This window comes from Chenopodium album, chromosome 10 (assembly GCF_948465745.1).
Source record: "Chenopodium album chromosome 10, dcCheAlbu1.1, whole genome shotgun sequence".
NCBI classification, from domain to species: Eukaryota; Viridiplantae; Streptophyta; class Magnoliopsida; order Caryophyllales; family Amaranthaceae; genus Chenopodium; species Chenopodium album.
This window is the reverse complement of record NC_137843.1, coordinates 40,128,947-40,201,035: the sequence shown is the minus strand read 5'-3', so window position 1 is coordinate 40,201,035 and position 72,089 is coordinate 40,128,947. Positions and strand designations below refer to the sequence as shown.

Here is a 72,089-nt window from a genome sequence, read left to right as displayed (position 1 = left end):
TATGAATGTTGTTTTCTCCATGTCTTCTTCGGCCATGAGAATCTGGTTGTACCCTGCGTATCCATCCATAAATGAGAGAAGTGTGTGATTTACTGTATTATCTACCAAAATATCGATGTGTGGTAAAGTGAAATCGTCCTTTGGACTTGCCTTATTTAGATCTCGATAGTCGACACACATTCGAACCCTACCATCCTTTTTTGGAACTAGGACTACATTTGCAACCCATTCGGGGTATTTAGATACCCTGATAAAACCTGCAGTTATTTGTTTTTGTACTTCTTCTTTTATTTTAAGAGCTTCGTCGGGTTTCATTCGACGCAACTTTTGTTTTACAGGTTTCATTCCTGGGATTAGTGGTATAGTGTGCTGAGCTATTTCTCTATTAATGCCTGGCATATCTTCATATGACCAGGCGAATACATCGATGAATTCTTTAAGTAGATTAATTAAATAGGTTTTTTCATCTTTGTTTAGCGTGAGTCCGATTTTAACTTCTCTTTTAATGGTTGGATCTTTTGAGATGTCAACCGTTTCAGTGTCCTCAATTATTGGTGTCTTATTTTCAAGTGTTTCCATTGCTTTAATAATTTCTTTGTCATTTCCATCGTTAGTTAAGCAATACTCGTCATCTTGAGTTAAAGAAAGACACGAGGAATAAGGGGAAGAAGACATATTATTAAACTCAGAAATCATTACATCGAATAAAGAAATGTCCGTTGGGACTTGATTGCTAACTATCCTAGGAGTAGATGCTGAAATAGAAGAATTAGAGGGAGGTGCTACAACTAGAGACTTAGAGGACTCGATAGGGGAAGACTCTGACTCAGACGATTCTTCGAACATTGGCCCTTGTCCTATAGTTATTGAGATCTTCTTTTCGTTTGCAGTAGTCACCTTCACTGTCTTGCGCCATCCTCGTACTAAATCCTCTGCTGGAGTGATGAGTTTGGAAGGATCAAAGTTCTCGCTTTGTAGGACTGTTTGAATGAGTGAGGAATTATCCTCTATATATCTTGGCTCATTCTTTTCTCGCCCAAAGAGAAGTCCCACGACATTAAAGTCAAAGCATGGGGTGCTTTTTCTTTATAGATAAGAGTTGGGATCTCATCTAGAAAGCAACAATCCAAAAATATTTCGAACCCAGGTTGTCTTATGTCGTTTACAACAAAGGGTTCTGGAAATTCGTAACATGGATAATCTTCTTCCTCTCTTATGAATTGTCCATTTAAAGTAAGAGGGCATTGATCCATTGGGATTGCTTTCTTTTGTGCGCGAGCATTTCTAAGTGCTTTTGATCTTTCCTGGGCTCGCTTTAGATCTTCGAGAGTCGGTTCGAAACCAAGTCCGAAAATATCTAATTTAGGGAGGCCAGGTAGTCCCACTTGTTTTGCTATCCCTTTCTTCTTTCCTAGAGTCATTCCAAGAAAGTGTCCTTGTTTTCTCAGGATAGCATTGGTTATCATGTTGGAGTGGAGGTCATAGCGAAGAGGGGTCCTTTCATCTTCCTCGATTAAGGAGACTTCTTCATTAAAGCCCCACAGATCTTCGTCATTCTCATCGTGCTCCACATTGATTAGTGGATTTTCTACTGTTTTGATCCTCATGGGTGAAGCATCGATTGTAATTGGTACTCCTCCAACTATGTCTTTCACTTGTTGATGAAGAGATGAAGGGACGGCCTTTAGGTCATGAAGCCAAGGGAATCCCAACAGTAAGTTGAACGAGGCCTTAATATCTACCACTAAGAATGTGGTGGCATGTTCAATTACTCCCGCCGTTATGTTCATAGTAATTGTGCCTAATGCTTGGCAACGTGAGTTATCGTAGGCTCTTATTCCTTATGTTGATGGAGATAAACCTTCATCTCTTATCTCTAACATCCTCGTAGTTTTAAGTGGGAAAACGTTAATTGCCGATCCATTATCTACAAGAGTCATAGGGACGTTCATTCTCTTGCAAATTACTATGAGGTTGAGAGCTTTGTTGTGCTTGTCACCTTCCGGCGGTGAATCTTTGTCGGAAAAAGTGATCAAATTAGTAGGACTTGGGAGATCACTCGTGAGGAAGTTAGCCAACCCCTCAGGAGTGGTGTCCGAATCTATCCCTATTTTAGCTAAGGCATCCATGACCGCAACTCTATGTTCTCGGGATGTAGCTAGAAGTTTCCATACGTTCATTTCGACCTTAGTCTTTTTTAATTGTTTGACAATATCTTTGTCTTCTATGATTGGTATGGGAACTTGTTGAGTAGCGGGAATAGATTGGGTAGTAATGGGAGGTTGCATTCTCCCGGACCTTGTGAGGACATCTATGGGTGAATCCTCTTCATCCCAAATGTCACCTACTGGATATATTGTCGAAAGTGGAGTTTCTTCGACGTCCTTGAGGTAGACATCCTCGTCATCACTATCCCAAACCCCATTAATGGTAGCATCTCGTTCTTGTGGGATTCGAACTAGTTTCTTGTTATCAATCAATCTTTGGACCAAGTCTTTGAACTTGAAACAATTTTCTATAGTATGTCCTCCCGATTGATGATACGGACAATAGTACATATCTGTCCTTTTTAGTGATTCAAACGGTCTCGGTTCGAGAGGTTGAATTTTACCATTCTCGGAGAGCATTTTGAACATATTTGCATAAGAAGACCCAATTAGAGTGTATGGCCTATTGCCCCTTTTGGGTGTGTCAGTTACTTGGAGGGAGAATGATTTCTTCTCTTTAGGTAGAGGTCTACTTTTGAGTAGTTCGTTTCGTTCTTTTATAACCTCCATGGCCTCGCGTAATAATTCTCTTGCTTCCAACACAACCTGAATAAGAATACATACTTCTTGTTTTGTCGCAGGTTCTTGTCCACAAGGAAAATGATCCTCGACATCCTCGAAGACTTCGTCCTCTTCTTCAATGGCTTCAACAGGTTTAATGAGATTCGAGGGGTCAACCTGATTTTCCTCATCGGAAATAGCCAAGGAATCCGACAATGGTGCATTATTGATACTTGGCTTCTTGCTTGCAGGGGGCAATGGAAGTTTGTTGTTATCAATTAAATCTTGGATTGCTTCCTTTAACTTCCAACAATTTTCTATGAGATGGCCCCTACCCTGATGATACTTGCAATGTGCATTAGGGTTCCAGCTATCCGTTCTCTTTTCAACAGGTGGGTCCCCAAACGGTCCAATGGGAGTTATAAAACCTTTTGCATGTAAGAGATCAAATGCGGTGTCATAACTCATACCAATAGGAGTAAGTTCCTCCTAAATGGTTTCTTTTGTCCTTGATTATTCATGGCGAGGACTTCATTCAAATTAAACGTGCTAACATTATTTGAGTGGGTGGTTTTGGAAGAAGAAGGATTGTCGTTCTTCTTGCCTTTCCAGCCACTATTAGAGTTACTATTGTTAGCAACTTTTTGTTTAGCTAGGTCGTCTTCAATATTGATACCAATGTCATAGACAGCCTTGAAAGTGTGCAAGTTATTTTGGTATTTGAGATGCTTGGAATATTTTTCTTGGAGGTTCTTGATGAACATCCTCACAGATTCTTTCTCACTAGGCACCTCAACCATCTTTGCAGAAGTTTCCCTCCATTTATTAAAGAAAGAAGTAAATCCTTCATTCTCTTTCTGCTTAAGTATTTCAAGTTCCTTATGATCAGTTTCAACTTGAATATTGCATTTATATCTATCAATGAAAGTGTTTACAATTGAATCCCAACTAGAGGTTTTCTCTTTATCAAGAGAAAAGTACCATTGCTGATAAACGATTTCTAAAGATAAAGAAAACACAGAATGAAAAGCTTTCTTGTCTATTCCCTTAATATTCATTACAGTTTCAAAGGCTCTTAAATGAAAATAAGGGTTATCCATTGCTTTGAATTTCGGGATGTCGTTGGCATTGAACTTCTGCGGAAGAAGATCCTTGTCCACCGAGATCCCTCGTGAGCTAATGCCCTGGAATCTATAGTCATTGGATAATCTGCTCAAACTTTCCTAGATGAGCTCCATTTGCTGTTGTCTCACAGGGTTATTGATTTGAAGAGTCAGATTCTTCAACATTTCAGCCATGTTAGCCACTTGTCCCTTGAGTTCGTTGACTTCTTCTTGACTTTCCATTATTTTCTTAGCTTTCCTTTTTCGACCGATTGGCTTATCAAAAAGTGAGATGTGAACGAAAGTGTTGTCCTTAATTAAACGCCCTTCCTTTCTTAACCACGCGCTGTAGATTAAACCATATTTGTTTTAATGACTTGACTCAAGTTGACTTTGATTTTATGGTTAAAAAAAACAAAAATAGGGTGCATATTTTTGGGAATGGGTGCATATTTTTGGGAATGGGTTCAAACAATTGGTTTAATTGGAGGATTAACATCCGACTTACCCCCCTAAAAAAATGACGGAAAACACGCATTCAAGATTCTCTAGTCATGGTCAAGGCGTGACATATATGTTAAGTGTGTGCTTTATAAATGAGTGCAAGTGACATGCTTTGACTCTTATGTATGACCATGGGACTAAGTGCCTAGACTCAATTAAGGACTTAAACATGGCTAAAGCCATTAACAAATTGGTTAAACTGATTAGCAGACTGTTTAATTAGACTCGTCGTGATGACTCGAGTAAGAATCTGGACTGTCACTGGAACAACAGAACTGTCGCCACTATTTGAAGCTTGTCGCCAGACGACAAATTTGTCGCCAAGCGACAAGCAGTAAACTGCGGCGCCACAGCCCAAACTTCTGCGCCATTGCTGGAACATTAATCTGGGACTGTTTCCAGTAAGTTTACTCTAAGGGGACATGCCTACAGTCGTACTAAGTCAGATTAATTACTTTATTAGTCTTTAATTAGTCAAATTAATTAATTAATTAGTTAGAGAAAGTCCTTTTTAGTCATTAATTGGTTTATTTAGACTTAAACACAAGTCAAACAAAGGGTTAGCACATATAGGGTATGCACACGCAAAAAATGCACAAATAGTTCAAATAGTCACAATATGATGCAATGAGTTTGCAACCTAACCATGGCTCTAGTTCTCTAAAGTTCAAGGATATGGGTTAGTCAAAGAGGGTCCATGGTTATGAGTCCGGATGCATCGCGCGGAAGCCTTACCGTTGGAAGGGTTGGCGCGTATGGATGGGACCCCGCAAGTTAAAAACTTGCTTCCACGGTTTGGTGGATTCACAAACTCGAATGTACCCGTCGTTGCCAGGAGCGTTCGATTGGGTAGATGGAGCGTGAACCCCCAGAGGGTTATGTCCATATGTAGAACACATATGGGTTTTAGAAAAAAGAGAAAAACTCAATCAGGAAGTAGAATCGAGCCAACAGTGCTAGAAATGGTCAAAACAAGAAGGCAGAGTTCTAGCTCGGTATTGGAAGAACTTGGCGCCAGACTACAGGGACTGTCGCCGCAAAAGTACCCCTGTCGCCAAGCGACAGAACTGTCGCCAGGCGACAGAAGCACTTTACAGGCGACAAGCCCTGTTTTCTAGACGTTAGTTCCTACATGCCTCAGCAGGTATCTACGTTCTTAGAATTTTCCAGATTTCGCAGTATTATTTCAATTCTAGTTGTGAAAGATATTTCTCAAGTTTCCTACGTGTAAAAATCCTATGTTTTTTACTCATTTCGGATGGTCTATCCAATGAGGACCTTTTTTATGCATATGAAAATAATGTTAATCAAAATTACGCACATGAATACTTAGAACTTTTCGAGTCTCATCCACTCAATCTAAATAATTGCCAAAATAAATTTCAGGAATTAAAATAGAAATCCTCCCCAGTGGAGTCGCCAAAAACTGTAGGGAATATTTCAAGCCATCCCACACTTGAGCCCCACTGTGATCATACACTTAAGTATGGTGGCGTCCAAAGGGAAGGAAGCTAGAGCAAAAGAGTCGCCAACAAGTTTTAGGAACTTGTAAACCATTCACAAGGTGAAGATTACACCCCTTAACGATCCATGAGATCGTCAACTCCAAAAGGTCTTGAACCAAATAGGGTTCGGGGATGAAGGTACAAATCCAACCTAAAAGAGATTGTACATGCCCTAATAATAGGCCTCTACTTCATTCTTCTCGTATTCATGTGCGCTTTCTAACTAACATGCAAACAATAGGTTAACCCTAAACATGTTTATCTATGTTGGTTGAATTTAATGCACAGATAAAACTATTATTGGCGATCACTTGAATTATAATCATATTAGCCTAAACAAGATTATTAATTATCTTATTCAGCGTGATTACAAGTACAAATTCCCTTTAAACCTGCATAAAAGGCGTGATCAAGCAATAACAATATAATATCAAGCAACATAATAATCATAAAAATTATAATCATAATAACAATCATAATTAAAATAATCATGTTAAAACATAATAAATAGCAAGATCCTAGGCATGATACTAACAAGATTAATAACAAATCCTAGCATGTCACTAAGCAATAAAAATCAAAGCTTTATCCCTAACATGATACTAACATGATATTGATATGATAGTAGAAAGCATAGGAAGCACCCTAAACATGATACTAGAAAGCAATAATAACATCCTAACATGATGCTAGGAATTAATAAATAATAAACATGCTTTCTACAAGAATAGAGCAATAAGACTACATACTTTGATGCCTCGCACCTCTTTCTAATAACAAAATACACGCGTTAGTAACTTCAAGGAAAAGTAATAAAATCAAACAATTAAATTAAATAAAGATTAAAAAGAGATTACAGACAAACCCTCAGAAATTATAACCTTTCACGTCTAGGGCGAAGGCAACTTCGAACTTGGCTAGGTGTTTCTAGATCTCGTGTATGCGGAATTGTGTTTATGAAAAGCTAGAGAGAAAGAAAGAGAATATTGTTAATTGTAGATGATTATGATTGACGATTGTAGATGATTAAAAACGGAGGTTCAGGACCCTATTTATAAGAAAACAGTCCGGAAATAGATAGAATTTGATAAGGAATAAAACTCCACGATGTCGCCGCAAAACCAACCTTGTCGCTTGGCGACAAGCTTTGTCGCGTGGCGAGACAAGCCTGTCTTTTGGCGACAGCCTAGATTCCTACGCACTTTCAAACACGGAGTCCACTTATCAATCAAAATTGACTTGTAAAGTCTGTATGAAAATTGAAATCGTATTTTTCATAAAATAATATTTTATTCCAAATAAAACTTATCAAAATATAATTATTAATTCTAATTCTATTAGGATTTAAGAGAACCTTCTAGAGAATTCTAGAAGACTATAATTAATTCTAATAACTTTAGGAATAATAATTAACATTGGGCCCTCCCCTAGATCATCAGGCCGTATGTAAAGATCAAACTGGGCCCAGTTTAGTATTTTGGCCATAACTTCCACATTATTCATCGGAATTGGGCTTATAATATATCGTTGGAAAGCTCTTTGCAAGCCCTATCCAACTACACTATTATTGGACCCTTGTCATAGACCAAACTAAACTGGATTGGCCATTTTCATAAAATAGAGTTGCTTTTCGAAAATAGAAAGAAAGAATTTTTAATAAAAACTAACCGCAACACCTGACCTTTCACACTTTCACCTCGTTCGATTATCATTCGACGCAAAAGGTATTCATCACTGGGTTTGGTTTTGGGGAGACACATTTGGGTGTCTACAATCAGTAAATTGATTTTCTTCTCTTGGTAGATATGTATATTCTACCTTCTCGAGTTGGTCAGTAAGGGTTTCTAAGTACGTTAGGTGAGGGGCCAAAATTTCACTCCTTACTTTCCATATTTTGGAGATTTGGTTAATAATGAGGGGAGAGTCTCCGAATATGTGTAGCTTCTTTACTCCCAATGCCAAAGCAGTTTCAAGGCCTACCACACATGCTTCGTATTCCGCAGCATTGTTGGTAACGTCGAAATCTAACTTTATTGATATTGGGATGTGTTCTTCCTTAGGTGATACTAATATTACTCCTACTCCACATCCTTTCTGGTTTGAGGCTCCATCGAAGTATAATGTCCAGGTATCATCTTCCGTGACCATTAAGTCTTCGTCTGGAAAGTCGTTTTCATGCATTGGTTTCGAATCTTCAATTGGGAAATCCGCTAAGAAGTCTGAAACCACTGATCCTTTGATAGCTTTTTGAGGCATAAATCTTACATCAAATTGGGCTAAGTTGACTATCCATCTAGATATTCGCCCGTTGAGTGTAGATTTCTCAAATAGGTATTTAAGAGGATCCATTCGAGATACTACATACACTGTGTGGAAAAGCATGTAGTGTCTTAGCTTGGTTGTGGCCCACACTAATGCGAGGCACAATTTTCAAGTGGTCTGTAGCGAACTTCATACTCAAGCATCTTTTTTCTCAGGTAGTAAATGGCGTTTTATTTATTTTTTACTTCTTGTGCTAGCATAGCTCCCATTGTTTCTTTGGTAACCGTTAGGTACAATCGAAGGGGGATTCCTAGAAGTGCATGTGCTAATACAGGAGGATTAGCGAGATAGGCTTTGATCTTATCAAAGGCTTTTTGACACTCATCGTCCCATATTACTGGTACATTCTTTTTTAGCTTCTTAAATATTGGTTTACATATCGTAGTGATTTTAGATATGAACCTACTTATGTATTACAACCAGCCAATAAATCCTCAAATCTGTTTCTTGATTTTGGGCGGAGGCATTGACTTGATTGCTTTAATTTTGGTTGGATCTATCTCTATTCCTCTAGAGCTAATGACATAGCCTAAGAGCTTTCCTAAGGTGACTCCAAATGCACATTTGGCTGGGTTTAGCCTCATGTTATATTTTCTTAATCTCTCAAAGAATTTCCTTAAGGTTATTTGATGTCCTGGACGGTCCTTTGATTTTACAATCATATTGTCAACATATACTTCAACTTCTTTATGCATCATGTCATGGAGTAAAGCAGTCGCTGCTCTTTCGTAAGTGGCACCCGCGTTTTTCAACCCGAATGGCATCACCGTGTAACAGTAAGTGCCCCAAGGTGTTATAAAGGTAGTCTTTTCCATGTCTTCTTCAGCCATGAGAATCTGGTTATATCCTACGTATCCATCCATAAATGAGAGAAGCGCGTGATTTGTTGTATTATTTACTAGAATGTCGATGTGTGGTAAAGGGAAGTTGTCCTTTGGACTTGCCTTGTTCAGATCTCTGTAGTCGACACACATTTTGACCCTACCATCCTTCTTAGGAACTGGTACCACATTTGCGACCCATTTAGGGTATTTGGATACCTTGATAAAACCTGCAATTATTTGTTTTTGCACTTCTTCTTTTATCTTAAGAGCTACGTCGGGTTTCATTCGACGTAATTTTAGTTTTACAGGTTTCATTCCTGGAATTAAGGGTACAGTGTGTTGAGCAATTTCTTTATTTATTACTGGCATATCTTTGTATGACCAAGCGAAAACATCGATGAATTCTTTTAGTAGTTTTATTAAATCGGTTCTTTCCTCTTGATTAAGAGTTAACCCAATTATAACTTCTCTCTTAATAGTTGGATCTTTTGATACAATAACAGTTTTGGTGTCTTTAATTATTGGTGTTTTATTTTCAAGTGTTTCCACTGCTTTAATTCTTTCTTTATCGTTTTCATTGTTAGCAAAGCAATGCTCATCATCTTGGGTGAGAGAATGACATGAGAAGTAAGCGAAAGAAGACATGTTATTAAATTCCGAAACCACTACATCGAAAAGAGATACGTCCGTTGGGACTTGGCTACTGACTATCCTAGGAGTAGGTTCTAAACTAGAAGGGATAAAAGGAGACGCAACTATAGAACATTTAGAGGGATCAACTACAGAAGACTTGAATTCGGACTCAGACTCAGACTTAGACTCAGACGACTCTAACTCATCAAACATTGGTCCTTGTCCTGTGGAGATGGAGATTCTTCGTCCACTTGGCGTAGTCACCTTCATAATCTTTCTCCAACCCTAAACTAATCCATCTGTCGAAGTAATGAGCTTTGTTGGATCAAATTCTTCACTTTGTAATACTGTTTGGATAAGCGCAGAATTGTCGTCAACACGCTTAGGCCATTTTTCTCGTTACCAAAAAGGAGACCCATAACATTTAAGTCGAAGCATGGAGGTGCTTGCTCCTTGTAGATGGGAGTTGGGATCTCATCTAAGAAGTTACAATCCAAGAATATTTCGAAACCTTGTTGCCTTATCCCATCTTTAACAAAAGGTTCGAGGAATTCATGGCATGGATAATCTTCATCCTCTTTTATGAATTGTCCATTTAAAGTGAGGGGATAGTGATCCACTGGAATAAATTTTTTCTGGGTACGAGCATTTCTCCGTGCATTGAACTTTTCCCGCGCTCGCTTATAATCTTCCGAAGTCGATTCAAAACCTAGTCCAAAAGTATCTAACTTAGGGAGGCCAGGCAATCCCATTTGCTTCGCTATTCCTTTCTTCTTTCCTAGAGTCATCCCAGGAAAGTGCCCCTGTTTTTTTAGAATAGCATTAACTATCATGTTTGAATGGAGGTCGTAGCAAAGAGGGGTCTTTTCATCTTCCTCTATAAAAGAGACCTCTTCGGCATTAAAGCCCTATAAGTCTTCATCGTTTTCATCATGCTCCACATTTATGATTGGCTTATCAATTGCTTTGATTCTCATAGGGGAAGCATCGATGGTGACAGGAATTCCTCCAACTATAACCTTTACTTGTTGGTGGAGGGATGAACGGACGGCCTTAAGGTCGTGAAGCCAAGGGCATCCCAACAATAGGTTAAAAGAAGCTTTAATATCTACTACTTGAAAAGTAGTAGCATGCTCAATGACTCCCGTCGTGACATTCATAGTGATGGTCCCAAGGGCTTAACGACGAGTGTTATCGTAAGCTCTTATGCCTTATGTTGATGGGGACAAATCCTCATCTCTTATCCCTAACATTCTCGTAGTTCGGAGTGGGCAAACATTAATTGCCGACCCATAATCTACGAGGGGGCATTAGAACGTTCATCCTTTTGCAAACAATTGTGAGGTTCAAGGCTTTATTGTGCTTATCACCTTCAGGAGGTGAATCTTTGTCAGAAAAGGTGATCAAGTTGATGGGACTAGGAAGATCACCGGTAAGGAAGTTAGCCAAATCTTCTAACAAGGTTTCTGAATTTATCCCTACTTTAGCCAAGGCATCCATTACTGCGAGCCTATGCTCGTGGGATATGGCTAGGAGTTTCCATACGTTTATCTCTACCTTAGTATTTTTTAATTGTTTGACAACATCGTTGTCTTCTATAATTGGAATTAGGATTTGTTGAGTGGTAGGAATGGGTTGATTCATGATGGGAGGTTGCATTCTCCCTGATCTTGTGAGGACGTCGATAGAGGAATCTTCTTCATCCTAAATATCATCGACCGGATAAATCATGGAGAGTGGAGTTTCTTCTACGTCTTTAAGGTAGACATCCTCATCATCGCGTTCCCAAACTCCATTGATGCTAACATCCTTTTCTGGCCGAATTTGGACCAATTTTTATATTCAATCAATCCTTGAATTTGAAATAGTGTTCTATGGTATGTCCTCCAGATTGATGGTATGGACAGTAAAACCTATCTGTCCTTTTTAGCGATTCAAATGGTCTTGGCTCAAGAGGTTTGATCTTCCCATTCTCGAAGAGCATTTTGAACATGTTTGCATAAGAAGTCCCAATAGGTGTATATGCCTTATTATTCTTTTTAGGTGGTTCGACTACTTTGAGGGTAAAAGGTTTTCTTTCAGTAGTCTTAGTGGGAATCATGTTTTCAGCGATGCGTCTTTCCTCCATCCTCTTTGCATCTTGGATGGAATAATGAACTTGGGTCATTGCCGCCCTCATTGTGTTTATGAGAACCCATACATCTTCTTTGGAGGCAGGTTCTTCAGTTGGAGGAAAATCACTCATGGCGTCGATAAAGGTTTCCTCCTCTTCTTCGCTGGCATGAGTTTCTTCAATCGGTTTGATGAGGAGTAATGGGTCAACGTGATTTTCCTCATCAGAAATTGCCAAGGCGTCTGAAAGTGGAGCACTATTGATACTTGGCTTCTTACTTACAGGAGGCAATGGAAGTTCATTGCTATCGATTAGGTCTTGAATGGCTTCTTTCAACTTCCAGCAATTCTCGGTGAGATGGCCCCTGCCTTGGTGGTACTTGCAATATGAGTTGGGGTTCCAACTAGCTGTCCTCCTTTCGACTGGTGGATATCCAAATGGTCCACTAGGAGTTATGAGTCTTTTAACGTGAAGTCGATCGAACGCTGTATCATAACTCATTCCAATAAGTTTGAAATTTCTCCTAAATGGCTTCTTTTGTCCTTAATTGTTCATAGCAAGGACCTCATTCAAGTTAAAGGTGCTAACATTATTTGAGTGGGTGGTTTTGGAAGAAGAAGGATTGTCGTTCTTCTTACCTTTCCAGCCACTATTGTCGTTGTTAGCAGCTTTTTGTTTTGTAAGGTCGTCTTCAATGTCAATACCTATGTCATAGACGGCCTTGAAAGTATTCAAATTACTTTGTTACTTTAAATGTTTTGAATACTTTTCTTGGAGGTTGTTGATGAACATCCTCACAGATTCCTTTTCATTAGGAACTTCTACCATCTTAGCAGAAGTTTCCCTCCCCTTATTGAACACGGAATTAAATCCTACGTTTTCCTTTTGTTTCAACATCTCAAGCTCACTTATGGTCAGTCTCAACTTGGATGTTACATTTGTATCTATCAATGAAAGCGTTTATGATAGACTCCCAGGAGCAGGTCTTCTCCTTTTCTAGGGAGAAAAACCATTGTTGACAAACGGTTTCAAGAGATAGCGAGAATAGTGAAGGGAAGACCTTCCTGTCAATTGCCTTAATACTCATTATAGTCTCGAAAGCTCTTAAATGAAAATAAGGGTTGCCGGTAGGCTTGAACTTAGGGATGTCATTGGCATTGAACTTCTGTGGAAGAAGTTCCTTGTCCACTCATACCCCTTGGGAGCTAATTCCCTGAAACTTGTAGTCGTTGGAGATTTTTCTAAGGCTTTCCTCCATACACTCAAGTTGTTGTTGCTTGATAGGATCGTTGACTTGAAGAGCAATAGTCTTCAACATCTCAGTCAAGTTGTTCATGTTTTGCCTTAGCTCATCAACTTGCTGTTGGGTAGCCATTAGTACAAACTTTTTCCGGTGTCTAATGGGTTTGTGGAAGATTAGTACTTGAATGAAGGTGTTGTCCTTGATTAATCATCCTTCTCTTCTTGACCAAGTGCTTTAATATTAAACCATTGCTTTTTATTGACTCGACTCAAATTAACTTTGACTTTTATTGGTTTTAATAAGCAAAAAATGGGGTGCATTTTTGGGAATCACGTTTATAGTTCAAACAACATGGTTATATTGGGAGGATTAATATCCGACTTACCCTCCTAAAAAATAAAGAAAAACACGCGCGCACAAGACTCTCTATACATGGTCATAGTGAAACATACATAAAGTGAGTGCTTTTAAATAGTGAATGAAAGTGGCATGCTTAACACTTGTGTAAGACCATGGGACTATGTGACTAGACTCAATTAAGGACTGAATACGACTTCGGATATTAATAAATTAACTAATCGGACTTGGCGCGAAGACTCAAGCAGAAAACTAGACCATCGCGCAAACAATGGCACCGTTGTGTCACACCAGAGCCAACGCGGTGCGATATTTCTATCGCGTCGCAATGGACGCTTGAGCGTCGCGCCACAGGCCAGACTTCCGCGTCATTAATGAAACGTCAGTCTGAACCTTTTTCCAGTGTACTACTTTAAAAGGGACAAGCCTATGGGCGTGCCAAGTCATGTTTAGTCAATTTGATTAAACTTTAATTACTTATTAATTAATTAAGAAAAGTCCTTTAGTCATTAATTAGTTTATTTAGACTCAAAACAAGTTAAACAAACGGATAGTGTAAACACATATAAGCTATGCACAAGCAAGAGATGCTCAAGTAGTCAAATAAGCATAATATGATGTAATGAGTTTGCAACCTAACCATGCCTCTAGTTCTCTAAAGTTCAAGGATAAGGGTAGTCAAAATAGGGTCCATGGTTATGAGTCCGGATGCATCGCGTGGAAGCCTTACCTTTGGAAGGATTGGTGCATATGCATGGGACCCCGCAAGTTAAACTTGCTTCCATGGTTTGGTGAATTCACAAACTCGGATGTACCTTTCGTTGCAATGAGCATTCGATTAGGTAGATATGAAAGGAATAGTGTCCTTAGAACAAGTGTATTATTCCGACAGGGGGTTCGGAATTATAAGAAAGCTAATTTTTCAGTAAGGTCAAGTGATCAAAATGCTTGGGTGGAGGCCGCTTCCGATCAGTAATATTAATGCATAATTAATATTACAACTTAATCTTGATTGAACCCTTCGGGTCACACCCAAACAACTTACGAGCCAAAGAGACGAATTAATTAGGAATTAATTAATAAGTCGACCGAGTAATTAACATTTAGACATCGGAAATTCGAGCTTGGAGCGTCGAAACCGAGCGTCGGAAGTCGAGTCGAAAATAGTAAAAGACGAGACGTAAAAATAATAATAAATCAACAACGACCAAAATACCCCTAGCATCAAAAAACCGAGTGCTAAGGGCGCGGCAAATGCTAGCAGCCCTCACCAAGTGTGGGGCTAAGCTAGCATACCGCAGCTAGCAGCCAGCACTAGTGTGTGTGGCTGTGCTAGCATACGGCAGCTAGCAGCCCGCACACTTGGTGCGTGGCTTGCTAGGCCGTGGCAGCTAGCAGCCCACGGTTTTGGGCGCAAGTGAGGTGGGCCGAAGCCTAACAACCGCACCATGGCAGCCACAAGGCAACCATGTGTGCCCAAGTGAGCTGCCATGTGGCCGAAGCAAATTGGAGGGAGAAAGAGAGAGGTGGCCGGTTATGGGAGTAAGAGTGGGGGCAAGTTTGGTCCCCCCCCCCCCTTCCTCCAAATGGTCCTCACCTACTCTTCCTTATGAGCTAGCCACTTGTTGATTTATTATTAGTTTGATTATTAATTTTATTTTAGCTTTAAAATAAAATGGGAAAATCAAATTCTCCCACATTGATGGGAGAGCTTATCACACTCTTGCATTTCCCTATAAATACCCAACTTAGGGTATTGGAAAAAGCACTTGAGTAAGAGTTGGAAAAGGCATCACTAGTAGTGAAAATCTTTGAACTCAAGAGTTGAAAAAGGCATCACCATTGTGAAAACCTTTGAACTCAATTACTCGGGTTTTGGTCGGGCCTTGCTAACTCTAGGGCATTGGACCTAGTCGGTGTTCGAGTTGTGGGTGGACTTCCGTTAGAGGTCGTCGTAATTTCGAGGCTAGCTTTCGAAGTAAGAGCCCCTCGAGGTCGGGCGAAGCACGCTTCAAATTAAAGGTATAATTATTATCTTGATCTTGTCATTAAGTTAATTATATTTATGGTTTTATTTATTGCGAGTGCGGTCTTGTTTTTGGGTTTGTTTCCATGGTGAGTCGGACTCGCCAAACCCCAACAGCGGTATCAAAGCCTCGCTCGTTTATTTTTAAAATCATATTATTTTTCAAGGTGTTTTTATGGCTTAATTTTTCTGGTTTTAAGTTGCTAATTAGATTAGTAGCTCGGTTTCTTAATTTTGATCCCGTATTAAAGCTGACTTCAGCTCCCGAGCCGAGATTTCGACCCAAAAATAGTGAATTTTGGGTGGAAAAGGCGTTCTGGAAATGGTTTTACCCTTTCAGGACTCGGTTTTTAGCCATAAAACGACCAGAAATGCACTTTTCGAGGGGTTTTTCGTTTTTACGAAAAATTTTAAGTCTTTCTAACCTTGAAAATTAATTGCATATTTATGGTGGTTATGTAATTGGTTCAATCCTTATTTTATATGAAATTTTAATCCTCTTTAGGCATGATTACTTGGTAGTAATTTGTGTTTGAAAGCTTGGTTTTATTTTTCACATAATTGCAAATGAATTGCTTTAAGTGTGAAATTGTTGTTCTTTGAGGCTTCTAAGTACTAAAGATTCAATCTTTAATTATGTTAAGTGATTGAAACTTTGAGTTACTAAATTCCATGAATTTTTGTTGAACTTTGTTGAATTAATCATTTCTAAGTTGATTGGAATCATAAAGTTTGAAACCTGTGATAGAAAATTGTTTATCTTCATATTGGAAGATATAATTTTTTAAGGTTCACAAATATTAAAGTTGGAATCTTTATTGAACTTATGTTCATTTTTCCAACTCCCTTTTACTTTGTCAAAAAATCTCAAGATTAATTTAAATTGATTAAATTAATAGTGATTAATTACCCTCTTATTTTGTTGCACCAAGTTAAACCAATTTTATTAAAGAATGGTTCTTGGAATAATTTTTAGTTTTATGCACTTGGATGAATTTATTTAAGTTGGACTTGTTATATTTTGATTTTTCCTCAAAATTAATTAATTCTAAATTTAATTTATAATTGATTAAGAATGTCACACAAAATCGGGAATTTTTCCCGAGGCATAGCACTAAATCGAGGCCTAAGAGCCCCATGCATGCTCTCGGCCAGCTGGGCTGCTCACGCAAGCCACATAGGGCTGTCGAGGCATCTGGGCGCCTCGAGTGGTGTGTGCGTGCGAGGTGTGCGCATGGGGCAGCAGGCCTGTGCATGCGGGTGTGCGAGGGAGGCTGCTGCTCGCTGCCAGCAACATGGCGCGCCAGCCAGCAATGAGCAGCAGCACGGTCAAGCAGCAGCATGGTGTTGTGCGCGCTGTGCGTGCTGCTATGCTAGGCTGGCCATGGCTGGTGCGAGCATGAGTGCGTGTGTGAGCTTGGTGCTGTTGCGGGGAGTGCGTGTGGGTGTGCTACGTGCTTGCGTCATGATGCGCACAACCCCACACTTGGCATTTTAGCCCCGGGTTTTAAGGCAATGCTATTTTGCGGATTTTGCCATTTTAATTATTTTTTAATTTAATTTGGTTTTAATTATTTTAATAAATTTTTGGAGGCTAGGCCTCGGTTTTTAAGCGGCATTTGCAAAAATTTTATTTTGGCAAATAATTGGGTTTTACCGGCTTAATTAATTGGATTAATTAAGTTGGATACGGAATTTAGTGGGTGCTTCAAATATTAATTGCGCTTATTTACATAATCGGTTAAAACAACTTTGACTAGTTTTAATTAGGCGTGTTAATTGGATTAACGACCTAAATTAGTTACTAGTTATCGCATGTTTATACATTGTTACTTGTTTTATCGTTGTAAAATGCATGGGCCATTCACAAATAGTGAATGGATGAATGGAATGTATATTCTCTCACAAGTTTTATAAAATGGCAACTAGTGGGGCCCGATTAGGATAGAAAATATGGACTGCGATCCGTGATGTATTTTTGTAAATCTAAATACGGTCTGCGTACCGTTGAGTATTTTTGTACCTTAATATTTAGAATAGTCCTAATCGTAGATACTAGTAGTTGCATAATTTTGGTCAAGTCTTGAAAACGGAGGTTCTTGGAAGACAAAGCCATGAAGTTGCAAAAGAAGACTTTTGAAGACTTGAAGAATTCAAGGGGTCATGCTAGTTGCCAAATATGCATCAAATGCTTATGCTTTACATATTTATGATCATTTATATATGAATTATATGTTAGATGCATGTTTAGGATTTCGAATGTTGTGATGATTAATTAAGTTCACTTAAATCAACAACATAGAAACCCTAGGTCCTAAAATATTGAGTAAAATTGCCATTCCAAAACAACACTTATCGACCTATTGAGAGTAGTGATGGGCTACGCCAAAGCGAGGCATCACTATTACTCCCTAGACTCATAAGGCATACCGGGTATGCAAGTTGGTTTTGGTTGTACTCAACGATATGAGTGATGGAGTCCTAACATGTCATGGCAAAGTGAATAAATTGTTGAGAGAGCATTAGATGCAACGATTTATTCAACAAGAGTGGCTTGGAGCCATTAGCAAAGCATTGCATACTTTAGGAGATTGAGTGCTAAGACAAGCCAAAGCATGCTTAGCCACTCTTTGTTTCCTTGGATCTTGGGATCGACTTATTTTCACAAAATAAGGAACAATTTTATGTGTAAATAAGACGTTAAATAAGTTTGAAATATGCATGAATTAAAATTCAATCTTATTTAAGTATCATGAATGGTTTTTCATTAAAATTCTTTCAATTGTAGAATCATGTCTTCAAGTAACTCAAACAACCAGTTTTCATTGCACTCAATTCTCGACAAGGAGAAGTCGAGTGGGCAAAATTTTCTTGATTGGCAAAGAAATTTGCGAATTGTTCTCATGCAAGAGCAAAAGGAATATGTCCTTGATGAGGAAATGCCCGACGCTCCTAATGAGGAGGTGACTTATGCTGCCCTAAACCGATGGCAAAGTGCCAATCGGGATGTCAAATGCATCATGTTGGCCACAATGTCTCCCGAGCTTCAAAAGACTTTCTTTGAGAAGGAGACGGCTTTTGAGATCATTTCTGAGCTGCAGAATATGTTCCAAGAGCAGGCCCGAACTGAGAGGTTTGAAACCCACAGACAGATCCTTGAGAGTAAGCTTAAGAGAGGAGAGTCAATCAACCCACATGTACTCAAGATGATAGGATTATTTTAGAACATGGGAAGGCTTAGTGCAGGGTATTCAACCGAGATGGCAATTGACATCATTCTCCACTCGCTGCACAAAGGCTATGATCAGTTCAAGATGAACTATAATATGCACAGCATGGAGAAAACCCTCATTGAGCTTCATGGTACAATGAAGCAAGCCGAGCAAACGCTCAAGGATGAGGGAAAACATGATATGCTCATGGTCAAAAAGGGCAAGCCATTCAAACGCACGGGTAAAAAGAAGAAAGGCTTCAAGGGGAAAATTAAGAAGAACTTTCCGCCTAAGCCGAAAGCTACCAAGGACAACAAGAAAAAGAAGGTAGCATCTTCTAAATCTGATTTCGAATGCTTCTATTATAAGAAGAAGGGACATTGGAAGAGAGATTGCCTCAAATTCAAGGAAGATAAGAAGAACGGAATCGTTGCTTCTAAATCAGGTATATTCGTTATATACTTAAACTTCACTAGCTCAACATCATGGGTATTAGATACCGGATGTGGATCACACCTTTGTTCCAATTCTCAGGGTCTAAGGAACGTTAGGAAGCTAGCGAAGGGGGAGGTTGAACTCCGGGTCGGCAATGGAGCCAGAATTGCAGCCGTATCCATAGGAACTCTCAGTTTGTCTTTACCCTCTGGGCTTGTTTTGGAACATGAAAGTTGTTACTATGTTCCCAACATTACCAAAAACATTATTTCAATTTCGGCGTTGGACGCCAAAGGTTTTGAATTTCGAGTAAAAGACAATGAATGTTCGTTTTATCTCGATAATGTTTTATATGGTATTGCACATTCTGAAAATGGTCTTTATGTGCTTTCTTTAGACAAAAAAGTTTATAATGTGAATAATACTACCAAAAGAGCTAAGACCATGGATTCAAATCAAACTTACTTGTGGCATTGTCGTCTTAGCCACATTAACATCAAACGCATCAAGAAGCTTCTACAAGAAGGCGTTCTTGACTCTTTCGATTTAGAATCTTTTGAGAATTGCGAAGGATGTTTATTAGGCAAGATGATAAAGCAGCTATTCTCCAAGTTGGGAGAAAGAGCAGGTGACTTATTGGGTCTAATACATACCGATGTATGTGGACCATTGAGCTCCGCCACAAGAAATGGACATCGATATTTCATCACCTTCACAGACGACTATAGTAGATATGGATATGTCTACCTCATGTCGCATAAATCTGATTCGTTTGAAAAGCTCAAAGAATTTCATAGTGAAGTTGAAAATCAGCTTGGCAAGAAAATCAAAGCCCTTCGATCGGATCGAGGTGGTGAATACTTGAGCCAAGAATTCGATGACCATCTGAAAGATCATGGCATACTTTCAGAACTGACACCTCCGGGAACTCCGCAATGGAACGGAGTATCCAAACGGAGAAATCGAACCTTGTTAGACATGGTACGATCAACGGTCTTAGTGATCTTCCTATATCTTTCTGGGGACACGCACTTTTAACTACGGCACTAACACTGTACCGTGCTCCATCGAAAGTTGTAGAAAAGACTCCATGCGAGTTATGGACGAAGAAACCTCCTAGGTTGTCTTTTCTAAAGATATGGGGATGCGAAGCATATGTCAAGAAATCGATTTCTGACAAACTTCATCCCAAATCTGATAAGGTTTACTTTGTGGGCTACCCAAAAGAAACCAAAGGGTATTACTTCTACAACAAATCGGAGAACAAAGTGTTTGTTACTTGCAATGGTGTCTTTTTGGAGAAGGAGCACCTTTCCAAAATGACAAGTGGGAGGAAAATCGAACTCGACGAAGTTCGTGAGGATGAGCAACAAAATCAGAATGATAGTCAAAGTGCTCAAACAGCATCTGTTGACGAAGGTCAAAGTGATCAAAATATGCAAAGTCGAACCGATAATGCAAATGCTCATTCCATTACCCTACGTAGGTCTCAAAGGCCAAGATCTCAACCTGATAGATATCTTGGTTTAGTATTAACCGAGAATCAGGACATCCTGATCACGGATGGAGATGAACCGGCAACCTACAAGCAAAAGATGGCAAGCACCGACTCTGCTAAATGGCAAGAGGCCATGAGATCTAAAATGGATTCCATGTTTGAAAATCAAGTCTGGGACTTGGTTGACTTACTCGAAGGCTACACACCTATCGGATGTAAGTGGATTTTCAAGTCGAAAACCGACAAAGATCGAAATGTATTCATTTACAAAGCTAGATTGGTAGCTGTAGGGAATATTTCAAGCCATTAACCCCAAGCTTGAACCCCACTGTGATCATACACTTAAGCATGGTGGCGTCCAAAGGGAAGGAAGCTAGAGCAAAAGAGTCGCCAACAAGTTTTAGGAACTTGTAAACCGTTCACAAGGTGAAGATTACACCCCTTAACGATCCAGGAGATCGTCAACTCCAAAAGTTCTTGAACCAAATAGGGTTCGGGGATGAAGGTACAAATCCAACCTAAAAGAGATTGAACCTGCCCTAAAAATAGGCCTCTACTTTATTCTTCTCATATTCATGTGCGATTTCTGATTAATATGCAATCAATATATTAACCTTAAACCTGTTTAATCTATGTTGGTTGAATATTAATGCACAAACAAATCTATTATTGGCGATCACTTGAATTAAAATCATATTAGCCTAAATAAAATTATTAATTATCTTATTAAGCGTGATTACAAGTACAAATTCCCTTTAAACCTACAAGAGAGGGTGTGATCAAGCAATAACAATAATAAATATATATCAAGCAACATAATAACAATCATCATAACAATAATAATAACAATCATGTTAAAGCTAAAGCATAATAATAGCAAGATCCTAGGCATGATACTAACAAGATTAATAACAAACCCTGGCATGTCACTAAACAATAAAAATCAAAGCTTTATCCCTAACATGATACTAACATGCTATTGATATAATATTAGAAAGCATGGGAAGCATCGTAGGAAACATAATAAGCATATTTGATATTATAACTTTTTCCCTAAACATGATACTAGAAAGCAATAATAACATCCTAACATGATACTAGGAATTAAACAAATTTAAACGTGCTTTCTACAAGAATAGAGAAATAAGATTACATACTTTGATGCCTCGTACCTCTTTCTAATAACAAAATACACGCGTTAGTAACTTCAAGGAAAATATAAAATCAAAGAATTAAATCAAATAATTGAAATAGAGATTAGGGACCAAACCCTCAGAAATTATAACCTTTCACATCTAGGGCGAAGGCAACTTCGAACTTGGCTAGGTGTGTCTAGATCTTGTGAATGCGGAATTTTGTAAGAGGGAAGGTTTAGAAAAAGAATAGAGAGATAAAGCTTCTAGTTTTTTAGAGAGAGAAAGATGAGAGATTGTTGATTATGAAAAACGGAGGTCCAGGACCCTATTTATAAGAAAACAGTCCGGAAATAGGTAGAATTTGATAAGGAATAAAACTCCACGTTGTCGCTGCAAAACTGACCTTGTCGCCAGGCGACAGGGTCTGTCGCGTGGCGACAGGGTCTGTCGCGTGGCGACAGGCCTGTCGTCTGGCGACAGCCTGGACTTCTACGCGCTTTCAACACGGAGTCCACATATGAATCAAAATTGATTTGTAAAGTCCGTATGAAAACCGAAATCGTATCTTTCATAAAACAATATTTTATTCCAAATAAAACTTTATCAAAATATAATTATTAATTCTAATTCTATTAGGATTAAAGAGAACCCTCTAGAGAATTCTAGAAGACTATAATCAATTCTAATAACTTTAGGAATAATAATTATTGGGCCCTCCCCTAGATCATTGGGCCGCATGTAAAGATCAAACCGGGCTCAGTTTAGTATTTTGGCCATAACTTCCTCATTATTCATCGGAATTGGGCTTATAATATATCGTTGGAAAGCTCTTTGCAAGCCCCATCCAACTACACTATTATTGGACCCTTGTCATGGACCAAAATAACTGGATTGGCTGTTTTCATAAAATAGAGTTGTTTTCGAAAACAGAAAGAAAGAATTTAATAAAAACTAACCGCAACACTTGACCTTTCACACTTTCACCTTATTCGATAATCATTCAACGCAAAAGGTATTCATCACTGGGTTTGGTTTTGGGGAGATACATTTGGGTGTCTACTGTAGCAAAAGGTTATAGACAAGTTCATGGTATTGATTACGATGAAACCTTTTCTCCAGTCGCAATGCTTAAATCCGTTCGGATCCTCCTAGCGATTGCTGCAGATTACAACTATGAAATATGGCCGATGGATGTCAAAACCGCCTTCCTAAATGGTATTTTGGAAGAAATTGTGTATATGACACAGCCTGAAGGTTTTGTCGACCAAAACAACGCTGGAAAGGTATGCAAGCTTAAGAAGTCCATTTATGGATTAAAGCAAGCAAGCAAAATTTGGAATCTGCGATTCGATGAAGCCATCAGTAAGTTTGGTTTTATCAAGAATCCAGATGAGTCTTGTGTTTACAAGAAGGTCAGTGGGAGTGACATCGCCCTCCTAGTCTTATATGTCGATGACATATTGCTCATTGGAAATAGCATTCCGTTATTAGAGTCTGTAAAGGCTTAGCTCGAAAAATGTTTCTCAATGAAAGACTTAAGAGAGGCTCAATACATACTAGGCATCAAGATCTATAGGGATAGATTGAAAAGGATGATAGGATTGAGTCAAAGTACTTATATTGATAAGGTACTAGCTCGTTTCCAAATGAAAGGGGCCAAGAGAGGTCACCAACCCATGTCTCATGGCATAACCCTAAGCAAGAAGCAGTGTCCTAAGACACTTAATGAGCGAGAAAGTATGAATCAGATTCCATATGCTTCGCTAATTGGATCGATCATGTATGCCATGATATGTACTAGGCCAGATGTATCGTATGCCATGAGCGCTACGAGCCGATACCAATCAGACCCAGGAGAGGCGCATTGGATTGCGGCCAAGAATATCCTAAAGTACTTAAAAAGGAACAAGGATAAATTCCTGGTCTATGGTGACAGAGATGAATTAGTTGTTGAGGGTTATACCGATGCAAGCTTCTAGACAGACAGAGACGACTTCAAGTCACAGTCTGGGTACATATTCTTTCTCAATGGAGGAATGTTTAGTTGGAAGAGTGCTAAGCAAAGCACAACTGCAGATTCTACAACTAAAGACGAATACTTAGCAGCATCTGAGGCAGCTAAGGAGGCAGTTTGGATTCGCAAGTTCATTGGTGAACTTGATGTTGTGCCCTCCATCAAGGGTCTAATAGACCTCTATTGTGACAACAATGGAGCTATTACTCAGGCCAGAGAGCCAAGAGAACATCAGAAGGTCAAAAATGTCAAGCGGCGATTTCACATGATTCGAGAATGGAAATCAGAAGGTGAAATCAGAATTTGCAAAGTTGGAACGGATGACAATGTAGTCGATCCACTGACTAAACCTTTGCCTCAAGTGAAGCACAACAAGCACGTTGAGGCAATGGGAATCAGGCACATATGAGATTGGCTTTGATTTCCATATTTTAGTGTTTTTATTACTTTTTGGACAATTTTAATGTAAAGCACTATGATGAACTATTCAGCTTTGAAGTAATTAAATTTTTCATGCGATTTGAATCACTCCGTTGACTATGTAATTGTGGTTTAGAATTAAATAATGAGTCCATTCGATTCTTGGAATATTCAAAATAGGGTATCAAGACCAGTCTTGGTAAGGAAACACCTATTAAGTGAACATTGAATATTATAATCGAAAATTATCCCTAATCGAGGTCATTTAAACGATGGATGATTAATGACCATTTGAGATTGGTGTGTAGTTTGATTTATAGCACCGTTTTTTGTGCTACAAGGACATGATCGTCATAAATCATTTATACAGGTATTGGTTTAGAACCATACTGGATCGACCTATGAGAACACTTTAAGAGATTAAAAATCGTCATAAGTATACTTCTCATTATTGCTATCGGAACCTTTTTCCTCGACCATGAGTATTGTGAGCTTTCATGTTTGAGTACTAGTCCGCTTTGATGATTGTCAAACGTCTGCCATAATAGGGGATTATAACGGCATCACTCGGGCGGCTAGGTCCTCTCAGTAAGAGAAGCTACATTGCAAGACTGGAAATGTCTCCATATTAAAAATAGGGAAGATGCCTTTGTTTTTTACAAGGCCTCTCATAGAGCGAGACTGTAAAATGCGTGGCCGTGCTCTGATGGATTTTAGAAATCATCTGTTTATTGACAATCGGACTCAAAATCAAGAAACACTTTTGGACATAATAAGGATGACAAATTAATCTTACCTTATAGTTCATGAAGAAGCATTAAACGACATAAGAAAAGGGCTATACACTAAAAGCACACTTGTCCGGAAGGACAAGTGGGAGATTGAGAGGAATAGTGTCCTTTGAACAAGTGTATTATTCCGATAGGGGGTTTGAAATTATTAGAAAGCTAATTTTTCAGTGGGGTCAAGTGATCAGTAATATTAATGCATAATTAATATTACAGCTTAATCTTGACTGAACCCTTCGGGTCATACCCAAGTAACTAACGAGCCGAAGCGACGAATTAACTAGGAATTAATTAATAAGTCGACCGAGTAATTAATATTTAGACGTCGGAAATTCGAGCTTGGAGCGTCGGAAGTCGAGTCGAAAATAGTAAAAGACGAGACGTGAAAATAATAATAAATCAACAATGACCAAAATACCCCAAACATCGAAAAACCGAGTGCTAGGGGCACGGCAAATGCTAGCAGCCCGCACCAAGTGCGGGGCTAGGCTAGCATACCGCAGCTAGCAGTCAGCACTAGTATGCGTGGCTGTGCTAGCATACGGCAGCTAGCAGCCCGCACACTTGGTGCGTGGCTTGCTAGGCTGTGGCAGCTAGCAGCCCACGGTTTTGGGCGCAAGTGAGGTGGGCCGAAGCCTCACAATCGCACCATGGCAGCCCATGAGGCAACCATGGGTGCCCAAGTGAGCTGCCATGTGGCCGAAGCAAATTGGAGGGAGAAAGAGAGAGGTGGCCGGTTATGGGAGTAAGAGTGGGGGGCAAGTTTGGTCCCCCGGTTATGCCACTTGTTAATTTATTATTAGTTTGATTATTAATTTTATTTTAGCTTTAAAATAAAATGGGAAAATCAAATTCTCCCACATTGATGGGAGAGCTTTTCACACTCTTGCATTTCCCTATAAATACCCAACTTGGGGTATTGGGAAAAGCACTTGAGTAAGAGTTAGAAAAGGCATCACTAGTAGTGAAAATCTTTGAACTCAATAGTTGAAAAAGGCATCACCATTGTGAAAACCTTTGAACTCAATTACTCGGTTTTCGGTCGGGCCTTGCTAACTCCAGGGCATTGGACCTAGTCGATGTTCAAGTTGTGGGTGGACTTCCGTTGGAGGTTGTCGTAATTTCGAGGCTAGCTTTCAAAGTAAGAGCCCTTCGAGGTCGGGCGAAGCACGCGTTAAAGGTATAATTATTATCTTAATCTTGTCATTAAGTTAATTATGTTTATGGTTTTATTTATTGCGAGTGCGGTCTTGTTTTTGGGTTTGTTTCCACGGTGAGTCGGACTCGCCAAAACCCAACAAGATAGAGCGTGAATTCCCAGGGGGTTATGGCCATATGTAAAACACATACGGGTTTCAGAAAAGAGGGGAAAAAAACTCCATCATGAAGTAAAATCGGCCAAACATTACTAGAACCGGTCAAAGCAAGAAGGCAGACTCTTGGCTCGGTATTGGAAGAACGTGGCACGAGAAAACAGGGAACATCGCGAGGAGATGGCCTTGTCGCACAAAGATATGGCTATCGCGTCGCGACAGAGCCATCGCACTGCGATGGGCTCTGTTCTCTCAGCGACAGTTCCTACATGCCTCAGCAGTTTTATGTGTTCTTAGAATTTTCCGATTTTCGCAGAGTTTTTTCGATTCTAGTTGTGAAAGATATTTCCCAAATTTCCTACGCATAAAAAGCCTATGTTTTTTCGCATTACGGATGGTTTTTCCAATGCAGACCTTTATATGCTTATGCCAATAATGTCAATCAAAATTACGCACATGAATACTTAGCATTTTTCGAGTCTCATCCACTCATTCTAAATTATTGCTAAAATAAATTTTAGGAATTAAAATAGAAATCCTCCCCAGTGGAGTCGCCAAAAACTGTAGGGAATATTTCAAGCATCCCACACTTGAGCCCCGCTGTGATCATACACTTAAGCATGGTGGCGTCCAAAGGGAAGGAAGCTAGAGTAAAAGAGTCGCCAACAAGTTTTAGGAACTTGTAAACCGTTCACAGGATGAAGGTTACACCCCTTCACGACCTATGAGATCGCTAACTCCATAGTGGTCCGAAATCATAACTGGATAATCGGGGATGAAGGTACAAATCCAACCTAAAAGAGATTGAACCTGCCCTAAAAATAGGCCTCTACTTTATTCTTCTCATATTCATGTGCGATTTCTGATTAACATGCAATCAATATATTAACCTTAAACCTGTTTAATCTATGTTGGTTGAATATTAATGCACAAACAAATCTATTATTGGCGATCACTTGAATTAAAATCATATTAGCCTAAATAAAATTATTAATTATCTTATTAAGCGTGATTTCAAGTACAAATTCCCTTTAAACCTGCAAGAGAGGGCGTGATCAAGCAATAACAATAATATCAAGCAACATAATAATATCGATACAACAAATCATCATCATAATAATAATATTCTCATCAAAGAATAATAACTTTAGCAAGATCCTAGGCATGATACTAACATGATTAACAACAAATCCTAGCATGTCACTAAATAATAAAGATCTTTAACTCTAACATGATACTAACAAGATAGGAAGCAACCTAAACATGATACTAGGAACATACATGATATTAGAAATATTAGTTAATACCCTAAACATGATACTAGGAATCATAAAGACATCCTAACATGATACTAGGAATTAAAATAATCTAAGCATGATTCCTAAATAAATAGAGCAATAAAACTACTCACTTTGTTGCCTCGTATATCTTTCTATTAGAACAATACACAAGTTAGTAACTTCAATAAAAATATTAAATCAAACGATTAATTTAAATAAAAATATAGGGATTTGGGACCAAACCCTCAGAAATTATCAACCTTTCACGTCTAGGGCAAAGGCAACTTTGAGCTTGGCTAGGTGTATCTAAATCTCGTGATGGAGGAATATTGTATGGTGTATTTTAAAAAGGCAAAGTTTAGAACGAGGGAGAAAGAACAAGCTTCTAGATTTGGGAGAGAAGAGAATAGAAAGATGATTGTTGATGATTTGAAAACGGGGAAATACAACCCTATTTATAGAGAAAAACATCTAAAAATGATCAGAAAAGATCGAATTCCAGTTAAAGTAAAACTGCTCCCATCGCGGCGCGACAGGGCTAGCGCGACACGATGGTGCTGTCGCGATGCGATAGGCCTATCGCGACGCGATGTACCTATCGCAGCGCGATGATGCTGCATGATAAAATTTACCGTACGAAGTCCTTTTTCCAATATAATTGGGTAATTAGAGTCCGTACTTTATCATTAAAATCAGATTAAATCTTTTTACAACACTTGTTTTATTTCAACTAAAATTATTTATCTTTTCTAAAATATATAATTATTAGTCCTAATCTCTTTAAAACTTAAAATAACCTTCTAGATCATTCTAGAGAATTAAAGTAATTCCTAATGACTTTAGGAATGATAATTAATGGACCCTTCACTTGATCATTGGGTCGCCCATAAAAATTATTTAAGATTCAATTTAGTATTTTGGTCATAACTTCCTCACTATTCATCAGAATTGGGCTTATAATATATTGTTGGAAAGCTCTTTTCGATCCCTATCCAACTACACCATTATTATACTCATATCATGGACCAAACTAAATTGGATTGGACATTTTTCATAAATAGAGTACGAAAAGAAATATTTTTGAAAACAGAAAGGAATATTTTATTAAAAACAGAGGGACTCACGAGACTTTTTCACATTTCACTTCATTCGATAATCGACGTGAAAATTACTCATCACTAGGTTTGGTTTTTTGAGGAGACACAATTTGGTGTCTACAAGTGTCCTCGTTGAACATAGCATAGTAGTACCTCCTCCTATCAGTAATGATCTCTTCATTAGATCCCTCAAGCACAATCCATACTCGATCCTCAAGGACATATTGAGTAACAGATTCAGATACCTTTGTTTCTTCACGAGGGCAACAGTATTTCATCCTAATGCATTATGTTTGCACTTCCTGGAACTTCCGGTCTGTGTACAGCTTCTGAAATACCTTTTCCACCTTGTAACAAGTTGCAAGACGACGCAGATATTTGGAGCAATTTACATCAGCATCCATCTCATCACGAACCCTTTTTTTCATGACCTTCGAATATTTCCCAGGAAACTCGCATAGCTTAGTATTTCGGTTCAAAAACCCATCAAAAAAGCTATTAATACTCTCCACACGCTGTGTTGTCTTCATACCAGCCCAAAAAAACTCCCTCATGAATGCAGGTAACCACATGTGATGCTCTGTGTACAAGTAAGTAATCCAATCATTACTTTCAAGCTTATAGTGTCCAATGACACCAATCCAACGCTTCTCAAATTCCTGGACGTTAAGACTCTCATAGACAACAACCTTCAGCTCCTTCTTCAAATCTAGTACCTGAGGAACACCCTCTCAAATCACTCAAAAAACTGAAAATTACCTCTATTTATAAAATTGCAAATAACATTACTCTTTTAACAAATTACACACAAAATGGATCTCGAACTATGTGGCATAAGTTAGTACAAGATGAAATAAAATGGAACACAAATTAAGTGTCATACCTTTTGTATTTCCCGAGTTTCTCAGGGATTTTCTTCATTATATGCCAAATGCACCACCGATGTTGAGTTCCCGGCATGGTTTCCTCCAAAGGCTTCCTCATTGCAGCTGCCTGATCTGTGAGAATGGCTAGTGGAGCACGGTTTTTCATGCAGGACAACCATTGTTTAAATATCCAACTGAAGGTATCACAATCCTCGTGGGAAACTAGGGTACATCCTAACAAAATTAACTGACCATGATGGTTCACCCAACAAAGTTAACAAATGGAAGATCATACTCATTAGTTAGTTATGTTGCATCAAAGCACACAACATCTCCAAACTCCTCATAAGCCGCACGACTACGAGCATCAACCCAAAAGACATCCTTGAGACGTCCCAAAGCATCCAAACGCTGAGCATGGTAGAAGTTTTGGTTGTCGGATTGCATTTTTTCAAAATAGGCCATCATTGCAGTTGAATTTCCCCCCACTATCCTAAGCCTCCTAGCCTTATACACTTCGTGTTGAAGGTCCTTCACAGTCAATTGCAGCCCATTTTCTCCATTGTTCTCACACTCTAGACACCCATGGATTTGGGACACAGGTACTGTAACACCCCAATAATTCTCTCTTTAAACCTGGGAGTAACCTGAACAATATTCAAGAGAATTACTGGCGTGCTACCGCCACGTGTTCAAACGTTAAGGCTTTATCAGAAAATAGCAGCGGAAAAACTAACTCAGTTATAAATAAGTTTCAAAACCAATAACCAAAACTAAATTAAATCTTACAACTTGGAACCATTAAGGCCCTTATTCAAAACCCAATTTAGTTAAAATAGTATAAAATGAAATTGAGTTTAATGAATTCAAAAGTAAGTAGCAAAATAAGTAGTGAAAAGTAACCAACACTCCACTCAAAATCTCACAACCTTGATGCGAATGCTGAATGTGTAAGAACCTGTGGTTAATCTGCTCCCCAATATTACAAGTGTTAAAATTGGATCGTCACAGGGTCATTGAAAGGCGAAGGCCGTGACCAAAGAAACACACACAAAAGCACGCAATCGGCAAAGCTGAGTACATACAAGCTGCGAAATAAAATAAGAAATCCCTAACATGCTACTAATAATCAAACATCATGCATCATCAGATTATAGACTCAACACACGACTCATCTATCAATTTTATTAAGACTTCACTAGTTGGTAGTAACTGACTCATTTATTTATTCATTGGATTAAGCAATAGACAAGGTTGTCCAACCCATGCTCCATTTGGAACATCAATAAAAGAAAAACCCCATGTCTCCTTTCGAAAACATCAATAAACATCCAACGACCACAAGCGCGACTCCGTGACCGTAGTTAGTATGAGATCTCATCTAACTCCTAGTTTTTAAAAGTATTTGAAATAAGAGACTCGTAGATCAGACGGCCTCGAGAAAAGTGCACGGCTAATACCCCGTGTACCCCAACCCCTGATTGTCATTACTTCAGATGTGCACAAATCTAGAGTTTTATTGCTCATCCATCTTGCACTTTACGTGATTTACAAGTTTAGAATTGGTGATGACTCATATGCAAAACAATATAATCAATCAAATATCACATCATTCCAAGCAATCCAAAGTTCCAATTCAATTCTTGATTTATTAGTGGTAAACAATATTTAGTATTGAATCCTTTAACTACCTCAGTGTATAAACACCTTAAGTGCATAGGGCACTTCAAATCCTGAACCTCATCTTAAAAGACTTTAATGAACTTCCTCTACTCAAATCATAATTAATTCATGAAAGAGTATTAAAAATTAACCTCATGGAACCATTATCAAAATTAATTCCACTTATAGACAACCAAGAATCCATAACCTTTAATTAATCATAACATATCCAATTGATAAGACAATCACTTATACATCACCCACAACCGTAGTCATATACTTATATCTCAAACATGCCTCATACACAATATACGGAAATCACAATGTATAACCAAACAATTATTCCCAGTCTTCTCTATACATGATACTAAGTTCTTGATACATCCCTAAACATGCATCTAAAGGCAAGGTTTCGTAACTCGTACGTACCTTGAATAAACGAATTGGTATGTCATTTTACTATCTAGAAATCACCTTCAATAAACTCCTCTCCTAAACCAAACAATAACATCTCAATCAATACCCAATCAATCAAATTTATAGCAATACTAACTTACTTTAAAACCTTCAAAATCCAAATCAAACAACACTTTAAAACCTTCCCTTTAGTTAAAATTAAAGGCTTATATATAGTTCTTTAAATTTTCTTCATAAAAACCTTAAAATACACTCTTATACAAAATTACAGCAAGTTTAAAGTTTAATAAAAATCTGAAAATTATTTAAAAACCCCTAATAATCTCCCTTTTTAATGGGTGATTAAACCCTCTTTATAAAACATCAAAAGTAGTACTTAGAAACTATTTCCAGCACTTTAGATTAAATAAAAAACCCTTCAAAACTTTATCAACACATCACTTTAATACTCAATTAAAAGTCTCCTAGGAAATAATCACTTCCTAAAAAAAACAACAATTAATATTACTAACCCAAGTAATTTCGAACAATATAATATGATGAAAAACCTCTTAAAACTTCAATAAAAACATATATTTATGCTTAATTAACTTTAGAGATAATTAATTTTATTAATCAAACTCAAGGATAAAATTTTAAGCACAAAAAACTTCGTTAAAAAAATCAAAAACTACCCGAAAATCATATTTAGAGGCTGAATTTGGCCACGAGAGGGTGGTGCTCACTACTATAGGTAGTGAGTCTTTCTTAAAACATTGTTTCCACATGGAAAATACTACTTTTTTATCAAAATCGGATGAGTTCAGAACCTGATCGGGATTAAAACGGGATTAATATTAACGAACGGAAATCTAAAAATTAAAACATGAATTTACGTGTTCAAAATAATCTGGAATTAAGTTAAACTAATCATTAGTTATAATCACCAAAATTTCAAAACATCATTACTATAAAAGCCCTAAATCAATTGTTCGTAAAAACCCTGAAATCGTGATTTTCAATAATTAAAAACCCTAGGTTATAAAATTTACAAAATCTGAAAATTTTGACATTTATAAAATCTGAAATTATAAAGTTTAATCATCAAAATACAATTTGATACTAATTAAATTAAGGAAAAATTGATAAAAATAATCCCAACTTTGAGGCATTTACTTTTAATAATCCCAACTTTCGATTATTATTGAATAATCCCAACTTTAGTGGGTATTCGCTTTTATTGGTCCCAAGTGACCGGTAACCTGTCAAACAGGTAATATATATATTTATTTGTTTTAAATAAATATGGCACCACTTAATTGGTTGAAAAAGGCTAAAAAAAAAGAAAAAAAAAGATTTTTTTTTTTTTGAAAAAGAAAAACCATCACGCCACCCCTCCCCAACCCCGCTCCGGCAGCCCTCTCCCCAACCCCCACACTCCGGCAATCTTTCTCCCCACACCCAGCCTGTCGAAAAACCCCCTCCCCACCCCTCCCAACCACCGAAACAGCCCCCCTTCCCCTAAATTGCCCCGATTCCCACAACACACCCACGAAAACTATCCCAAAAAACCACCTATCCCCTTCCCTTCACCCCGAAAACCATCTTTCTCCCTTGCCTAGCCCTGAACAACGTTTATTAGCGTTGGGGAAAGGGTAATGGGTGGTTTTTGGGGTGGGGGAAAGGGGAGGGGATGGTTTATTAGGAGGGTTTTGGGGGGTAGGGGTGGGAATCAGGGCGGTGCAGGGGAAGAGGGGTTGTTTTGGTGGTTGAAAGGGGTGGGGAGGGGGGTTTCCGACGGGCGGGGCTTGGGGAAAGCGGTTGTCGGATTGTGGGCGGTGGGGAGGGGGCTGCCGGAGTGTAGGCGGTTGGAAGGGGGCAGGCGAATTGTGGGCGGTGTAGGCTGTTTGGTTTTTTATTTTTAATTTTTAATTTTTAATATATATCATATATTTTTTTACCAATTATGTTGCGACATGTGTCCCATAACCTGTTATAACAGGTTGGTTTACCGGTTGGGACCAATAAAAGCGAATACCCCCTAAAGTTGGGATTATTCAATAATAATCTAAAGTTGGGATTATTAAAAGTAAATGCCTTAAAGTTGGGATTATTTTCACCAATTTTTCCTTAAATTAATTTCAAACAATAAAATCAAAACCACAAATTAATAAAACAAAGGAGAAAGAAAATAAGACTAACCTTTTTGTGTGGGAAATTTTTGGGGATTCATGGTGTATTTATAGAGTAGGGAGTGTAGGGTTAAATTTGGGCTTATAAAAATGTGGGCTTAAGTTATGGGATAGGGCTTAAGTTATGGGTTTTGGAATGGGTTATTCCAATAAGAGTATGTAGGAATAATTTACATTACCCAATAATTAATAAACGTTTGGTCCAAAATATATTTTACTTTTATAAAACCTTATACTTAAAATACTTTAACCCTTTAAAATATTTAATTAAAATACTTGAGCCCTTAACAATACATTTTATTAATACTTAAATACTTTATAAAAAATACATAAAAATACGGGGTATTACAGGTACGCCCTCATCAAAGAAATGCAACAGTTTTCTCCTTACCGTTGACGTTAATTTCGTCATTCGGTACTCCTTCACAAGTTGTGCGTCATCAGGTTTAGGGGAATGGTTCAAATGTTCCAATTCCACTTTTCTGATTACCCAATCATCTTGACTACAACGGCCTGCATATATCATAGCCTTACACTCACACTTATTAGCCTTTCTCCCTTCAGCCTACTAATTAATGACGATTACCGAATTATATATCCAACTAAACTACAGTACTCAAAAAATTGATTCAAATACTTTCATAATTAACTTCACTTACAACAGATAGGATTTCAACGGGCATGGCGAAGCCGATAGGCATAAAAAATCTAAGGCTCACGCTAACCAGACCTCGCACTCCTTCTCCTCCGAACCCTATGCGAGGAGCTGAGTAGCGCCTTTAAAAGGTGCCGACAAAAACCCTCAACCTCCAACTACTTAATAAATTTCAACATTGTTGGAGTCAACGTTAGTTAACGATGGCCATATACCCCATCAATGAGGCAAGAATAGTTACCCTGCGTGGAATCACCTAGCCACCATATCATCCTTAGCCTACAATGTCAGACACCAGTCAGAAGCCAAGTTAACAATATAAACGTCCAAAGTTTATCAAATATATTAATGGGGGCGTCCTCATAAAAAGGTGGTTTTATTTTTAGACACAACATTTTTTTTTTTCGGTATTAGAAGATAACTTAAAAGGGTTATATTATTGTCCTTTAGGAATTCTTTCAAAAAAAAAAAAAAAAAAAAAAAAGGAGTTATGTTATTGTTGATAATTTTTCAAAAAAAAAAAAAACGGAGTAAAAAATAACTCGTACAAAACTCGAAAGTGCGTACTGATGGAACAGAACGAATCACAACCATTTTATTAAGCAGCGTGTAAGCTCTTTCCCGCTCTCATCAATGGCGGCTTCCACCACAACTCCTACAACCTTCTGGGATCCCGAAGACTGGGAAATCGTCAACGACGATGGCTTCGTCTACAAGCGCAAGAAGCGTCGCATCGACCCTTTTTCCTTCCCTCGTGCGCCAGATCCCGTACCAGATCCTGCTCTTCAACTCAAGCAAAGAAGGAAGAAAAAACTTGCAACTTTGCGCAACTTAAAGGAGAAATATCAAACCGAAATTTGTCTCTGGGACAATTTGTCGAACACCTTAAAGACAATGGAAGATAGTGTTAAATCTAAGCTTGAACAGGTTAAGGAGAAAGATGACGAGGAGGGAGAAGGTGGGAAGGTTCTTGAAATGGGTGGTAAAGGGTCTGAATCTGTTGTTTCAGTCGAAAAATGTTCTGGGTCTTTGGTCGATGAGCTTCTTTTGCAGGTAACCATTCAATAATTCGTGGTTTTATGCCTTTTAATTTGTGATTGCTTTTTCTATGGTTAAACCTAGCTTATTGTTTGAATTTTTCAATTTCAAATTTAGTAGTGTGAGATATTTAGTTTTGGAATTTGAAGGGTTGAGATTTTTAGGTTTTGAAGAAGTTTTGGTAGATTAAATTATTATAATTTGGTTATTGGAGTATTAAAATGTGTAATTTCGATAGAAATTTGGAATTAAAATTGCTTTGAGATGGTAATAATTGAATATAGACCTTCAACATTAGGGAATTACCAAATGAATTTTTGGTAATTTGGAGGAATTTGGTTTGTGTTTGTGATGTGGGTTTGTGCTAGTAGTGTTATTGCAGAATATTCTATCATTGTATTTGGATTACAACTAAATTTGGGGATGTTTTGTGTGTTTTAAGGTTGAAGCACAGGAAGCAATAATACACAGCTTTGAGCAACTTTGTGATATAGCAGAGTCCTTGTGCAATGCCCAGGAGGAGAAGGTAAAAGAACATTACTTTAATCTCCCAATTTGGGATTACCCTCGTGAACTTATGGCATCGCTCTGTGAAGATTGAGTATTGCTGGGCTCATGCCGGTGGTGGTGGTTTTGGTTGATTATGGGGCTATGCCTGAGTGTTAAACACGTAGGTGTCAGGTTAGTGAAAATAGTGGTTCAATATGGATATAGAGCCAATTGAAATTCCCAGTGTATAGATGTATTGTTATGTGGAAAACGAGAATTTATGTGAATGAATGTTTTTAGTCTGTGTTCATGTCGTTTCTCTGTTATTTCTGTTGAAAAGAGGGAGAGGGGGTGAAATCTGATAAATTATAATGGTGAACTTTTGCAAGTTAGACGCTCTAATTTTAAACATTTTGTGACCTGTAATTCAACTGAAGTAGTGTACAAGGATAGGTACTATTTTTACTCAAACTTTGGTATGATTTTGTTTGGAACTTGAGTCTTGTTATTAAAAATACTCAGTAATTTGGCTATTTCTGAGACCCTGTTCTGCAATTGACTGGTGTGATGTTGATATTGATATGAATCGTATTGGGATGGGGTGTTGCTGGTTATGGAATAACCATTGTCCATTCTCCTAGATTGAGCTAATGATCTAGTATCAGGTGTATTTTTTCCAAAATATCTCTCTATAATAAAGTCAGAAAAATCTGGAACATGCCGTGCACTTCAAAAATCTCAAATATGCCACTGGCATTGGGTATGAGTGTCAGTTTCGGTACATTTCCTAGTCTTGGATATCATAGGGCTCAAAGTTTTGGACACAACAAATTGGAGGCATATGTGAAGATACAACATTCATATAACACTTTTTCCATTCAGAGACATTTGTACAAGCTTTTCCCATTGTATATGGTTAAACACATTTGAAGTTAATGTGTTCAGCTTCTTGCAAGTTATAGTTAAAAGTCTTCATCTCTAATTTTAAAGCTTGTATGATATACAGAAGCTCTCTATTGTCTTTTCCCTCACCTTTTACATTTGTTGAGGAGTTGAGGTGAAAATTGAGTTGTCGAAGGCAAGGATTCCACTCTCATAGTCTTGTTGAATGAGTGTCCAACACATTTACATACCATAAAATGTAGAGTTGAGGTAACATATTTTTCGGCTGACTACATGATGCAAATGAGAAGTATCAGCACTTCAGCTTTTTAATAACTAGGTAGAATGATACTGACCTGCTTATTCTTTGTTGGCATGTCCAGTTGTGATGAATTGTTGAGGCTGTGGCTGGACATGAGTTTAACCTAATGCATACCTTTCTTGATATCAGAGGCCTCTAATTCATAGCATGACCTAGTTCTCAAAGTCTCAAACTGACATGGTCATAGTTACTCTGGTTTGTTCAAGTCAAAGAATTTGGGTTGTTTCACTTTCAAGTTGCAAGTTGCAATTAAGTTGTATGAAGTGGAGAGATGGCTAACTAAAGATGGGAAACGGGCCGTGTCGTGCCGTGCCTAAATTTAGCACACCCCAGCCCACGGCAAGTCAAAGAATTTGGGTTGTTTCACTTCCTTTTTTTTTTTCTTTTTAATATATATATATATATATATATGTATATATATATATATTAGTACAATTTAATTTTGTATAAATAATGTTATTAATTTATGTTTATGTTAATGTTAATATATTTTGTTTTGAACAACTTTATTTTAATTAAGGTTATATAAATTATTTATCTAATTATGTTTAAGTTTATATAAATAATTCTATTAATTTAGCAAAAAAACAACAATACATATAATAAAAAAAAATTATGAGTGACGTGCCCGGCCGTGCCACGTGTCGTTCCCTCGTGCCACGTGTCGTGCCGACATGCCGCGCCGGCGTGCCGACCCACGGGCCGGCCACCGTGCCGCCCGCCGTGTCTCGTGCCGTGCCCGTGTCGATTCCCAGTTTTTTGTTCACGGCACGGCCCACGACCCACAGGTGGGCCGCCATGCCGTGCAGCCCGCGTGCCGAAATCGTGTCGGGCCCGTGCCGCCCGCGTGCTGGCACGGTCCGTGCCCATCTTTATGGCTAACAAAGATTTGAGTGCACTCTGGTCCCTTTCTAGTCTTTGTCCTGTCTTATTCTTCAATTCCTTCAATCACGATAAAGTGTATACACTACACAAATCTAATTTGGTTCGGATACTTTGGACCATCCTATGGTTGGGATGGATGGTTCCCCGCACTCAATACAGACCACTCTTATTATTTGCTGCATCATCGGAGAAAGATAAAAGCAGAAAGAAAATTTTGACTGGTGCTACAAGCCCTTCAGCTTTAAGGTAGTTAGACAACAAGTTGCTAAAGCATCAAATATCTACAGATTGCAGAAAGTGAGACAATTTGTTGTAACTGTGCCAGATTGTATGATAATGTGTCGTAAATAACCACAAAAAAATAAAGACATCAAGGTCCTTTGGAACATGGGTGTCCATATTGAAGAGTTATCTTCTAATGTAATTGAGGTAATTGAAAAGAAATTTTCGATTCGATCAGTTGAAGACACCAATTTTATTTTATTTTTATTGTTTTCCATTTTTAATAATTTTTTGGAAAGGAAAAATACCACAAATATTAGGGCAATTTTATACTCCCTCTAGCCCATAGTACATTAGTACATGCTGATGCTTGTATTCTTAATCAACTGTCCTAAAATGTTACGCTTATAGAGGATAATTTCTTACATTACTTTAATATTGCAATATGGCCATCAGTTGCATGGGAAAAAGTACATAAGATTTTAGCTATTTAAGAAAAAAAGAGGAGAAAGGTAAAGTTACAAATTTGTCTAATTAAATGAGAAATGAGAAAATGAGAAAGCTAATAATATCCTAACACATATCATTGTCAAAATATGGGAAAGTTAAGAATAAAAGGAGAGAATTTGAATTTTAAACCAAGATGATGTGTCAAGGGATTAGTGGGAGAAGTTTCTTAAAATGAGAAGGATTAAATGTGCATAATTTGTCCATTAAATGTGCATATTTTTTGAATAAAAAGTGCAAAAAAATTTTGATCGAAATTCAATGAGCATATTAATTGACTATTTGTGCATAATGTGCATAAATTTTAGTTTTTCCATAAACTTGAAAAAAAGTAGCAGGTCAAAAATAAATTATACACATTTAGTATAAAAGTTATGCACATTTAGTTCAAAATATATGCGCATTTAACCCTTCTCATGGTCATGGTGGTCGTTACGGTCTAAGTAAATTACGATTTCACCCTCACTAATCCTTCTTCAATCGTTATTTCAGTATTTTCTGTTTGGATTTAAGGATTTCATTTGAAATCCTGGAATTGGGCCAAATAAGTTGTTTGGATAACTCAAGTATTTGGATTTGTATTTAGCCCAAATCCAAACCCTTACAAACATAACTATAGGTTCAAGGATTTGAAATTCTAATACAATTGACGTAATTTCAAATTCCTCTTTCTCTCACCACCACTGCGGCATTGCCTTCAATTATCACAGCTCTGCTGCTAGTTGCTACCATCGCTTAAATACTTCAGCGGTTCAATCACCACGTCCAATCACCAAGCGCCATTGCAACGCCGCCTAAGCCACCTCCGCTGTCACAACCATTGTAGCAGAGCTGTTGCCGCGCAGCGACCCCCCCTAAAATACATCATTATTTGAACAGTTTTGATACAAATCTTGTTGTTTACAAGATTGTTTTGCTCGATTGAAGCAAGATTCAAGTTATAAAGCTTATTTGCATCTAAATTAAGATGCTTCTTCATTAATTTGGAAGGTAAACTCATGATTTTCATTCTATTAATCAAATTGGGGAAAAAATTAGGGTTATAATCTTAAGTAGAAGCTTTGATTTTATAAAACAATCAAACTGCAATTTAATAATTAAATAGAGAACACTATTAATAAAATAGCATAAAATTGAATTTTTTTTTTTTTTTTTTTTTTTTTTGGTGTGTGTGTGTGTGTGTGTGGAAGAATTTGACGATAATTAAACGTTCAACTATAATTATCGTCAAATATCAGTAGAAAATCTATTCTTCTTCATAGATCAGATGGAATTTGAAATGCAGGAATTGAAATTCTACTACTTCCCAACAAATATTTTTTTTTTTTTTTTTTTTTTTTTGAAAGAAGTCCCAAAGGACACTAAATTTCATTAATATAAGCCATACGGCATCTACAATTGACAATGAACGATAATGAAAACGAATTTAACAAAATCAAACAAGAATTAATCGGGGAAGGGCTAAGAATCCAAATACATAAATATAACAATTCGGCATATTCTCGATTCGTTGTCTCATACAACTTTTTGAGTGGATTCGTCGTCGCTTCACAATTTTGTAAGAAAGTTAATTCTTGTGCTGATTCCGTAACCCGAATCCGAGCCCTAATCAATAGTAGCCCCGCACAACCGGAGACCAAATTAAGCACAAATAAAACCTTGTCTTTCGAAGGAGTACGAAAAACCTTGTCTTTCGAAGGAGATCGAAAAAACCTTGTCTTTCGAAGGAGATCGAAAAAACCTTGTCTTTCGAAGGAGATAAACCCTTTCTTTCGAGGGAGACATTATTGTAACCTAAAACAAAAGGCTTAAAAGAAAATAAAGATTGGGGCTTTCCACCGGTGAAATCCGATGGAAGCCCCTTGAAAATTGACAATGGAGACTAGGTTTAGGAGAGAGAAGAGAGAAAAGGAGGCTAGGGTTTATGTTTTCTATTCTTTCCCCAACAAATATTTTGGAATTGAATTCTAAGAATTAAAATTCTGAAATTGAAATCTTTTTTTTTTTTTTTTTTTTTTTTTTTTTTTTTTTTTTGGGACACAAAAAAGCACCAAAGAGCTTTTTGTGGGAAATTTTAGCTGAAGTTTGAAGTGGATACGTTTCCCTCCTAAATTTCATCTAAAATTTCCCAAACTTAGAATTTTCCACATTCAAAATTTTCACCCTTTTTCATTTACCCTATAAAGTACCACATTAAATTTTGAACTCACCTTATGAATTCATTGTCAACCACCACATTGTATACCATAAATTCTTACAACACCAGTTAGAATGGTCCAAACACACATATCCTACAAATTACAGCTTACATTAATTCAGTCCTTAAAAAAATTTTAAAAAAAAAGAAAGAAAAAGAAAATAAACCATCTTTATTAACATCAGCAGCAGCATCAGAGTACGGGAAGAGAGACAACAGCAAAAGGTAGAGCAAGTTCACTTCTTCCAGCCTTTTTATTCATCACCAATCTATCAACATCAAACAAAAAAAAAAAAAAGAAAAAAAAATAGAAAAAGGAAGACTCTGATTCTTTTAGTATTGCTCAGATTATAATGGAGGAAGAAATGGAGCAATCAAACAACCAACATGAAGAGATTGATCAAAGGAATAGGCTTAAACCCAAAATGAATTTGAACACAAAAGGCATCTCATAGAAACCATGCTAGCAATGCAAAATTGCAAACAGATAACAATCTCCCTATAGAAGCAAAAGCGAAACTAGCAGCAGATTATGGTGTGCACAACTCTACTATCATAAAAATTTATGCAGATTTAATCAAACAAAGAGAAATAGGGCTCTGGTTGATGTCAGGACTAAGCAGCTAGGGAAAACAGGCCCAAAGGTAAGAGAATACTCAGCAGAATGGCTACAATTGCGGGTGTTCAAAAATACCTGACCTGGTTAACCCGACCCGGTAGATTTTAGGCGGGTATTTTTAATTTTATTTTAAAATAACCGGGTCGGGTACCCGACCCTGTATAAAAGAAGTCTGGCGGGTCAGGTCATGGGCTGCTTTGTGTACTAAACGGGTACCCGCTGACCCGTTAATTTTTTTTTTTTACTATTATATTGCTGTACAAACCATTTAGGGTTTTATGTTCCCCACTTCCCCTTTAGGCTTTAGCAGCCACCATACATTCTCTCTCTTTCATCTTTCTCTCCCTACCCCCTTCATCTCTGTCTATCTCGTTCTCTCCGTCCCCTTTCATCCATCTCTCTATCCGTTCCCTTCATCTCACTTACATGACTATCGCCCACCACACGAGAGAATAGAATTCATCAACCCAACAAATCAAAGTGGCGACCGAGAATAGCCACCGCGAGAAAGATCTCCCACCGTGAGAATTCCTATTGACCACTACAACGACAACCGCAAGTACAAGATGTTCATTTTGTAATTGTTAATGGTGTTTGCCTTTGTTAAAGTATATGATGAAGTGTTGCAACTTTGGAAGCTTTCTTCAATTTTTTTGGATTTTAGCGTGTACTTGTGAGCCAACAATCAAAATCATTGAGTATATTGCTTTTTTATTGTGGGAGTACACGATTATTTTGTTATAGAACAGTGAAGACTATTTTGCTTTTTAATTGTTTTTTAAACTTAATTTATGCTGTTTTGCAATTAAGAAATTAGAGGAACTGCTTCTCTGTATGAAATTTGGATGTTTCTATAGCGGTCGTTCGAAATATGATTACCTTATTATTTTAATAAAAAATAATATGAGCGATCTATTTTTTCACACTATAAATTGAACACAATTAGTATTCTAATTTTTACAATGCAAATATAATTTTTGAAAATTTTAATCCTACATAAAATAAATATTTTTCGAGAAATTATAAAATAAGAGTAAAAATTACATAAATAAAACTAAAAACTTGATAAATTAAAAAAATATTAATAATAATATTTTATAGTAGAAATAAAGTAAAATAATTAATTACTTGGATAAAAATACGTTAATTATGAACTATATAATTATTAAAATATTATAATAGTCATATTTCAAACGACTACTATAAAATTTTCAGTGAAATTGGCATTCAAGTTTTTTTTTTTTCATAAAAAAAAAGTGAGTATGAAAAACCGGGTACCCTTTGACCCAACTCGAGAATATCTGGTACCCAAATTCCGGGAACCTGGTTTTTTCAGGTCGTGGCATGGGCCGAGTTTTGAACTACCCGAAGATCCGGATACCCGGGTTTTCAGGTACGCGAAAATCCGGGTACCCGGATCTGAATACCCTTAGCTGCAACCAGTGCCTCTTCAATTCGTTTGAGGACAATCGAAAGAAGTTACGTTGCAACCCTCAAGGCTGCATCTAATGAAAAAATGGGGAATTTTGAGAACCCACACAAGCAATAATCATCCAAAGCTAACAGAAAACCACAATGTAGCAAAGATTAAATGGGTGTTGTCACACATTGTGCAAAGAGGACCAAGAGCATATCCAACATTCATCGATATGGAATGTCATCTATATAGATGAGAAGTGGTTTAATTTAAACCCCAAAGAGAGGAGGTTTTCGTTTCTTCCTAACGAAGAAAATCCTTATAGATATCAAAAATCGAGAAGGTTTAAATTGAAGGCTATGTTTAAAGCTCTTATTTCAAGGCCACATACAAACACAAGAGGCATCATGACTTTTAATGGAAAATACGGCATTTTCCCATCATCCATCAACCACATCCCTCAATAATTGTCATTGTGACCAACAAACCACTAATAGGCATCCACCAAGGGACTCACAGGCAAACATAACTCAAACACATAACAAACCACTAAAAGAATATGCAACTAGAGAACATAGCATAGCTAGCCAAATTGACAACTATACTATATTCGGGTAATCAAATTGACTAACACATAGTAATTTGAAAACAATACCTTTTGACTACAATGTTTAGACGACAGCAATTGCAATTTGTAAACTCTACATGTAGTCAATTCAAATTTCTTATCAGAAAACTCGCACAAACAATGAATCAATTTTGTCAACCAAGATTATACTTGTAACACCAAAATCTGGATTATTTGATCACCCAAATTAGATTTTTTTTTTCCACTTATCATCATGAAATTATTCCCAAATCAACAACCAATAACCATCATCAAGCAACCAATAACCATTATAATCATTAAGCAACCATTAAATGCAAAAACAATCTCCAACATCAAGCAACCAATTACCATCAAAGTCATCGAGCATGAAAATAAACATAATAAAGTGTTTTGAAACTGTTATGCTGAGGACCCATTGAGGCGGACGGTATCCAGATTTGACTCGCTTATCCCCACATTTTTTGTTCATTGTTATCAACATTAACATAGGCAGCCTTACGTTCCTCCTTTTCAACACTATCAATGTAACACCCTAGAAATTCCTTTCCTTTAAAATACCACTTTTGCTCTTTTTAAAACCCAAAATAAGAAAATCTAAGACATTACCGCCACCGTGAAAACGGCTAAGGAAACTACCAAGGACACACAGCGGAAGACTATCTTTAAAAATATTCAAAAACCAATCAAATTAAAAAGTCAACCAAACAAAAGTAAAGTCAAACCAAAGTAAAACGAAATCAACCTACAACTTGGAACCATCGTAGGCCCTTATCAAAACCAAACCAACTTAAAACATTTGCGTTAGTCTCACAAGCATAATATAATAAAATAATTAAAGCAATAAACATATCATAAACTCATAGAAACTAGCATGATTCGCTATTCACTCAAGCCCATCATTAATATGCTTCATCGCCTGAAAAGCTTCTCCCTACTTGTTTCCACTACTCTCCATTAAAAATGGGTCATCATAGGGTCAAGGTAAAGATAAGGCCAAACAAATATACAAACACACAATCAGCAATGTTGAGTACATAAGCGTAATTAAACACACTAACATGCTATCACCTATCAACACACAACTTACCTCGTTGCACCTGTTTACAAGCATACGACATACAACACGACTCTCAATTAAATATCTAATTGATTCATTTAGTATTGATTACACATTGAAACGGTTTCCCCCCTAACCTGCCCCAATAAAGGGGTACTAACACGGGAGCTAAGCGTGCCAGTATAAAATAACCACTCGTAAGTGGCGGAATTCATGAGCATAATAATAAAAGAAAAATACAGCGTCCTGTACTCCCATTAGAAGTTATGGTCAAATATAAAGTCGCATAACTCCCCCATATGTTCATACTCAAGGTATATACGTTCCAAGAGTTTTGGTGCGTAATCTCTTTCACTTTACGTTATTTACATATTATTAAACTTGGTGATGACTAGCAAACCATAACACAAACAAACATTATAATTATTCAAACAATTAAACCCAATTTAATTCTTGAATAATTAGTGACCACATAATATTTAATGTTGAACCCTTTTTAAATGTATATCGGTGTCAAAGACATCTTAAACGCATAATGCGCCAAAATTCCTATCCCTCGGTGTTGGAAACACCTTAAGTGCACTAAGGCATCACAATATAATTTATTCCTTGTGTACATAGACACTTATATAGCTCTTTTCTCATGCTTATAGCATCAATAAAAATTATATGAACCATAATAAAATTCCCTTTTAATATTCCAAACCAAATTAAACATTTTGTTTAATTGAACATGCTCTCTATCATGCCAATAATGAAAGTGTGATTCATATACAACATGCCAAAATAATTATTTTCATTCAATAATTCATCACAAATAATCCATGCTTCATCATTCAATCACCAACATCAACCAAATAATAAATTTCAATCAAAAGCTATCATGATACTATTTGGAATAATTAATTTTTCAAAGCCTAGCATGTTCCTACATCACCAAATAAATACCAAGTACGTGAACGTACCTTGAATACGATCTTAAAATCGCCACGACTAACAGAAATAACTCACTTGGAAGTCTCCTACAATCCAAAATTATATCATGGCATTAAAATCTACTCCACACAAATTTCCAGCAATATATACTCTTATTAAATCGCTCATAATTTAATTAAAAAAAGATGAAAATTAATTTAAAACCTCTTACTTTTAATCCCAATTAATGGGTAGTCAAAATTCCTTCAAGAAACTTAATTTTTAGCTTACTAACAAAATTTCCAGCAATATTAATTCATAAAAACTTGTTGTAAATATACTTTAAAACCCTCAAATTAAAGGTTTAAACCACCCTAAATCAAATTCCTTCAATAATCAATTATTTACAAATCTAGGGTTTCAAATTTGGGGCTTTTTACTTAAAATTAAAATCTAAAAATTAATTTGCATCATACTTATAATCAATCATCATAAAATCATCACAAAACCCATAATTAATAATTAGATTTAGGATTAAAACAAAAGAATAATAAAAAAAAGAAAAAATTTATTTTTTTGTTCGACAGCCGCAAGAAGCAACCACCATGGCACGGCTGGGCTGCTGCCACACCCTGCCAGTGCCGCTGCGGCTGCTGGTGCTTGCGCCGGTGGCTGTGGTGGTGGTCCGACCGTGCAAAACAAAAGGGGAAGGGGAAAGAAAAAGAAAAAGAAAAAGAAAATAAAGGAGAAGGGAGAGAAAATTTACCTTGGGTATTTTCCACTCTGGATAAAGTTTAATTTGCCCATATGTTGAGTATTTATACCCCTTTCTCTAGAAACCCTTCTTATCTTAATTTCCCTTTCTATCCCTACTAATCCCTTTCCTAATAAAACTTAACTTTTATAAAGTTTTCCTTTTATAAAACTTTCCTAAAATAATCCCAACTTATTAAAATAATTTATTAAATAAAACTTTCCTTTTATAAAAATATTTTCAAACTTATTTAAAATAAATAATTAAAATGCCATAAATAATTCATTTCGAATTATTTAAATACTTCACAAAACTTATTTAAAATAAAATACGTATAAAAATACGTGGTATTACAATCAACCATTTTTGTGCCGGGACCATGAATTCTTCTAAGGACTAATAACGGTACTCTGGACTTTCTGGACGAAGAACCCCCAGAAACCTTCTCTTTCGAAACCAATTTTTCATGGCCGAAAGCTAAAGCCTTTTCTTTTCTCTTGGCCTCCTCCTCGGCCTTAAAAGATCTGAGCACTTTCCCTAAAGCTCTGAAGGAATGAACATTCTAAAAGTTACCAATTTCACCGGAAGTGAAGCGACGACGAGTCGAAGGAGAGCCGCGCTCAATCGAGTTGATTAAGTCGCTGAGTAGCTCGATTCTTGCTCATCCTCACTCACAAGCGTCGTGGAGAGGGGTGAGATCCGACATGGTTTGGGACTCAATTTTGGTAAGATTTGTTACTAGAGAGAGAAGGTGAAGGGAGGAGCAGTCCGTATTAGCTGGGTGAAGAAGAGAAGAAGAATGGTGAACAAGAGAAATTAGATCTAGGGTTTGCATTCCAGAAAATTGTGGGAAGATGATGATAATATTAATTTTTTTGGGTGAATTTAAAAAGTTATTTGGGGGAATGAATTAATTTTGGTGGGAGTATTTATTTTAATCTAGTTAAATTAAGGGTGTTAATAACCTTAGTGTAGTTGTCTAAGTAAGTTTTACAGAAATTTAGTAAGGGTACAACAATAATTTCATTTTTAAAAATTTAATTAAAAAGGAAAGAATTAGAAAGCTGCATCTAATATTCTCCTCAGTACATCAATATAACTAAACATGGGCACGGGCCGTGCCGGCACACGGGCGGCACGGGCCCGGCACAACTCCGGCACGGCACGGGTGGCGGCACGACACGGAACGGCGGCCCACCTGTGGGCCGTGGGCCGTGCCGTGAATAAATTTCTGGAATTTGGCACGGGCACGGCACGTGGCATGGCGGGTGGCACGGTGGCCGGCACGTGGGCCGGCACGCTGGCACGACCCGCCGGCACGGCACGTGGCACGGCCAGGCACGGCCCGGCACGGCACGACCCATGCCTTGAGTACCGTTGGAAATCTAGCCGTTTATGGCCGTTTTCCAACAGCTCTAAAACGGCTAGTTTTCCCCCCTTTTCCCACCCAAATTCCCTATAAATACCTCATATTTTCCTCCAAAAATTTCACAATTCATCAAATCTTCTCTTCTCTCTTATTCTCTAATATTCTTACTCTTAAATTCTCAATTCTCAAATTCCTACAAATCATACAATCTTGCTCTTTTTTGTGAAAAGAAAAAAAAAATTCCTACTCTCTTATAAATTTTACATTTTTACTATTATTACTTTTATTAGTCTACTACCAAAAAAAAAATTGTTATATTTACATTCGGGAAATTAAAAATTCGGGAAATTATAAGTTCGAGAAATTATAAATTTGGGAAAGCATTGAAGCGTCATTGTAAGATCTAACTCAACTTTATTTTAATCTGTTATTGTTATTGTTATTGTTATTGTTATTGTTAGTTGTTAATCTTGTTATTATTATTATTATTATTATTATTATTATTATTATTATTATTATTATTATTATTGTATTCTTGGAACTACTTAATTATATAAAAACTACTTTCTATTTTAATTGTGGGTTATTTGGATTGTTGAAATCTGTCTAAGGCGGGACTTGGGCTCTGGACAACGTCGCTCCTAACTTCTCCTACCTGGGATTTCATTGATCCAAGTAATCTACTATTATTATAATTATTTTTAAAAATTTAATTTATATAAAAACTACTTACTAATTAATTCTTATTGTTATTGTTATTATTATTGTTGTTAATTGTTACTTTGTTATTGTTAGTTGTATTATTATTATTATTATTATTGTTACTTTTATTGTTATTATTATTAATTAATCATGGCATCAAACCCGAACGTTTCCTCCTCCTCTAGAAAAGCCAAGTCAAAACGTAGGGAATCACCAAACCCAAACACTTCAATGCCTATGTCCCCCCCCCCCTAACATGCCCTTTCCCTCCCCTAACATGCCCTTTCCAAACACTTCCACCCCTTTCTTTCATCCCCAAAACACGGGAGGGCAAGAACAAATGGATGATATGGCTCCTTGGACCCAATTTCAACAAACCCAATTTCAACAATATGAATTTTCTTTTCCTCCTCCTTCCCAAGGTAGCCAAACACAAGCCTCCGGGTCGAGTGAACCATCCACCCAAATTCCCAACACCCAAAATCCTAACATATTAGAGTGGTGTACCGAAGAGGATTTTGCTCAAACCAAAAGAAAGAGTGAAGTTTGGGCACATTATCAATTAAGTAAAAATGGACAAAAAGCCAAGTGTCGGACTTGTGGTAAAATTTTCTCGGCCGATACCAAGGGAGGGACGGGACACCTTACTAGACATACAAAAAAATGTGGTGGACCATCTAGTGATCCAACCCAACCCAAAATTTCTCAATACCATCCACAAGGTTTCATTTACAATTACGAGAGAGATAGGGATGAACTTGGGAGAATGATTGTACATGCAGAACAACCTTTTCTTTTCGCCGAAAATGATGCCTTCAACAACTATATTAACCGAGCACTACAACCAAAACACAAAAAAATCTCCCGAAAAACCGTTCGATCTGCTGCCATGAAGACTTATTTAGAGTACAAATTGAAATTAGTAAATGAATTAGCTAATCTTCCTAGTAGAGTTTCTTTAACCGCTGATGCATGGGATGGTGGGTACGGACTTCACTATTTATGTGTTACTTGTCATTGGTTAGATAATGAGTGGTTGTTACAAAAACGCATCATTCATTTCAAAATGCTTGAATACCCTCATACCGGTCTTAACATTTCACATCATTTAATGGAAGCCATTGATGCATATAGTCTTAGGGATAAAATCATGTCTATGACTTTCGATAATGCAACTTCTATGACATATAGTGCGAATTTGGTCAAATCCCAATTGACCGATGTTATATTAGATGGAGATGTACTTCATGTTAGATGCATTTGTCATGTTCTTAACTTGTGTGAAGGATGGAACACAAGCAATTGGTCCATTTTATCACAAAATAAGGAATGCTATTATGTCTATTAATAGCTCTAACATGAGATATCAAGAATGGAAAGGTTTTTGCAGGCAACAACGGATAAAAACCATAAAAATAGCACCGGATTGTCCAACTAGGTGGAACTCGACCTATGAAATGTTGAGTCGGGCAATCGAGTACAAGGTTCATTTAACACTTTTTTATAATATGAAATTTCCACAATGTGCTTTACTAGAAGATGATTGGGTTAATTGTGAAAAATATATGCAATTTTTACAATTACTATATGGTATGACACATTATTTTTCTTCTGTATATAATCCTTGTTCTCATTCTTTTCTTAGCAATGCATGTTTACTTGCACAACTTTTTGCGGAACACCGATCACAACATGTTTATCGTGGATATCTTCCATCCATGGAGGAAAAATGGCGTAAATATTACACCGATATTCCTATGATTTATATTTTTGCTTCTATTTTAGATCCTAGACAAAAATATGATGGCACCTTTTTATTAATTGATATTTATTATAGTAACATGAATTTTGAAGATAATGTTGAAACTTTTAAAAATAAGGTGACGGATGAGTTTTTTTTCTTTATATAGAGTTTGTGAAAGTAAATTTGGAACCGTGTCTCGATTTGCCCCTTCTCAAACATCCAAAAATGTAAGTAAACGGGCCAAAGGTTTATTTGCACAAGCTGCTAACTTGATGTCTAAGTATTCAGGTACAGAATCATCATCATCTAGGAGAACACAAAGCGATGTTTCGGAGTTGCAAATGTACTTAAGTTACGACTTCATGAAAGGCATGGACGATGAAGAGAAGTTTGGCCTCGACAACCTCGATTGGTGGAAATCACAAGCCGCGAAACATCCAATTTTGTCGGCAATGGCTCGTGATATTTTTGCTATCCAACTCTCATCCGTTGCCTCCGAAAGAGCTTTTAGTGCGTCGGGAAGAGTTTTAGACGATAGAAGAACAAGACTAAAACCCGAAACACTTGAAATGTGTGTTTGCTTCAAGGATTGGTTGGATGCCGAAACTCGTTCTCAAGATCATACTTATGCACAAAACGACGACGATGAAGGAACGTCGACTTCTTTTAGTTCTCATACTTCTCAATCCACTCAATTGGCGGATGAACTTGAACCTCTAGGAGACGAAGACGAAGACGAAGATGAAGACGAAGGCGAAGACGAAGACAACCAATAATAATTACATGATTACATATTTACATTATACACTATTGTATTCTTTTTGTATTATCGAACTTCGTATTCCGTATAATAAATGAAGTTATTCAATATTCATACACTATTGTACGATTTTTAATTATCATTACTTATTTTGTAATTTTGTATTATTGAATTATCGTACATTCGTACCGGCTACCGTCATATAATAAAATAAGTTATTCTTTAATTTTTTGTGTTTTCGGATTATCGCACTCGTATTTTTTTTTTATTATATGCATTGTTGTTTTTAATTCGTTTTTGTTATCATTTATTAAAAAAAAAAAAAAAAAGAAGGGTGGCACGGTTTGGCCCGCGGCCCGGCACGGCACGGCCCGCAAGGCACGTGGGCCGTGCCGTACCGTGGGCTGGGGTGTGCCAATTTCAGGCACGGCACGGCACGACACGCCTCGGAGCCGGCACGGAACGGCACGGCCCGGCCCCCACCCCGGCACGGCCAGGCATTGCCCGCGGCGGCACGGGCATAACTAATAAGAATAATAACCAAGTACAATTATGGTAGATTGATTAGTGAACATGTTAGTTTTTTTAAAGTAATCCTCGTGGGAAATTGCCATTGTTTATTGAAAAAACTTTTATAATTCTATTCCAATTTTCATGATTAACCAAGAACTTCAGGATAAAGCCATGGAAGAATGCACAGTACAGTAATAACCAAGTCTACAGAAACACGTGTAATCATAAATTCAACGAGGACAATGGCTACTGAGATTGATGGATATACTCCAATTCAGGATAAAGGATTAAAGTATACTTGTAAGTGTAAAACTGCTAGTTTCTGTACCTTCTTAGTTCTTGAGAATGCATGCCTTCAATTGACAGGTACATGTATTTCATACAGCTATGGCTGCTGTGCTTGGGGGGGGGGGGTGGTTCTACTGTAAAGTTGTGAGCGACCATCAACAGACCACAGAGAGCGATGAAAAAAAAAAGTTGAACAGGATCGTCTTGAAGGGCACAAGAGATCAATATAAAAGAATTTGTAATTTTGTAAAACAAAAATCTTTCAAAGAAACATACATACAATAGCATGGTGCCTGATTCAACATCCTTCTGATGTGAAATTCTAACACTGGTTTTTCTAATAACACAAGTATACAATACAAAATTAGAAGAAATTGAACTACACTAAAACCAAAAAGTGAAGGTAAACATCAGTACATGATATCCTACCTTTCTAATAAGTTGCCATGATCAATTTTTTTTCATGGGGATTTTGTCTTGCTCTTTTTCTTTCGTGAAGCAAAACTACTTGGACCAATTTCTATCGACATCCTCTTTGCCCTGCAAGGAATGGTATACTAGTAAGTAAAGCATATATTCTGAGTGACTTGACCGAACTGACATACAGCAAGTGCCAAAAGAAACCTTGTAGAAAGTTCAGCAGACATATTGTGCTCCTCTTCATCCTCTACACCTGAGAAAAAGAGGAAAAGTTGCAAGTCGATATGAGTAGTCGTTTTGAATTGATAATTGCTGAGAGACTTTCCAAAGAAGATATAACAGGTAATAAATGTCAACAAGTATAAAGGGAAAACCAATTATTAATTTATCATTCATTCTAACAACATTATTTCCTCTCCATAATTATGAATTAAACTTAGATAAACCATAAAGAACCCTGCTTTTGCCTCTTACCAAGTGAGGAGATACACATGAACAGTGGCGGATCCAAGATTCTAAAATAGGGGTAACACTAAACTATAGGGAAAATAAATATACAGCTACTAACTAGAGACTTGAAAAAAAAACCTAATTTAAGCTGGTAATAACACATCAAGTTAAATATTTTGTATAAAAAGTTCCCATCAAAATTTTAAATATCTATAGATTTTGCATCGAGTTATTATTACTAATAAAATTATGTACAATATATATCGAAATACTTTGTATTACTATCAAATAAAATTGGAAAAATGGAAACGAAAAATCCAACCTTTGCACTTTTTCCTTCTAAAAATCCAACCTTCATTTTATTCCTCAAAAATCCAACTTTTATACCCCTCCTTCTCCAACAGATCCATTCCCTGTTGATCGATGACCGATTTTTGTAAGTTATATGCCATGTGTCGGCCATTAATTAGTCAATTAGTTATTAAATTATTAAAAAAACAAAATAATTAAAAAAAAAAAAACAAAAAAATTTCAGAAAAACCAGCCCCTCCTTCCCTGACCACCCTATCCCCACCGCCCACAGCCCACCGGAACCCAGCAACACCATACCCCACCGCCCACCGGAAAACCCAGTAACCCCATACCCCACCGCCCACCAGCCACCGAAACCCAGCAACCCCATTCCCCTCGCCACCCACAATCACAACCTACCCACAACACCCGTACGCAGCCACGCACAACCCACAACACCAAATAGCCACATTCACCACCAGCCTAAATCGTCAATTACAGCACCCATTCGCCACCCGTAATCACCACTTCGCCACCCACAATCACCAAACAACCACCATCACCACCACACCTCTTCCAAATTCAAATTCCAACAACCACCGCACTGCACCACAACACCATAAAACCCACTACCTACAAACCCACAAAACCCCACAAAAACCACCACCTACAAACCCACAAAACCCACTACCAAGTTGAGCACAAATTAGTTCTCGCCGGAAATCGTGGGTTCAAAAACAGAGAGATGGGTTCAAAAAATTTTGTGTTCTTTAAATTTTCTAGGCGAAAATCATGGGTTTTTTTTTGGTGGATTCTCATCGAAAGAACAACAGAGGTGGCTAGGTGGGTAGGCGAGCAGGGGCTGCGAGGTGGGTTGTTGTGTGGTGGCGGAATTGGTGGCGCTGGCGTAGCTGCTGTGTGGTGGCGGAATTTGAGGAGAGAGGAGAGAGAAAGAGGAGGAGTGAGAAGGGAAAGTGAGAGAATTAAAAAAAAAAAATCTTTTAAACTTGTTTAACAAGTTAAAGGTCAAATGAATCTGTTGGAGGAGGGGTATAAAGGTTGAATTTTTGAGGAATAAAATGAAGGTTGAATTTTAAGAAGGAAAAAGTGCAAAGGTTGGATTTTTCGTTTCCATTTTTCCAATAAAATTAGTCAAATTAATAAGAAATTACTAATTTTCTTCACGGGCAAATTTTAATTTCATTCTATTAATTGATTTTAGCCAATTTTTTTATGAGAGTTATTTTATCTAAATTAAAATTAATTGAATTGAACATAAATGTCAAAAAAGTGAAAAGTGATTTTGGGAACTATCAATTTATGATGGAAGTCATTTATATCTAATCTGATCTATTTGAATATAAATGTCAAAGACATAGAAATGAACCGAAAAAAACATTTGGGGGGGGGGGGGGGGGGGGGGGGGGAGGGGGACTCGAACCTTAGCCCCCAACGGCACTAGAAAGTTTTATTCACCTGCAAACCTGCTTAGTTACCGCTGAGCACCTTCAGTTATCTTAGTAAGTAAGCATTGTTTAATCAATATATGTTATTTTACAGTAGGTCTTTTTTTTTCGGGAGGTAGCACATGCCCCCCCCCCCCCCCCCCCCCCCCCCCCCCCCCCCCCCCCCGGTCACTACATGGATCTGCTAGTGCACAAGTTCAATTTATGTCCATGGTAAACCGGATGGCAGATGTTGAGATTTCAGAGATAAGCAAAGAGTTAAATAGTACTTAAGCAAAAATATCCAATTCGGAAACTATGGAGAGGCATAACAGCAAGGTAGCCATAGGTCTGCCTTCTGATTCACATCCTCCTGTTCTTTTTTTGAAAAAAAAAAAGAACACTTACTCGTGCGCACGCACACACATTGCAATCTTTCACCTTCTCATCATCTTTCCTTTAATCATTCAAAGTCTTTCCATGTACCCACTCTCACTCTTCCTCTTTCCAAAGAAATAAATAGGCCCAATAAATCTGCTTTATAACATTACAATGCCACATGCACACATGCATTTCTCTATCAAGCTTTCCAATCATAACATTTCGCAAATAATAGTTAAAGAGGATAATAATATTCATCACATAGTACTTAAATTTTGGAATTCAGCCCGTGGGTAGTAAAGGCCAACAAAACTATTGGTTAAAACCAAATTCTAAAGATAGAGAGAAATCTTATCTCCAAAAAAGAGCCATAGCTTTTCTCTCCAAACCAATCAACCAGCCTTAAACAGTACAGCATAATATCATCAAACAAATCATACAAAAAATTGACATCATCTTCATTACAAAAAAAAAAATAGTTGAAACTTGAACAACACAAAGGACAAGAAGCCAACCATTAAATGAGAGAAAATAAGGAAAAAAAAAAAATGACATTAAAAAAGGCAAAATTGGCTAGAAGAACACCAACTAGTTAGAGGGGCACAACTTTTAAGTGAAGCAATGCATTGCACAACTTGACTTATGGAGGGTGGGTGCAAATCGTATCATAAAATAAAATCTGACGATTGGAGATTTTATTAGAGTTACAAAATTGTCATTTTTATTTTTCTTTATTTTGCACCTCAATTAAAAACCCTTAGGGTTGTATTCATAAGGAGTCAAAAGTAAAAGTATTAAGTGGATTTTAACATCAATTACAACAGGCTACACATAACATTATCATGCATTTCTAAATTAATATTAACTAACAAAAGATATTAGATACTTAGATGTATACATAAGGGCTACATACATCATTACCCTTAAATAAAATAAAAAAAGCCGATTTCTGAACTCCAATAAAATTTTTTACCCAAAATTTAATTTTATGCAAAGATGTCCACCCACCCATCACAAGTGGTGCAGTTCATTGCTCCAGGTACTGGGTGCATTACCTACACTCGGTGTTGTTTTAACCAAATTTGCCTTAATAATATGAGAAAGAGAGAAGAAACTAGTTTACCCCATTCTAGTTTTATTGGTTTATGATGAGGAAAAACCTCTAGTGAGCATTATACCCAAGTAAATCAAGAACTTATTTAGAAAATGGTCGTGGCCAAATTTCCTATACCTACTGTGAGGATTAAGGGAAGAAAAAACAACAATAAACAAGATTGAACATATCACAGGTGCGACAAAATAATGAGTGCCAAACATGGCTTCCCCGGAGTTGCGAAGCCCCACAACACCCCCCCCCCCCCCCCCTTCCCCAGAAAAAAAAAAAAAAGAGAAACCAACTCATCACTAGTATACTTTGATCAACTTCTTTAAGTGATATTTTTAATCAGCCAAAAGCCCAAAAGTATAAATCCTTCTCTCAAATGAGCTCTCACAGTGTTAACTCTCACTAATTTCAGGATACAATTGTACTCTCCAACATAACACACAAATCACTGATCCTAGACTCCATATTTAGAGGATGAAACCCTAGACTCCTAATTGTCTTAGGAAACTATTCCAGCATCAAACCAGATCTAGAAAACGAGAATTAGAAAACTGAACTCTTGTTCTAAAATAATTGACAAATTAGGAAATAAAATACCCCAAGAATCCTAAGAAGAATTAGAAAACTACATCTTATTTTCCTAAAATTATTTAAAAATTAGGAAATATTATACCCGAGATTCCTAACAAGAGTAAGAAGACTATAATTAAAATCAAACACGGAAGATCACTTTGCAGCAAAGGGTGCTTAGCCATGTAAAAGACCCACACAATCCTCTATCAACTCTTTAACTTAACTTAATACTACACAGTTGAGGAACACAATAACTGTGTTATTCTCTGCTCCACTTTCCTCTCATCTCTCATCACCTTTTCTTAGTAGTGTCTTCATAAATTGAACCACAACCAAAACCCAAGTTTCTTAGGTTTACTATTGGGTTGGGCTTGCAAACTAGCACCTGTTCACTTATGGAGATGTTACTCACCTTATAATCCTATGTGAAAATCACTGAAAAGACCCTAGTTATTTCTCCATGCAATTTATACATCATTTATCAATCTTTTGATAAATCCAGCAAACCGTCCCGTCAAAAATAACAAAACAAAAAAAGAAACAGAAAAATAAATCACATCAAAGCTTAAACATTGTCTAAAAATAAACCTTCAACAAGCAAAAATCTCTTATACAGTAACAAAACTTATGGATTACTAATACCTCAGGATGAAGCATTTAGTTTGATAAACATAATCAGGAATCAGAAGGCAAAAGTCATGGTACTGCTAAGTATTTTGAAACGGAGGAAGTACTTAATAAGACGCTCCACATTCAAGTTCATGTAGAATAGGTGAGGAATGGAAAGATTAGAGGAGTCGGGAAGTGTAAGGACAATCAAAAGAGAGTGAGAGAAGTACAAGAATTTATTGCAAATGGATACAGAACCAGTCTCTTTGAAACTGAAGACATGGTAATTCCTCTGCACTTACAAGTAGGCTCAATCATAGTTTGGCAGATGTTTACATACGGTCAGATCTGCAGCGGCACAATTTTTTATTTTCTGTTGAATAATGTTGATGAGAAAGTAATATGGTGAAGCTACATGTTAATGAGAGAGTAAAATAATGTTATCATCAAAGAAAAATGGAGCATTCTTCAAGTAATATACTTGAAAGAAAAATGATAGGTACTTTATTGAGAATTAAGAGACTGAGGGAATAAAACAATATCAAGGACATCCGTCTTTCTTATGACTTTAAATGTCCAATTATGAGAAACAGAATTTACACAGTTTTAGACACTCAAAGGGCTGGCCATATGTACCTCAGGAGACTTGAATTTGGCTATGAAGAGAAATCTGCCAGGCTCTCAGCCATATGAGCTAAGATCTATGAAGTACATATTTGGAATTGAACTAATTTCATTGAAGCTGAAGAATCAAGGAATGTGTCTCACAGATTCGATTGTCTTTTATTTAGATAGTGAGCAGTTATTATAATCTAGGCTTTGGTCATTCAATTCAAAGTTTTCCCCTGTATCACAAGTGATTTCATTTGAACCTGCCTGGAGCGAATAGGTTTGATCTGATCTTGTAAGCAAGCATTTCTGTAAGCCTTCATGAAGGTTTGTAGAAAAGAAAAAGAAGCAAATCTGGTAGATGAAGAATAGGTGAGTGGACAGTCTGGACACTTTTGGCTTACATGTGAAAATTTCCACGTGGACTACTGGACTTACATAAAGAGCCGTAATGGTAGATATCTACCTAACTCTAATTTGTACAAGCTAGTTCAGGTGAAATCCCAGACGATAGTTGATGAATTTCTTACCTCCTTTCATCCATGAAACTAAATCTTTCTAGAACACTCCATAAAGCCTACTCTCGAAATTCCTAAACATATCATAAAAAATAACTAGGATACTGCTGATTACCTAACATGAAACCTATCTCAAGACTGATTGAATTTTACTCACGGCAGAAAAATAGAGAGAAAAGATTTCTTTTTTAAAATTGCAAAGATCCAAGCTTTTACAGACTAGTAGCTTTAGGCCCACTCTCCAAGTTAGTGATTGGTAGCCTGAGGCTACCACACTCCAAGGTAGTGAGCAGGTCACAACTCTCCTACAATTCTCTCGCCAATTGCTGCCTAATCATTTCTTTTCTCTCCCTATATATGTTTACATGGTTTCAATCCCTAGGATTATCCTAGACTTGAGCTTTTGTCTCATGTGAACAAGTGGCCTCTCTCGGCTCATTGCATATTCTCACTTATACTAAAGTTGATAACTACTAACAATACTAGACTTCCCGTAATGCCCCTCCCCGAGTTCAGTTTAATACTCCCTCCGTTTTCAAATACTTGCTCCATTTCTCCATGTGCGGAGTTTTAGGAGAAATTGGAGAAACTAATAAAATATGGAGGTAGTGGGGTAGGTGGAAGAATCAAAAATTGTAAAAAGCAAAAGTAGTGGAGAGAATTGGAGGAGAGAGAATATGAAATTAATAAAATATGATTTATGTTGGTTCCACTATATGAGAGAAATGAACTAAATATTGTAAAAGCTTTCCAAATAAGGAAATGGAGCAAGTATTTAAAAATAGCCAAAAAAGGAAAGTGGAGCAAGTATTTAAAAACGAAGGGAGTACATTTTTGCCATATCATAATACTCTTGGCCTAAGCACTGACATTAAGAATAATTGGTAAAAGCATAACAGGTTAGAGTAGTAGTGCATTAGTGCATCGAGAAGGAAAAAGAATGAAAAAGTATTAGGAAGGGATGGGTACAGGATGGAGATAATAAGGGAGAATTTTTATCGTAATATCAGCTAAAACGTAAGCATACGCGAAATTACATTCAGAACAGGCAAATGCCCTGAAGTTTATTGAGTCATGGTCTGATGGAGAAAGAACTATGTAGTATAAATTACTTTCAATTTCCTAAGTAAGCCCATTTTCATCATAGTTTGGACCTCCATCAAATGTGCTACAGAAAGCTACACACATATTACACCTGATATCTTATCATTTAAGCAATAAGAAACATTTCAAAGAGAGCTCCTCGAGAAGCACAATCTTCGGCACTCCAAAATATAAATTCTCTGCAAACAGAAACACATAGATGGGACCAAAATGTTTTAAGGCCATCATGGTTCCTAGCAAAATATTTGGTCTGCCGCTTGGTACTTAGAGGGGGACAAACAATGATGTGCTAAGTTTGGATGGAAAGGACTTGACCATGAGTGAATGTTTTAAATATCTTAGGTCGATAATCAAGAAAAAATGTAACGTTGATTAAGACATGGCCCATAGGATTAGGTTAGGGTAGCTAAAATGGAGAGCGACCACCAGAGTGCTATGTGACCAAAGCATGCGCTTACAATCAAAGGGGAAATTCTACAGGACTGCCATAAGACTAGTGTTGTTCTATGGTACAGACTGTTTGGCTTCTAAGAAGGAGCACAATAAAAGGATGGAGGTAACAGAAATAGGCATGTTAAGGTGGATGTATGGGAACACTTTAAGAGATAAAATCATAAATGAGGTTATTCGCAAGAAAGTGGGTGTAACAGGCATTGCAGACAAACTATAGGAAAATCGCAAACGTTGGTTTGGGCATGTAAGATGGTGCACCGGTACGAAGTGTAGAGAGTGGAACCATGGAGGGGTTAAAAGAGGAGAGGGAGACCAAAATTGACTTGATTGGAAGGAGTTAGATAGTATATGAAATGTATAGATTTGCATGAGAAAAAGGCATTTGATCGTAAGGGATGAAGGAGGAAGAATTTTTGTCGATGACTACAGTGAATAATCATATTTGGTTAATGTAGCCGACCCCAATTATGAAATTAAGGCTTTGATAGATTAATTGATTGATGGGAAGTCCGTTTTGCTTTCCATATGGCAGTCACATGACTCCTCCCATTAGGAAAATCTTCCTATAAAACAATTTGTCAATATACAACACCATACAATTGCTAAATACAAAGGTAGGAAAAAGCAAGGCTATATGTACACAGATGACAGTTCATGACATTAAATTGAAGCAAACCTCTTTTAATCAAATGTCCGTGCTTCATGCTGCTCATCACATACCGTAATTAAACTACTCCCTCCGTCCCAAAAAGATGTAAATATTTTATAATAAACCATTTTGTGTACCCAGAAAGCTTGAAATATTCTATTAAAAGCTAATATGTGCACCCCCAGAGAGCTCTAAATATTCTATCTTAGTGGCACAAAGAATATTAGTGCCATCCTAAGTGTCAGAAAATATGTACACCCCCTTAGAAAATATAGATCTGTGATATAAGTCAAAACTAATCACCTAAAATATTTGAACCATTTTATAACCACTCTAAAAAGCCTAACGCAACCCAGAAAACTCTAAATATATAATAAATGTAAGAAATTATTTCGTATTAGAATGGGTGATTATCGATAAATGGCACTAAATGGATATAAACAAAAATTTTAGACAACAAAAAAGTGTAGAGTTGTTATCCAAATATGTAAATAATTAATCAACCTTCGACTTCACAAGAAAAGATACCTTCCCCATCATCTTCTTCATGTTGATCGCCTGATTCGGAATCTGATCCCCACCTATCTCCCCCATCATCAAAGTCCCAACGCTCGCCTTCAGGAGGTATCCAGAATTCAAATTCCTCAGAATCAGTATCAACCGTTGAATCTCTAATCTCAGAAATTATCTCTTCCTTCTTCTTCTTCTTCATCTTTTTTTTGTCCTTCTTTTTCTTATCTGAACCATTTTCCTTTCCCTTTAACCCTCCCTTTCCTTGTTTCTCACCTTTCATTTCAACATCTCCATTACCAGACAAACTATCAGCTTCCATTTGTTCTACAAATAGGGGGGAAAAACACAAATTTCATCAAAAAAATGCCATTAGCACAGCTCAAATATGTGACTAATAATTTGAAGATAATCACACATAAAACACAAATGTAGCTGATCAAGAAGACAAACCGAGTTTATTGAAGAATCTCTTTCCATTTATATGTTTCCATATATGTTCTTCAGACTTGTTTACAGTATCGCCGGTTAATTTACAGATTACCTTAGAGCTGTACAAAACAATATTTGTATTCATTCAGATTCTAACCAAATTGCAAATTCTATCAAAAATTTAATTCACAATCTCAGTTAAACAAGACCCACAGAAATTATATAGTAATCCTATAGTATGCTCTTCCAATTTGTTTATAGCATCACCAATCAATATTCATTAACTAGTCAAATTGAAAATTCATACCTAATTTCATACAAACATTACTCAAAATTAAAATAAATAATCATGTATGCTCTTCAAATTTGCATATAATTTTACCCATTAATAAACATATACACAAACTATATTAAACAAATTAACTATCAAATTCTTCTATCAAATAAATTCAAACAAATTTTACCCACAAATCAATTAAAGAATTAAACTTTAAAACAACAATAAATCATTAGTTGAACACCCAGAAATTCTTAACAGAAATTTAACAATGTGGTGGAAGAAACCTATTGAGAGGGTCTTGCTTGAACATGTTGAGAGGGGGTTTGCTATGAGTCAAAGCAAAGTCAATAAGGCCAATACGACATCGTTTGCTCTGAGAGTAAGAGTCCTGAGCGTGGGCAGGCAACTCATGGCCAGTTTCGACGCATTTGAAACGGCCATTATCGAGTGGTTGGAAAGTGGGTGAGCCTAATAGATTGTTGCCTTCCTTCACAACGTCATTACTCTTGCTTGGTTTCTCCTTTAAGGTCGCCATTGTTATAGCTTCGTCTTTCACTTCTAGGTTTTCCGCTCGACCTTACTTACGAAGTTACGATAACATAATACAAGTAGAAAATAGACCTGATCAATGGGCAGCCGGATTCGGGCCGAGCCGAGGTACAAAGTCTGCCCGTTTCTCATTATGGCCGGGCCGTGTGGACTTTTCAGGCCCACTTTCAAACTTGGCCAAAAAAATGAACTAAAATATACAATTTTTTCCCTAAACTCTAGTTTTGTTATCTTTCCCTACACCCTCCATGTTACTACGTCGTTTTTCACCCCCTCCATTTTTGTTTTATTTTTTTTTCCCTTTTATTTTCATTAACTTTCTATTCAAGCAATTATATAATGATTTTCCTATCCTAATTTCCTCTTTTTTTTTTCTTTCTTATTTTACTGATTTCATTTTCTCTCTCCTGCATTTTTTATTTTTGTCCCAATTTTCTCTCTCTACTTCTATGGAGATTTCTACCTCAATTGTGTTTGATCATGATTGTGATTCTAGTTCAATTGCGTTTGATCGTGACTGTGACTCTATTTTTCCTCCTAAAGTTGGTTTACTTGACTCGTTTACGAATCAATGTGAGTAATTGTCACTCAATCAATGGATTTTGATTATAATATGTTTTTCGCGTGTAATAGCTCGATTTTAATTTTTGATTTCATAGTTTTGCTAATTATTATTGCTAATTGTATGAATTATAGCTTATATAATGCTCGATTATAATTTTTGATTTCATAGTTTTGCTAAATGTTATTGCTAATTGTATGAATTATAACTTATATAATGCTCAATTATAATTTTTGATTTCATTGTTATTGATGATATTTTTTTGATTTATAGTTTTGGTTGTATTGTTGTGATTTTATTGTTTTTTATTGTAATGTTGCTATTTGATTGATGTTCTTTTTTCAGTTTTGTGCATTTTACATGAATATCTATAGTTTTATAAAATTTGCTATTCAACTAATTTCATCAGTGTTTTGCGTCGTATAAAAATAATGCTCATGTATGTCATATTATATGCTCTTTACGTTTACATATGTGTAGTAAACGTAATTCATAATTATGTATGTAATTATAAATGTTCATTTATATGTTTCATTATCACTTTAATGATTATTATTTGTTTCAAAATAGATGTTCATTTATGTAATGATTGTGGTACCTGGCTTTTAGTGGACAAAGATTAGTCTATAGAAGGTTTCATTTAAGTGTCTAATAAGACTTATAATTAAAGACTTAGAGTCGCCACCTTATTTTTATCCGAATAAGGACGGATTTTAAAACAGTAAAAAAAAAAAATCAACTGTTAACTCCATAAAAAGAAATAAGGCACAGGGTTCGGGGTTTAGGTTAAGAGAATCGAACGTTTGGAATCGTCTTCCCTTCCGTTCTAAGGAACGGGCTCTTACTATTGCGTTGTTAAGAATCAAGTTTTAAGACATGTAAACCACATTAAAAAAAAAATAATATAAGGTAGGTTTGAGCACCAAAGTTGCACTACGTACCGATCATAGCGAGATTTTGAATTCACTCACGGATCAAAACCTTCGTAGTTCAGATAGATGCCATGTTTTAAATAACCAATTCCATTGGGTTTTTAATTTGGGTAGTTGACATAAACGTCATTTTTGTAAGTGGGATGTTAGTGATCTTTGACGGATTCACTCATAAAAGTAAAATGAACCACCTTGGTTGAGGAAAATCACCCCGATTAGTGATCACCAAAAATATCTTGAAGAAGACAATTCAACAAATGCATCCCGATTGACGACTTTTAAGTGGATCAAGGTATTTTTTGGAGTGAAAATGTAAGGGTTCACTATGTAATCTCACTTTGGGTTTAAAATCACACAAGGGTAATTTTGTAAGGTTTTAAGGGTTATATGTTTAGGCTTAATGGAATTGACCAAGTAAAACACGTCACTTGTCAAGGCTTTACTTTCAAATAAAAGGGAACAATAAACTATTTAATTATATTCTATTGTCAATTAATCCATCAGGTAATTATAATGGGATATAAACTTATTTTTATGGAGATGGATAATTGTTACAACCTTATACAACTAAATAATTAATCTTAACCTCATGTTTGGAAATAAGGCCATAACCTTATATTAACTATCATTAATTATTAGAAATAAACAAGCAAAGTTATGATTCATTCTTGTGTCACAAAAGGGTTTGAAATAAAAAGGTTCACGAAATTATAAAAGAAAATAATGTTTGTTAAAACTTTATTTCTGAAGTCATCTTAAAATAAAATAAAAGATTCTTAAAATAACACTTAGAATTAAAGCTGGTTAAAACTCTTATTTCTAAAGTCATTTTTAAAATAAGATTAAAGACATTTTTAATTAAAACTTCATGAGTTAAGAAGTATATAGTGTAATATAGGTTTCATACCACCATTAGTTCTTTAAAAATAAATTAATACAATTTTTAAAAAGCAATTAAGAGAAAAAAACGTTCTTTGATAGTTTGAACTAAAAAAATCATTAAAAATCATAGAAAAATCGAAAAAATTATTGTGAGATATGTTTGGAAAGCTCTTGAAAAGTTCTAGCACTTGAGCTAAATAAATGGAACTGATTCTGGTCATAAGGGTTGTTTCACAGGCCATCTTTGGGTCGTGGTAAGTAATTCTTTACTCTTGAACAATCTTTGCTTAAACTCTTAATTCCTTAGGTCTTTAAGCTCCTTTTAAGAAATAAATCATTCTTTAAAATATATATTAGGCAGTCACATGAATGTATTAACCTTTCATATTTAAAATGCATTGTAAAGAGATGCAATGCAAAATGCAATTAACCCCCCTCTTTGTAACGTATTACCTCACCAATAGGCTTGGCTTTCTAATGTGGAGTAATGAGAGATTTAGGGCTAATTTAGCACCTAATTTCGTCATTACCCCTATTGGTAACATCACATGAAAACAAACACATTAGTTAGCATAATAATAAATAATTAAGGAAATTAAGAAAGGAATAAAGATAATACCTCGAACTAGATGTAGCAATTTTTTGGATAACCCTTCTTACTTATCAAGGATGAAAGGATGATCACTCCTTAATTAAAGTGCAATAAAAGAGACTAAGTGATTTTTTTTGGAGTTTTGAGATATTAAAGGAAATTAATGCAAAAATAAAGCTAAGGAACTTTTTTTTTGATTTTTGATTAGAGAAAATAAACTTGAAAAATAAAGCTAAATCTTGAGAAACAAACCCCTTTTTTTTGGTTTTTAATATAGACTTACTAATATTTTTTAATAAGGATAATAAAAAAAAAATAATGCTTGAACTTGAATATTTTTGTGTTATTTATTTTTTTTATAGGAATTAAAGATGATTACAACTCTTAAATAAAAATAACAATATCAACTTAATTATAAGATGCTTTTAATAAGCTAATAATTTAAAAATAAAGCTAAATTAGAGAGATTTTAACTAAAGCAAAGATTAGAGGAGAAATTTTTTTAGAGAGAATTTTTAGAGAGAGAATTTGTAGGAATTTTTGGTGTGTCTAAAACTTGAGAATTAGGGGGGTATTTATAGGAAAATAAAGGGGTTAATTTGTAAATAAAAAAAAGTAAATAAATTAAAAATCAAGGATTATTTTTGTAAATATAAAGATTTTGGTAATAATGTGAATCTTGATATTAAATTCTTTAATTTTATATGTTACAAACTTACTTAATTGTTTTGCAACACTTAAACTGATAAAATAAAGAAAACCGTAATAAAATCAACTCTAATATTCACATAAAAAGGTTCTAAAATACCATGGTATTACAAAAAAAAAAGAAAATATATGATCAAGTTATGTCACAACTCAGTAATACTCACATGGTATACGATAGCAGAGTGCCTAAATTTATTTAGTGACTATTATACTTACCAAGGTATTAAAACAACACTTATAAAATAAATATCAGCTCTGAGATGTCAGTTCTGAAAGTTACACAAAGACATAAGGTTACAATACTAATAGGATTGGACAAAATATTTCAGAGCTTATAAAAAAGGTAAAAACAATAACCCCTGCCCTTATTAGACAGTACATATAAATTTACCCAAGAACATCTAAACATACGGCAAAACCTTAAAAGTACGAGCATTACAAATAATAACCCTTACTAAAAGTATAAAGTAAGGTAAATCATATAAAGTCATAAGATTGACATGGTCAAAGTGAAAATACACGATGTAAAATCATACAATATTAAGTCATACGACATAAATTTCAGGTAGTCAAGAGTAAACTATATTTCCTTGACTGAATGACCTTTAAAAAAAGGTGAACCCTTTTCTTGCTTTACTCTACTAAAACACAAATTTATATTTATCATAGTCGTAAAAAAAAAAAAAAAGATACAAAACTAGATCAAAACAACAGGAAAACAAATAAAACAGAAGACCAAATTCACGTCGGCAATGTAAATTAACGTAACAGAAATTACTATTTGGAATAATGTCAAATAGTGTTTGAATAGTGTCAAATAGTGTTTTGAATAGTGAAATGCAATACATGACACGTCTAAAATCCAGCTGTCCCAATTAGCGTCAGATAAATATTGATGCAATTGGTCCAAATTGAAATTTATTGGATACAATATTAATTGCAGGGGATAAGAAAAAAGGTGATGTTATTTAACTATTGACAATTGCTTATCAAAACTGACGAAAGAATACACAAACTAGAATGAGTAAACAAACAAACAAACAAACAAACAAACAAAAAAAACATGAATGTCAGAACTCATTCATTTTTTTTTAATGGAATGAATGTCAGAACTCATAAACCAAAATATCATTGAAGCATGATCCTATTTTTTAGGAACAAACACTATTCATCTATACGTACAATTATACATTTCCATCCATACGTATCCCTCTTTTATTCTTATCCATACAATACTCAATTATCCTCAGATAAATATCGATGGGTTTGGTCCGAACTTATATTTATCGGATCAAGTATTAACTACAGAACAAAAAGACAAGGACATTATAACAAGCGTACATAAAAGGAGGTCCCTTTAGCACTACAACATATAGTACCCATTTAGGTGTGGGGATGTTTGTTATTTCCTATATTGGTTGGGCATGAGTCTTTAGAGTAGTGGACTTTATAGCTTAGGTAAATTGGTCATATAATAGAGTAGTGCACAAATCGCAAAAATCACTAGATAAAATAAAAAGAATAAAACTTACTCTAACAGTCTAAGTGAACATACGATATACTTATTATACTCTAAAGGAGTAAACAACGCTTGTTTATAAAGAAAATAACATATTCCCCTGGCGAGACAAAAAATATTGTACTTTATACTACACGATTATTATACATATACGTATAAAAATACGGTCTAAAATACTTACTTTTTACTATAAAAAGAAATTACCCTTATCCAAAATCTCCACTCACCACTTAATTCTTATCTTCTTCCATCTTCCTCCTTACCCGAAAAAACCAAATAAAAAAAAACACCATTAAAACTCGGCCACCATGTTTCGAGAAAACCAGGAAGATCAGCCCGTCTTCACCTTTGATGAAGACATGAGGATGATAAGGGTGTGCTTCATGTACATTGTGGGGCTAGTGGTCCTCCTAATGGCTGTATTAATTTACCTGTTAATCCACAAGTAAAGCCCGAAAATTACTTTGGTGGAATAGGGTAAAAATACATGTAGTGTTAGTTGTACTTCTATATTTTGCAATTTAGTAGTTTAGAAGTACAAATTGTAACATGTATTTTGGAAATTATAAATAAAAATCATTATTATTACTTGTTTTCTTCGTTTTAAATAATAAAACAAACGTCATTAAATATATAAAATATATTTAGCAAAATAATAATAATTATTTGCAAAAAACGATAACTATAATAATAAAAGATAATTAATAGTGATAATTACAAAAGTAAGATCAAAATTTGGTGTCTACAATGATAAATACTCATTAACATTTTACATGTGGTTATTGTACTATTATTTATAAAATTCATTATTGTAATTGAACATTATTGCTATTGTATGTGTTCATTTGTTACATTTTTATTATTGCAGTGCAAAAAAAGGATGCTATTTTTTTTGAAGAAGCAACTAGTTCTGAATTTTTTGGGAAACAGTTTCCTTCTGGAGATGTGGCTTATGAAATGTTTAATGAATATGCTTTTACAAAGGGATTTGGAATTAGAATTGGAAAAAGTAAGAGGCGAAGAGATGATTCATTTTCTATGAAAAGATTTGTTTGTAGTAATGAGGGTTTTAAAGATGATAAGTGTAGGAATAAAAGGTCCTGTGAGAGACTTGACATAAGGACTGGTTGCTTAGCTTTTGTTCAGTTTAGTGCTGATCATTAAGGTGTATATACATGTACAAGACATGAGATGGTCCATAATCATGAAATGATTTTTGTTGACAAGAGACATTTAATAAGGTCTTAAAGGGATATTTCTAAGGAACACATTAATTTCATTTCTACACTTAGATTGAGTGGAGTTAAAGTTTCTGATTCTTTGAGAGCTTTGAAGAAGGAGGTTGGAGGGTCTCCTAACCTTTGTTTTACAGCTCCTGATGCTTATAATGCTATTTCGGTTGAAGAGAGAGCTAAACTCGAGGGAGGGGACAACAATCAGCCAACCAAATTTTTTGTAAAGAGACAAATTGATGAAGCAAATTTCTATTATGACTTTGAACAAGATGAAAATGGTGCATTGGTTAGTTTTTTTTGGAGAGATGGAAGGAAGATGAGAGATTATCATTACTTTGGTGATTTGTTAGTCTTTGATACTACTTATAGGACCAGCAAATATGGTATGATTTGTACTCCATTTGTTGGTATGAATCATCATGCAAATAATGTGATGTTTGGCATGGGATTTATACTTAATGAAAGAACAGATCATTTGAGTGGTTATTTGACATTTTGTTAACTTCTATTAGAAGGAAATGTCATATAACAATTATGACTGATCAAGCCCAGGCAATTGCAGTTGGTATAAGAAATATTTTCCACACAAGTGTTCATCATAGATTATGTGTGTGACATATTGAACAAAATTCCAAGAAACACATTGGGGCATTGAGAGCTTTGGATGGTTTCACTGATTTATTTGGTTATTTGCTGAAGTATTGTGAAACTCCACCTGAATTTGAGCATTATTAGGAAAGGTAATTCTGTTATTCTTGAATTTTTATAATTTTTATTTTGTTATGTATTATTTTATGATTTTGAACATTTACATTTGTTTATATGTTCAACATATATTATGTTTGCTTATTATTAGTTAAAAAAGTTCTAAGTATATATAAATTTTCCCAAATGTGAATATTTAGTTTATTGAATGTGTACATTAATCCTTGTATATGTAGTTAAATATTTATGCTCATTTAAATTGTTAAGTACTTGTTTACAAAATATGAACATTTAGTGATTTATACATGTTTATTTGTAATGATCATTTTGCTATTCTTAATGATCATGTTTGATGCACAGAATGTTGATGAAATATGACTGTGCAAAGGTTGATTGGTTAAGTGATTTGTATAAGATTAAAGAGATGTGGTGTCTAGCTTTTTCAAAGCAACATTGGTCTGGAGGTGTGCTTTCATCTCAACATAGTGAGACAACTAACAAATAAGTTTCTCAAAGGCTTAATAAGACACAAGGTCTATTTGATTTCTATCAAGTGTTCCTTGATGTGGTTCAAGAGTGGAGAAGCAAGGAAAAAGAGAGAGATTATAATACAATTAGAGGTAATCGTCATTTGGCCTTTGCATTCATTGGGATTCTTGCTCGTGCTAGATCATTGTATACAATTCAAGCTTATGTGCTTTTTGAGGAAGAGTTCATTAAGGGTACTACTTGTGATCATAAGGATGCTGGTTTGAATTTTCCTGAATATTGTTATCATTTGTGGAGACCTGGGAAAGACATAATCAAGCATGAGGTTGTTTTTAATAAAGAAACACATGCAATATGTTGTACATGCATGTTGTTTAGTGAGATGGGTTTGTTTTGTTCTCATGATCTTCGGATTTATCACATGAATTATGTTCATAAGATTCCAGATGAGTATATATGTAAGAGGTGGACTAAGGCTGCCATATGTAGTCATGGTCTTGATGAACCTACATTGAAGTCTAATGTAGTATCCACAAGTGTTTGGAGGACACAAACACTAAGGAGTTGTTAAGTTGGTAATAAGTTGTCAACACTCTTTGAATGCTAGAGCAGAGGTTGAATGTTTTTTGAATCTTGTAAAAGAAAAGATTGAGAGTGTTATAGGTGCTATTGATTTTAGTGAACCGGTTGAAGGTATTGAAATTGTTGATCATGAAGTTAAGAATCCGCCAAAATCAAGGCCTACTGGTGAGAGGAATTATAGGCCTAAGAGTAATTTAGAGAAGGCTTATAAAAGATCATGCTTGATTATACACTCCTTATATACACTCCTTATCATTTGTGGAGATCATTTAGAGAAAAAGTCAGCATACACTCCTTATAAAGATCTAAAGGTCAAGCAGTTGTTCAGGTAATAATGAACATTAATGTTTTTGTGGTTGATTATTTATGTCCAAGAATTGAACATTTTTGTTTTACCTTAGGAATTGGATGAGAATGGGTGTCCTATCTCCTATGCTAATTCTTTTACTGATCCCAATGATTTAATTGTGATTAAAAATCCACGTGGTCAGGTAATATTTATTTTTGTTTTTAATTAAATTTTAGTAATATTTAAAACATTTTTATTTTTTATTTTAATTTCAAGGCTGGTAATAAAAAAACAGCTATTGTAGAAGATATCCCTTCTTCTTCTAAAGAATCAGATGATAGTGTTTCAAATGACTTTGAACAGGTATTATGTAAATGATTATTTATTTATTTGTAGTTGTACATTTCAGTAATTTTAAGTTTTGTTTATTAATTTCAGTAATTTTTATAATTTTGATTTTATTTATTTTATTATAGGAATATGGAGAAAGCTCCATGCAATCAAACGTTACTGTTGATCCAGACATATCCTCTATTGTGAAGGTGAAATATTATTCATCTATACCTTTTATTTTCATATAGGTTCATTAAGTATCTTGATTTGATCATTAAGTGTTTTGAATTTGATCATCAGGGTAAAAATATTGATGTTGCTTAAGGTGTTGCAATTGCTCAAGATGTTGTTACGGTTCCAACAAATGCTCAATTTCCACCAAAGAAAACCAAGAAATGTACAATTTTCGACAGTTGTGCATGCTAAAACCAATGCTCAAGCTCCTCCTAAAATTTCTAAAATTGTTCAAAATCCTTCAAATGTTCCAAGAAATGTTCAAGTTGCTCATAGTGTTCCAAGGAATGTTCAAGCTGCTCCTAGTGTTTTAAGAAATGTTCATCATGCGCCTAATGTTCCAAGAAGTACTCAAGGTGGTTCTCGGAATGTTCAAGTTGCTCCTAGTGTTTCAAGAAATGTTCATGATGCTCCTACTGTTCCAAGAAGTACTCAAGGCGGTTCTCCACATATTTCAACTAAATATGATAGGTTATTAGCTTTTTTTGATACAAGCGTGGCTAAGAGATTGGCTACAAATGTTAAATAGGAGAGTAAATTAGTATACAATTATGTTTTGGTTTATAACTATCAACATTTTAATTGTCTCAACTTTAAAGAGATTCAAGTTGCTCCAAGTTGTTTTTATTTTGATTTAGAATGTAATCTAAACCTTTTTGTTTAAAACTATTCTTATCTTTTCTATAAATGATTATTTAGCATTTGAAAGTGATCATTTACTTTCGTAATAAGTCATTAGTTTTAACATTTTTATTAGGTTTCAAAAGTGACCTTTTATATTTGAAAATGATCAAATTTGATAAACATAGTAGTTTATACAAAACTCGCAATTTTAATGTATAATGTTGGAATAATTATGTAAAACTTGAATATCTGTCAATATTAAAAACTTAATAAATTTTGTCTATACGTGAACAATCTTACTAAAAAAAAAAAAAAAAAAAAACTTATGTCTATAAAAATCATCAAACATGTATGATCATATATTTGTCTATAC

The 72,089-nt window shown here is 36.0% G+C and overlaps 2 protein-coding genes across 2 annotated transcripts; one reads left to right on the top strand and one right to left on the bottom strand.

Moving 5' to 3' along the window:
• Positions 1 to 34,926: 34,926 nt before the first annotated feature.
• On the top strand, positions 34,927 to 36,281 carry LOC145563932 (uncharacterized). The gene is made up of 2 exons (XM_081624320.1): positions 34,927 to 35,415; positions 35,843 to 36,281. Exons 1-2 carry the CDS (start codon positions 34,996 to 34,998, stop codon positions 35,999 to 36,001), a joined length of 579 nt encoding a protein of 192 aa, XP_081480446.1. The 5' UTR covers positions 34,927 to 34,995; the 3' UTR covers positions 36,002 to 36,281.
• A 15,631-nt stretch (positions 36,282 to 51,912) lies between these two features.
• Positions 51,913 to 62,074, bottom strand: LOC145563931 (uncharacterized). Its single transcript, XM_081624319.1, has 5 exons — positions 61,766 to 62,074; positions 61,223 to 61,320; positions 60,788 to 61,096; positions 52,277 to 52,325; positions 51,913 to 52,192 (listed from the first exon to the last, which is right to left on the bottom strand). Exons 1-5 carry the CDS (start codon positions 62,014 to 62,016, stop codon positions 52,114 to 52,116), a joined length of 786 nt encoding a protein of 261 aa, XP_081480445.1. The 5' UTR covers positions 62,017 to 62,074; the 3' UTR covers positions 51,913 to 52,113.
• Positions 62,075 to 72,089: the final 10,015 nt, after the last annotated feature.

Coding starts and splice junctions, on each gene's coding strand:
- LOC145563932 (XM_081624320.1), top strand. CDS start 34,996: ATGGCGGCTTCCACCACAACTCCTACAACCTTCTGGGATCCCGAAGAC. Junction 35,416..35,842: donor TCGATGAGCTTCTTTTGCAG/GTAACCATTCAA, acceptor GTGTGTTTTAAG/GTTGAAGCACAGGAAGCAAT.
- LOC145563931 (XM_081624319.1), bottom strand. CDS start 62,016: ATGGCGACCTTAAAGGAGAAACCAAGCAAGAGTAATGACGTTGTGAAG. Junction 61,321..61,765: donor AAGCAAGACCCTCTCAATAG/GTTTCTTCCACC, acceptor TGTTTTGTACAG/CTCTAAGGTAATCTGTAAAT. Junction 52,326..60,787: donor TGAAGAAGATGATGGGGAAG/GTATCTTTTCTT, acceptor TCTTTTTCTCAG/GTGTAGAGGATGAAGAGGAG.